At 38.3% G+C, this 72,089-nt stretch overlaps 3 protein-coding genes across 3 annotated transcripts; all 3 read left to right on the top strand.

The window, feature by feature from the left end:
* Nucleotides 1–16,873: 16,873 nt before the first annotated feature.
* On the top strand, nt 16,874–43,541 carry Vwa5a (von Willebrand factor A domain containing 5A). Its single transcript, XM_051196919.1, is given in 18 exon segments — nt 16,874–16,935; nt 17,333–17,403; nt 17,515–17,717; nt 17,991–18,213; nt 18,330–18,505; nt 18,784–18,898; nt 22,299–22,468; nt 22,716–22,804; nt 22,989–23,133; nt 23,527–23,606; nt 32,199–32,313; nt 33,000–33,164; nt 33,411–33,511; nt 33,781–34,028; nt 35,733–35,852; nt 36,303–36,433; nt 42,818–42,944; nt 43,462–43,541. Coding segments are annotated over 18 exon segments (2,421 nt in total).
* LOC127231546 (NEDD8-conjugating enzyme UBE2F-like) lies at nt 39,555–40,637 on the top strand. The gene is made up of 2 exons (XM_051197130.1): nt 39,555–39,830; nt 39,897–40,637. Exons 1-2 carry the CDS (start codon nt 39,683–39,685, stop codon nt 40,238–40,240), a joined length of 492 nt encoding a protein of 163 aa, XP_051053087.1. The 5' UTR covers nt 39,555–39,682; the 3' UTR covers nt 40,241–40,637.
* Nucleotides 43,542–70,719: 27,178 nt separating the features above from the next.
* Nucleotides 70,720–71,637, top strand: LOC127231448 (olfactory receptor 148). The gene has a single exon (XM_051196994.1). The coding sequence runs from the start codon at nt 70,720–70,722 to the stop codon at nt 71,635–71,637; it is 918 nt and encodes a 305-aa protein (XP_051052951.1).
* Nucleotides 71,638–72,089: the final 452 nt, after the last annotated feature.

The following is a 72,089-nucleotide window of genomic DNA, read 5'->3' as shown; positions in this document are numbered from 1 at the left end:
AAGTAAAATATTAAAGAGATATGAAGAGAGAAGGCAGCCATGTCATGTTCCTTATTTTAGAGGAATTTCCTTAAACTTCTCTCCATTCAATTTGGTGTTGGCTGTTGGTTCACTGTATATTGCTTTTATTATGTTTAGGTATGTTCCTGTTATCTCTGATATCTCCAAGATTTTTATCATGAAAGGTTGTTGGATTTTGTCAAAGGTTTTTTCAGCATCTAGTGAGATGATCATGTGGTTTTTCTTTTTCAGATTATTTATATGGTGGATCACATTGATAGATTTTCGTATTTTAAACCATCCCTGCAACCCAGGGATGAAGCCTATTTGGTTATGGTGGATGATTTCTCTGATGTGTTCTTGGATTGGGTTTGCTAGTATTTTATTGAATAGTTTTGCATCAATGTTCATGAGGGATATTGGTCTATAGCTTTCTTTCTTAGTTGTGTCTTTGTGTGGTTTGGGTACTAAGCTAATTGTAGCCTCATAAAATGAGTTTGGTAATGAACCTTCTGTTTTTACTGTGTGGAACAATTTAATGAGTATTGGTATTAGCTCTTCCTTGAATTGCAGGTCGTATTAAGCACTGAACACATCTGACCCTGGGCTTTTTTTGGTTGGGAGGCTTTTGATGACTTCTTTTACTTAATTGGGGGTTATAGGTCTATTAAGTTGCTTATGTGTTCTTGATTTAATTTTGGTAAGTATAGTTATTCGGAAGTTTCTTGAATTTTCAAGGTTTGTGGAGTACAGCTTTTCAAATTATATCCTGAAAATTGTCTGGATTTCCTCAGTGTCTGTTGTTATGTCCCCTTTTTCATTTCTGATATTGTTAATTTGCATGTTTTCTCTCTGCTTTTTTTTTTTTTTTTTTTTTTTTTTTTTTGGTTGGTTTGGATAAAGGTTTGTCTATCTTGTCCATTTTCTCAAAGAAACAACTCTTTGTTGGATTGATTTATTGTATTGTTTTCCTGGCTTCTACATTATTGATTTCAGCCCTCAAATTGTATTTTCTTGTGTCTACTTCTCTGGGGTGAGTTTGCTTCTTTGTGTTCTAAGGCTTTCAGTTGTGCTGTTAATTCTCTTATGTGACCATCTTCCATTTTCCTCATATGGGCACTTGGTGCAATGAACTTCCCTCGTAGCACTGCTTCCAAGGTGTCACATAAGTTTGGGTATGTTGTGTCCTCATTCTAATTGAATTTTAGGAAGTCCTTAATTTCTTTCTTTATTTCTTTTTTGAACCAGGTATGGTGCAATTGCACACTGTTCAGTTTCCATGAGTTTGTAGGGTTTCTGCGATTTGTGTTGTTGTTGAATTCCAAATTTAAGGCATGGCGGTTTGATAAGATACAGGGAACTATTCCTATTCTTTTGTATCTATTGAGGTTTGTTATGTCACCTAGTATGTGGTCGATTTTAGAAAAGGTTCCATGTGGAGCAGAGAGAAAGGTATATTCTTTTGTGTTTGGATGAAATGTTCCATAGATGTCTGTTAAACCCAGTTGACACATACTTCTGTTAGTTCTTTTGTTTCATTTTTAAGTTTCTGACTGATGTTCCTGTCTAGCGGTGAGAGTGGGGTGTTGAAGTCTCCCACTATGAGTGGTCGAGGTCTAATGTGAATTTTGAACTTTAATAGAATTACTTTATGAATGTGGGTGCCTTTGTATTTGGGGCATAGATGTTCAGAATTGCGACTTTGTGTTGATGGAATTCTCCTGTCATGAATACAAAATGACCATCTTCATCTCTTTTGATTGATTTTAGTTTGAAGTCTAACATGTTAGCTATTAGGATAGCCACACCTGCTTGTTTCTTGGGTCCATTTGATTGGACGATCTTTTTCCAACCCTTTACCCTGAGACAATGTCTGTGTTTGAAGCTTAGATGTGTTTTTTTCTAAGCAATAGAACGATGGATTCTGTCTTCGTATCCATTCTGTTAGCCTGTGTCTTTTTATAGGCGAGTTAAGCCCATCAATGTTGAGTGAATGTAAGGATATTGATTGTTAATGCTTGTTTGTTTTAGATTTGTTTTTTTTTTTTTTTTTTTTTTTGTGGTGGTATTGTGAATATATTTGCCCTGCTTTACCTTTGGGTTCTGGTGAAGAGGGATTTTTCTATTGCCTATGTTTTTCTGAGCATAGTTAACTTTCTTGGGTTGGTGTTTTCCTTCTAGAACTTTCTGTAGGGCTGTATTTGTAGATACACATTGTGAAAATCTGTCTTTGTCATTAAATATCTTGTTTTCTCTGTCTAAATTCATTGAGAGTTTGCTGGGTCAGAGGTTTGATTTCTGTAGTTCTGGGTAGTCCAAACTCTCTAGGAGGTCTCTTCTCAGGCAGGGGCCTGGCAATGTGGGTCAAAGACCAGGCAGGCAGGGACTCTGGGTTGTCCAGTGTGGATAGGTAGGTCTAGTGTGCTTAAAACAGATCTATGAAGTTCCCTCCAGCAGAGGCCCAGTGATGGGGGTTATAGATCAGGCAGTTGCAGACTCAGGGTGGTCATTCGTGGATAGGAGGTTCTCAGTAGGAGCCTTGAACTCCTTCAGAAGACTACTTGTAGGGGTCAGAGAATAGGCAGATGGGGACTCAGTGTAATCCACTGTGGATAGGCGGGTCTAGTGTATTTGGAGCAGCTTCAGGAAATTCCCCAGAGCTGGTGGTGTCTTCTTGGGAATTTTTATTTCTTTTGAAAAAGTTGAAAAGTAAATTTTATTTATTTTTATTTTTATTTTACATATTTATCCCAGTTCCCTCTCCCTCCCTCCCTCCCTTAGACCCTCTTTCCCTCTATACTACTCTCCCATGCCCCCAGACAACCCTCCCCTCCCACACTCCCCACCCACTCCACATGTAGGGTGATGCCTTCCAGGATGGGTCATCTACATCTGTTAAGACATTCATATCCATGGGAACTATATCATTGTCATATAATTGAAACCTATGCTACATTCATATTTTGTCATAACTATGTATTCATAAAAACACTTCCTACTCCCTCATTAGCATTCAGCTAATGTTCTACTTTCTCCCATAAGATTTATTATTTTAGAGATCTCATATAGGTGATACAATGAAGTGCTTCTTTGGAAGCATATTTATTTGATTGAGCATATGCTATTCATGTGTACCAGGATCTATACATATTGTGCATCAGGGATATGTCCTGGTCCCAATGTCATAGGTCCCTTAGACTGCCCAGGCCTTCTAAATGAGACTGAAGTTCAGGGGGTCTGAGTCTGTCCAATGCTGGATTCCCAGCTATCAGTTTAGTGGCCCATTAGCTCCTCCTTGTCCAGGTCATTTGTCTCTGTGGACTTCTGTAGCCTGATCTTGTCCTCCCTCTGTGCATCTGGATTCCAGTTCTGCTCAGTGGTTAGTTGTGGGTGCCTGCTTCTGTTTCCATCAGGTACTAGATGAGGGCTCTATGATGGTGTATAAGTTAGTCATCAATCTATTATCAGGGAAGGGCATTACGGTAGCCTTTCTGTTCTTGCTCAAATTGTTAGTTGGGCTCAGTCTGGTAGGTCTCTGGACATTTCTCTAGAGTCAGTTTTCTCTTCAAATGTATAATGGCTCTCTCTCTCTCTCTCTCTCTCTCTCTCTCTCTCTCTCTGTCTCTCTCTCTCTCTGTCTCTCTTTCTCGTCTATTTCTCCCTTGACTCAATCTTCCTAGTCCCAAGTGTTTTCCTCTCCTCCCCTTCTCTTTATCCTAGTTCCCTCTCCACTCATTGCCTCTCCAACTTCCAATATGCTCAGATCTTGCTCCTTTCCTCTTCTGTGAGGGACCTTGTATGAATCTCTTAGATTCCTCCTTGTTTCCTAGTTTCTCTGGCAGTGTGAATTATAGGTTGGTTATCCTTTGTTCTATGTCTAAAATCCATATATGAGTGAGTGCATACCATGTTCCTCTTTTTGTGACTGGGTTACCTCATTCAGGATGGTCTCTTCAAGTTCTATCCATTTGCATGTGAATTTCAAGATTCCATTTTTTTTTCCTGCAGAGTAGTATTTCATTGTATAAATGTGCCACATCTTCTTTATCCATTCTTTAGTTGAGGGGCATCTAGGTTGCTTCCAGGTTCTTGCTGTTACAAATAATGGATGTGTATGGATGTGAATCATTTGGATATATGCCTAAGAGTGGGATTGTTGGGTCCTGTTGTAGACTGATTCCAATTTTCCTGAGGAACTGCCATATTCATCTCAAAAATGGCTATACAAGGTTGTACTCCCACCAGTAGTGGAGGAGTGTTCCTTTTTCTCCACATTCCCTCCAGCATAAGTTGTCCTTGGTGTTTCTAATTTTAGCCATTCTGGCAGAAGTAAGATGGTATCTCAGAGTTGTTATGATTTGCATTTCCCTGATAGCTAAGGATGTTGAGGACTTTCTTAAGTGTCTTTCAGACTTTTTAATTTCCTCTATTGAGAATTCTTTGTTCAGTTCTGTACCTCATTTTTTAAATAGGGTTAACTGGAGTTTTGGTGACTAGTTTCTTGAGTTATTTTCATATTTTAGAGGTCAGCCCTCTGTCAGATGTAGGATTGTTGAAGATATTTTCCCAGTCTGTGGGATGCCATTTCAACTTGTGAACTGTGTCCTTTGCCATAAAGAAACTTCTCAGTGTGAGGAGGTCCCATTTATGAATTGTTGATCTCAGTGTCTGTGCTACTGGAGTTATGCTCAGGAAGAGGTATCTTGTACCAATTTATTCAAGGCTACTCCCACTTTGTCTTCTTCGAGGTTTAGTGTGGCTGGATATATGTTGTGGTCTTTGATCCATTTGGACTTGAGTTTTGTGCATGGCAATAGGCATGGGTCTATCTGTAGTCTTCTACACACCCTCATCCAATTTTGCCAGCACCATTTGTTGAAGATGCTTTCCTCCTTCTATTGTATGCTTTTAGGTGTTTGTCTAATGAGTAATAATGAAGCTTTTATTTGTTGACGCTGCTATGAAACACAATAGATTTATGGTGAGTTCTACATATTTAAAAATTATAAACATTCATGACTCATATATAAACATCATGATCAAGGTAGTTAGTACATGAATCACTTCACAAGTTTTTCTTGTGTCATTTTGCTTTTTAACAGAATGCTTAACTTGAAATCTGGTCTTACGTTTTTAGTGAACAATATGATATATTTCCTTATATGTACTATAATGTTCAGAATATTTCCCTTGCTTCCTAATCCAAAATTACTAAAGATTTGCACTCATTGAATAACTTCGTCTTTTCTTTCTCACCTTCCCCACTTTGGGAACCATTGATGTTTCATTTGCTTACTTGGATTTAACTATTATAAATACCTTCTATAAGTTGAATCACTTAGGATTTATATCTTTGGGACTGCCTATTTTAGTTAAGTTTCACTCAGTTATGTGTTCATGTTGTTTGTAATTAGAAGATTTTCTTTGGAGCAAAAGAAATTTATGCCAGTTAGTAAAAATGCAGTAATTACTCAGAATTACCATAGCAATGATAAACTCAATGTAGAACCCCCTTTTTTCATCACAGCCTTACTATTTTACTAAACTAAAGGACAGTCTTGGGTTATTTTGAAAAGAAAGAAACTTTCCGATGTCCTTTGTAGCACATGCACAAGATACAGTTTTGCTTTTATTTGAAAATGGAAGATAATAAAACTGAAATGTATCTGCACTTGGACACCATCTGGACTATTCTTTTATAGGTTTAAAGTTCCATGGTACTTTTTTTTTCTTCTTGTCTTAAAATAAAGCATTCTGTGAGTAACCTGATGATACAATAAAAGAAGAAAACATGAAATTGTTGAAAAGTAACAATGAATAAGTACATGATGACAGTGAGTAGAGAAGTTATTATTTGTTGTAAATTTGAACTAATAATAAAACATTTAATACTGATAAGTAAAAATCCTGCTATGGTAATTAATGATATAGAATCATCAGTTTTCAGAATGTTACACACTAGGAGTCAACAAACAAGACCAACTAGACAATGGTATATGCAGGTCTTCAGGGACACAGCTGTAGTGATGCTAGTCATGAGTTGTGTCAATTAAAGTTTTAAATAGAAACAAAAGACTGAGTAAAATGTTGTATATTATCCAAGGCTAAGAGAGATTAGCATAGCAGTTTTCATCTTCAAAATATATAGATTCCTCAAAAAGAAATATCTATGAACTAATCATTTATAAAAATGAAGACTTATCACTCATAAAATAATTGTGCAAAAAATGAAGATTTACATAGAAATAATTTATCCCTAGTATCTATATGAGTAATGTCACAAATGAGCAGTCCAGATAGCATGTGTTCCCCCAGAAGAGAGACATAGAGGCAGATATACACTGCAACTGAAATCAAGAAGGAAAGTCATGCCTAGCAATGTAAATTAATTACAAAACTCATGCCTGAGAGGATTGTAGGGACTAGAGACAAAGTTGATGCTGTTAAGCTAAATGTTCATGCAGCCAACCAGCCATAAAAAGATTTATTCTTATACCACAGACATGTATGAATCTCAGCTTTAATTAGGAAAAAAAAAAAAAAAAACGTGCTTTACAATGAATGGCAGTGAAAGCAGAGAAAAATGGCTGCTGAAGGTGCTGAGAATATATGAGATATATGAACATAGATTACTTAACCCCCCAAAGTGCATTTCTATCACCTCTTCTAAGCAATCAGAATATAAGAACCAGAAATATAGAGTAGCAGTATAAAAGGCTGTGTCCTGGACAGACAACAGCCAATGAAATCATGATTTTATAGCAGCTTTAAATGCCTACATTGGTCCTATATACAAGGCCTATATACTCATTAAATTATTGACTACTGATGGATTGCAGTAGAGAGGGTGTCACTCCCTTCAGTTGAATACCCACCAGACTTCAATGTCTTTTTCTAAATGATCACATCGGCCACATTCTGGTTAAGCTCAGTTGGACACAAAGCAAAATAAAAAGAAATGAATTTCTCACTGAACATGGGGAAGCTGAGCCTTCACACCTACTGATTAGTGTTCATGGTTCTGGAAGGTAAACTGCATACTATCAGAAGAGAAAGGTAAACAACAATTCAGCTACAAAATCCTGTGCTCTACAATGGTGATCTGTCTGCATGCTATACTGCTGTGATAGTGGCACAGAATTTATGGGAATAACCAATCACTCTTTGATTGTATCCAGGCACACTCCATGAGATGGAACCCATACCTGATACTGTTCAGGTGACCAAGTGTTTGAGATTAGATAGGTCACAGACCTAGGTTAAAACCAAATACTAAAGAAATGCATCAATAAAATGGCATTCTGATAGTCTAATAGCATTCTTCTATATCCATAGATCAGTGTCTTGCTCAGCTCTCTCTAGAAAAGCTGATCTCCTGCAGTAGTTGGGAAACTAATCCAGAGATCCATAACTGGACAATGTGCAGAGAGTGAAAAAGCATGGAATACTCACTACTAAATGGGATGTATTTATCAATCTCCCAGTCTCAGGGAACAGAGAGCTGTGTGGAAGAGGAGGCAGAAAAATCTGAGAGTAAGAGGAGATGGAGAACACCAAGGGAATAGGAGCTTATAGACACCATAGGACTAACTCAAGTATGTATGCATAGAGACTGTGGCAGTGTGCACTGGAAGGCTTGCATAAGTTCATGTCAGACAGGGTCCCAGGGCTGAGAGAGAAGTGGACAAGTCTTTTGAATCCTAACTAAAATATTATCTCCAATTGACAACTGCTTGCAAAGGAAAATCCGTTTTTTTTTTTTTTCCCCTCAATGAAGTCTCTTTGGGTATAAAAACCACACTTAAGGGTATGCTCCATGCACTACGGTGGGTAACCAATGCAAAGTCAACTAGGAGTAGTTTTGTAGATCTTTTTTTTGCTGTGTACAATTGCTTCCAATTTTTGTTGTCATAGGTTTTGATTTTTGTTGTTGTTGTTGTTGTTGTTGTTGTTGTGGTGGTGGTGGTGGTGGTGTGTGTGTGTGTGTGTGTGTGTGCTTGTGTATGTATCTAGCTGGCTATCTGTGTGATTGTGTCTATTTATATTTTTTATATGTTTCTTGTGCTTTTTTTTTTTTACTACTTTTTAAAATGTTGGTTTGTTTGATTTTTTGTATGTTTATTTTCTAAAAAGAGAGAGAAAGATAAAACTCAATGAATGGGAAGGATCTTGGAGATGAGAAATCTCAGTCAGAATATATTATATGAATTTTCAACTAAAATAGCAGACAAGAATTAAAAAATAAAAATAAAAACTTGTAGAGAGGAGGGAAAAACAAGATGGAAGGCATAATTAGAGAATAATATTTGGCAATGTTTAAGAATATGTCTAAGGATGCTAAATCACAAGGTAATACATCTTTGGAAATAATAATCTCTTTATAATTTAAGATCATGCATCTAATAAAGATGGTTTTTGCCAATGGTAGGCAGAAAACATTGACAACAAGGTCTTGCAAGATTACCATGGAAATGAAAAACCCTACTGCCTTGGGGAGCCATAGCCACCGTAGTTTCATAGCTTCATGTTCCATGTGTTCACATGGCGTAATTCTGGTGTAAAGAGCTTGTTGCACTAGGAGTCATGGGTTAGCATTACATGTACAAATGCATAGAGTGCATAATCATTGATACTGACAATTAATAAATAAACTACTTATTATGAGTTTATTATAAACTACATCCAATCTTGCATCCAGTGTTTTATAATGCACTCCTTCTGTTCATATAAAACAAAGAAATTAGTGTAGGACAACAAGCCATGCTACTCCAGCACTGGCTTTATTTCCCTTGTGTTTCTATGTCTCTTGATTGCATTAAGCATTAAAGTAAAGTGGTTGATGTAATGTATACCAACTGCGGCTATGCAAGAAATTGCTGACAGGTTTCTTGGAAAATGTCCATGGTTAAGAAACCCAGAGTTGGTTCCAAAAAGCCAGTTCATGTACTAGGGATAAAAAGTGGTCCACCTCTAGCAGCCTCAATGACATACTTTGGTGATTTCCCAGAGGAGACCTCACACTCTCTGAGGGGTAGGTGGGGAGGGCATGGGAGGTTGTGAGGGGAATGGGAAGATAGGAGGGAGTGGGAACAGGTATTGGTATGTAATTTTAAATTTAATATAATTAAAATATTAAAAAGAAAGAAACCCATAGCAGATCTCTGTGAGTTTGAGGTCAACTTGGTCTAGAGGGTCAGTTCCAGGACAGCCAGGGCTGTTATATTAAGCAACCTTGTCTTGAAGAAGCAAAGGAAAAAGAAAAAAAAAAAAAAAAAAGGAAAAAGAAAAAGAAAAAAAGAAACCAGAGCACTGTTCTTTTCTTCTATTCAAATAATTTCACTGTCAAATACATTGCCAAAGAATAAATTACATGATTCTTCAAAAAAATCCTTGGTTTTGAATTTACCAAATATTTTATAAGAGTCAATTTTGCTTTTACAATAAAAAACAAAAAATGAACATGTAAATAAAATTCATTGATGTTTTAATAACTGTGAAATCTTTATACTTTTGTGTATTCCTTTTTTTATGTAATTATCCTACAAAGATGTAGCATCCTAGATGTGCTATGTGATTCACTGGCTTTGAAGCAAAACTTCATATCTCCTTCTCAGCCAACTTCAAGTCCTAGGTTTTGTCTCCACCAGACCAGAGAATGAGCTCTGCCTGCCTTGCAAGCATCTGACTTTGCTACCCAGATACTGTACACAACAGAGATCAGTCACAGTGTAGAGGGAGAACACAGGAAATGATTCCTACACAGACACATTACACATTCTGTTACTACCAGTTCAACAAGTGAAAAAGATATTCCCATTGCTTATAAAAGAAAATCAGTGTTCACATTGAGCTTTACTATATATTTGCATATGCATATGTGAGTGTCATATCCACTTTAATATATTATAAATTAAAACAGTATAGGATGTAAATATAAACTTACAATAGTTGTATAGACACAAGAACATACATTTTAGGAGAAAAATATTAATTAGCATAATGACTGTCCTGTCTCCAGGTGTAACCTATAGACCAAAGCCAATGCTATTATATAGTGCTCAGAATTTTCTTTTTTTTAATTTTATTTACTGTTTTACTTTTGTTTTACATATTGATCCCAGTACCCCCTCCCTCCTCCCTCTCTTCCTCCTTCTTTCCCTCTCTCCCACCCTTTCATGCCCCTGACCACACTCCCTTTCCATCCACCCCACTCCACTTGTAAGGTATGCCCTCCAGGAGGGGTCATCTAAATCTATCAAGTCATTTGGAGTAGAGACTAGGTCTTCTCTCCTGTCTTTAGGTTAAGGGAGCATCCCTCCATGGGGATTGTGCCCACAAAGTCCCTTTGTGCAACAGGAATACATCCTAGTTCCACTGTCTAAGGTCCCTTAGACTGCTCAGGCCTTCCAGCTAAGACCCATGTTCATGCAGTCTGAGTCAGTCCCATGCTGGATTCCCAGCTAGCTACTCCAGAGCACTGTTCTTTTCTTCTATTCAAATAATCCCACTGTCAAATACATTGCCAAAGAATAAATTACATGATTCTTCAAAAAATCCTTGGTTATTGAATTTACCAAATATTTTATAAGAGTCAATTTTGCTTTTACAATAAAAAACAAAAAATGAACATGTAAATAAAATTCATTGATATTTTAATAACTGTGAATTCTTTACACTTTTGTGTATTCCTTTTTTTTAATGCAATTATCCTACAAAGAGGTAGCATCCTAGATGTGCTATGTGATTCACTGGCTTTGAAACAAAACTTCATATCTCTCTCTCTCTCTCTCTCTCTCTCTCTCTCTCTCTCTCTCTCTCTTTCTCTCTCTCTCTCTCCTGTCTTCTATTCCTAACTGGGCTCAGTCTTCCTAGTTGCACATGTTTCCTTTCCTCCCCTTCGTTTTCTCATACTTCTCTCTCTTTTCGCTGCCCCCCACTTCCCCTCTGCTCTGGGAGACTTCTCCCTTCCCAGTTTTGTGAGGGACTTTATATGAATCTCTTAGAATACACCTGTTAACCCAGTTCCTCTGGTGGTGTGAATTATAGGCTGGTGATCCTTTGATCTAGGTCTAAAATCCATATATGAGTGAGTACATACTATGTTCCTCTTTTTTGTGACTGGGTTACCTCATTCAGGATGATTTCTTCAAGTGCCATCCACTTACCTGCGAATTTCAAGATACCATTATTTTTTTTTCTGCAGAGTAGTATTCCACTGTGTAGATGTGCCCCATCTTCATTATCCATTCTTCAATTGAGGGGCATCTAGGTTGCTTTCAGGTTCTTGCTATTACAAATAGTGCTGCTATGAATATAGTTGAACTGATGTCTTTGTTGCATGGGTGTGGATCATTTGGGTATATGCCTAAGAGAGGGATTGCCAGGTCCTATGGTAAACTAATTCCCATTTTCCTGAGGAACCGCCATACAGATCTCAAAAATGGCTGTACAAGTTTGCACTCCCACCAGCAGTGGAGGAGTGTTCCCCTTTCTCCACATCCTCTCCAGCATGAGTTGTCATTGGTGTTTCTAATTTTAGCCATTCTGGCAGTAGTAAGATGGTATCTCAAAGTTGTTTTGATTTGCATTTCCCTGATAGCTAAGGATGTTGAGCACTTTCTTAAGTGTCTTTCAGCCTTTTTGATTTCCTCTATTGAGAATTCTTTCCTCAGTTCTGTACCCCATTTTTAATAGGGTTATTTGGTATTTTATTGACTAGTTTCTTGAGATCATGGATAAGAGGATCATACCTAAACATAATAAGAGCAATATACAGCAAACCAACTGCCAACATCAAACTGAATGGAGAGAAACTTAAGCCAATTCCTCTAAAGTCAGGAACAAGACAAGGCTTCCCTGTCTCTCCATATCTCTTCAATATCATACTGGAAATTCTAGCTAATGCTATAAGACAACAAAAGGAGATCAAGGGGATCCAAATTGGAAAGGAAGAAGTCAAACTGTCTCCATTTGCCGATGATATGATAGTTTACATAAGTGACCCAATAAACTCTACCAGGGAACTCCTACAGCCAATAAACACCTTCAGTGAACTAGCAGGATACAAGATAAACTCAAAAAAATCAGTAGCCCTATGTTTTTCAGACGACAAAGAAACAGAGAAAGAAATCAGAGAAACATAACCCTTTACAATAGACATAAAGTATCTTGGTGTAACGCTTACCAAACAAGTAAAAGTCCTATATAATAAGAATTTTGTGGCTCTAAAGAAAGAAATTAAAGAAGATATCAGAAAATAGAAAGATCTCCCATGCTCTTGGATAGTTAGGATAAACATAGTAAAAATGGCAATCTTGCCAAAAGCAATCTACAGAGTCAATGCAATCCCCATTAAAATCCCACTACAATTCTTCACTGACCTTGAAAGGATAATAATCAATTTTATATGGAAAAACAAAAGAGCCAGGATAGCCAAAACAACCCTATACAATAGAAGAACTTCAGGAGGCATCACCATTCCTGACTTTAAGCTCTACTCCAGAGCTATAGTTCTGAAAACAGCCTGGTATTGGCATAAAAGTAGACAGGTAGTCCAAAGGAATCGAATTGAAAATCTTGATATTTACCCACCCACCTATTAACACTTGATTTTTGACAAAGCAGCTAAAATTTTATAATGGGGTGAAGACAGCATCTTCAACAAATGGTGCTGGCACAACTGGATGAGGGTGTGTAGAAGATTGCAGGTAGACCCATGTCTGTTGCCATGCACAAATCTCAAGTCCAAATGGATCAAAGACCTCAACATCAATCCAGCCACATTGAACCTCTTAGAAGAGAAAGTAGGAGGTACGTTGAACAAATTGGTATAGGAGACCGCTTCCTGAACATAACTCCAGGGGCACAGACACTGAGAGCAACAATTAAGAAATCAGACCTCCTCAACTTAGAAGGTTCTGTAAAGTAAACGACACAGTGGACAAGACCAAATGGCAACCCACAGACTGGGAAAAGATTTTCACCAATCCTTTATCCAACAAAGGGCTGATCTCCAAAATATACATAGAACTCAAGAAACAATTCACCTTCTTCTATGCCTATTATTCTTAGGTTTGGCCTTTTCATGGTGTGCCAAATTTCCTGGATGTTTTGTGTTAAGGATTTGTTAGATTTAAGATTTTCTGTGGTCGATGAATCTATTTTCTCCATTTTATCTTCAATGCCTGAAATTGTTCTTTCTTCTCTTATATTCTCTTGGTTATGCTTATTTCTGTAATTCCTCATCATTTGCCCAGTTTTTCTATTTCCAGCATTCCTTCTGTTTGTGTTTTTTAGTGTCTCTATTTCAGTTTTCAAGTCTTGAACTGTTTCCTTCATCTGTTTGATTACTTTTTCTTAGCTTTCCTTACTTCTTTAAGAGATTTGTTCATTTCTTCCAATATTTTGTTTGTGTTTTCTTCCTTTTCTTTAAGGGATTTTCTAACCTCATCTTTGAAGGCCTGTATCATTTTTATGAAGATATTTTTAAGTGGTTCTCTTCTGCTTCATCTGCTTTGGGGTGTTCAGTTCTAGTTAGTGTAGAGTCCTTAGATTCTGGTGGTGTCATGCTTATCTTTCTATTCTTAGGTATTTTCTTGTATTGCTGTCTTCCCCTGGCTTCTTCCAGTGGGTGCAGGTGGGGTTACTCTCTCTCTATGCTACTCTCCCAATGGGCTTAGGTGGGTCAGAATTTCAATGTCTGTAGTTCTGCGTAGTCCTAGCTCTCTAGAAGGTCTCTCTTCAGGCATGGACCCAGAACTGCAGTTCAAAGATCAGGCTTCAGTAGACGCCTGGGAATCGGTGTCAAAGATCCGGCATGCAGGGACACAGGATGGTCGTATGGGGATAGGCGGATCTTTGGCAGAGACCTGGAACTCCAGCAGAGGACCAGCCATGGGGGTCAGAGTTCAGGCAGGCAGGGAGTCAGGGTGGTCCCTTGTAGGTAGGCAGGACTTGTGGTCTTGTGTGCTCCAAGGAACTCCAGGGAGTTCCCCGAAAGTGGAGGGATTGTTGTATCAGCCCTTTGTTCCAGCGCTCAACCAGAGTGGTGGGACAGTGGGCAGGGTTTGCACAGGGTGGGGGGAGAGTAGGCTATTCGTGTGTGTGTGTGTGTGTGTGTGTGTGTGTGTGTGTGTGTGTGTGTGTGCGCGCGCTTTTGTGTATCAGAGCACCAGGAGTGCTTTTTGCTGGGGGACAGGGCACAGCAGGGAGCCCAGAATTTTCTTGTTAGTCAGATTTAATAGAAAGGATGCTCTTATTGATCAAGCTTGTTAAGAAGCTGAACGTCATTTTATATTAACTTTAGATAGTACAGTTGCAGCATTTGACCTTGAAAAAATATTCCCCACCTTTGACTGTGCTGAATTATTTCTTTGTGTAGACCATGCAGGGGGAAACAGAGCCATTGCTCCTTGCATCAAGACAGAAGCAGAAATTCAATACTTCAAAGAGAATTTTCAGTCCAGCCCTTCCTCATAGAGTTGTAACTTTATAGCTGGTCATTAGAAAGGGGTATGTCTTCCTGGAAGCTTGACTGTAGCTGCCTTCACTTTCTTTTACAGCTGTGATATGCAGAGGGGACTTTAGGAAGTAGATGAAAACTGTGCTCTCTGGGGAGAATCCTAGCTGCTGCATCTAAAGGGTAAGAGCCTCGTGCTAGCCAACATCACAAAAATTGTAAGTGCTTTTGGCTGGAATCCCAGGGATCTGGGGTTGATAGATGTGGAAAGTCATCCCTCTATGTAATGCCTGAAGATGGCTCCAGGTTGATAGACAGCACATAAATGATCTTAATTCCAAGTCCATGTTCTTTCTCCCTCCCTTTTCTTCTCACTCTTCCACTGCCTTACAAAATAGGGTTTTGGTTTTGTTTTTTTTTTTTTTTTTTTTTTTTTTTTTTTTTTGTTTTTTGTTTTTTGTTTTTGTTTTTGTTTTTTTGTTTTTTTGTGTTTTCTACTCAGTTTTCAGTAAGTTTGTGCTAAGGAAATGGAGCTTCCATTCTTCACACATCCTGATCCACTGCAGCCCCAACAATACCCTTATCTATAAACATCTAAGGGCTTGAAGTTGTGCCTTTGGTAAACATCTGGCACTGAAGGTCTTTGACAGAGTCTACAGATTAAACACCTATTTTTATTTATTCCATGCTGCAATCAGTTTTCTTGGTTTGAAGCACAGCTCTTCCCTCTCACTGAGGCAGTAGCCATTAGGGTGTGCTCAGATGACTCACCCTACTTCCTGCCTGCCCTTGAGCTGACTGTTATATATCTGCAGGATCACCACACAGGCAGCTCCCTAACATGGGGGGAAAGTGTTGTTATCTAGTGGCATTCAGTTGAAGTCTGTAACTTTGGTCACCTCAGGAGCCAATTCCTTCCTCAAGGGCCTTTGAGAGCTTCCTACCCTGTGAGCAGGAAGGAACACTTGCCACAGAAGTGAGGAGAGGTGAAACACTCATTGAGATAAATTTGTTCTGAGGTTGGAATCAGGACAATGTTTCATTGTGGGAGAGTCTTGTCCTCACTCCTCGCTCAGCCTCCTGCAGTGGCCACTGCCAGCCTGTGATCTCTGCTGCCAGACACAGTTCATCCTTCAGCTGAGCTGCTCCTGGGTGAGTCTCCTGCTCTAAGCTTCCTGCAGCTGCCAGTAGAAATTCTTCTTCTCCTGCTCCAGGTTCCTCTACCTGCCCCCAGGGAAAGACCTTCCCAGTGCTTGCTGTCCTCCTCCTTGCTTAGCTGCTTCCTTGGTGCAGCTGCCCATATCTGAACCATTCTAATGCTCTCAGACTTTTCCAATGACTCAAAACAGCAGGTGTAGAAAATAGCCCATTTTGGTAGGTTTTTCTGACTGAAATGTATAGGAAACATCACTGATATCAGAGGGATAGTTCCCAGAGAGATATCAAAGGGAGGTGTCCCCAGACTTCAGCTTTCAGCCTAGCCTAGGGCTTAGATACGGAACTCAGGATTTTGTACAAGTTGACAAGTTCTGCACTGAGCTATAACCCAGTCGGAGAGTTTTATATGGTCATTAGGACCAGCCTGAAGGACCTAGAAACAGTCCTCCAAAGCCTTCAGCATCCCTGATGCTCAGGGAAAAAAAAAAAGATGTTCTTTTAAGAGGGTTTTCTTGCCTGTAGATCTGAAAGAGAAGGCTGGGCTTCTAGGGGATTCCTCTTTAGGAAACTGAACAAGCATTATGTGTTCTCCCAGTTGAGCCCTTTTAGATCCTCAGGATAAATTTCCAGTGGAACCCACCCTTGAGGGTGTTGGGCACTGTGGTCACATAGCATGACAACAGGGAAAAGTAAGCTACTACATGGTTAGATTTAGAAAGGCCCAGGACAGCTGCCAGGGCTATCAGGGACTATCATTGGAATTAGCCCAATCTCTTGACTCTGTGGATAAAATAATCATGTAAATCATAACCTGGGAAAATCTTTGCCATCATATTACGTGTAAGATTTATATAATATCATAATTAATGATATATGTTAAGGAATATCTGTATTAAAAGAAATATTGCATGCATAATCTTTATCTACTTGAGAACATTTTTTTTGATTTTTGGTTTTTTCTTATTTTACATATCACTCCCAGTTTCTTTTCCTTCCTTCCCTTCCTCCCTCATCATGCCTCCGACATTTTTAAAAATAGTGTAACAGTTTTAATTTATCTTTGAAAGTTTTATAGATGTGTGCAATATATTTTGGTTATCCTCACCCAAAATTCTCACCTTCCAGCTCCCCCTTATCTCTACAGCAGGTCTGTTTTATCAGCATATCCCTTTATTTTGTTATCTTTTTCTTAACCTATTGATTCTAATTAGTGCTGCTTGCTTATATGTGCATAGGTTCAAAGTCATCTATTGAAGCATGGGCAATTTACCAGGGACCAAGTCCCTGAAGAAAAATGATTCCCCCCACCAGTTCAAGTAACTCTGAACTGCAAAGCTCTTCAGGTAGGGATTAGACTGTATGTGTCCCTCCCCAATCAGTGCTGAAATATAGACTGGTCTGATGGTGCATGCCTTCTGCAGGTAATAACACCTGCTTTGAGTTCATAATGACAATGTTCCTGTCATGGACAGAAGACACTGACTTACAGTAGTTCTCCCTAACCTCTGGCTCTTAAGAGACTTTCTGCCACTTATCTCTGATCTCTAAGCATTGTAGGAATGTGATAGGTATTGGTGGACAGACAAGATGATATAGATGGCTTTTTAGAACTAAGCACGTAATAATCATTTATTTACTCTCTGCATTGCCATGTGATCTGCAAGAGAGAAGCGCATTAGCTGGTGCCATGGATGGTGTAACACTAACATGAACACCTTAATTTCCACAGAAACGTGCAGTTACCATGGAACATCACTGTGGTCTAATCACTGGTGACAAGGAGCCAGGTAAGCCTGACTTACTACTCTTAGTGATGAGATGTTTGTACCCAGCACAACCTCTCATCTACAGTGCCGCTTCTAGATTATTGATCTTCTAAATACTGATATCTTTCCCAGTGCCACTGAAGAGCATTTCAGTAACCTTGTTTATTAATGACTTTGTGGCTGGTGTGTCTACTACCTTAAATTATGAGAATAAGGAAGAAATCCCAGTAGAGGCAGTCTTTGTGTTCCCCATGGATGAAGACTCTGGTGTCTACAGCTTTGAAGCATTGGTGGATGGAAAGAAAATTGTAGCAGAATTGCAGGAGAAGAAGAAGGTCTGAATGATGAGTACATTATCTATTCTATTATTACTTTAAATTGAATTCTACTTTTATCTTGATAAACAATTCATGAGTATGAATGCTGACTATTCCTTCTTTCATTCATTTCTACTTAACATTTTTCTAAAATCAATAAGGCAGAGGGAATCAAGTAGAAGCTACTAGAATAATTGTAAAGTTCATGGGATCTATGACACACCCTCTAAACATTCCATATTTTCTTGACTTCATGTGATTTTATTTCCACCCTCCCTGCCCTGGTTCTAGGCCCATAGCAACTATGAGGATGCCCTCTCCCAGGGCCACCAAGCTTACTTACTGGAAGTGGATAACTACTCCAGGGATGTCTTTTCTTGCAATGTTGGGAACCTCCAGCCTGGGGCTAAGGTCGGAGTTACCTTGAGGTATGTGCAGGAATTGCCTCTGGAAACAGATGGTGCCTTGCGGTATGTGCTCCCAGCAATCTTGAATCCAAGATACCAGCTCTCTGGTAAGTAATTTCTACCTTTGAAAACCAGAGGTACAACGGCTGGGTGGATATGCCAAATTATGTTTGTGTTGAAAATTGTTGCCATGGAAAACAGAATTAATGTACTTTTTTTATAGAACTGTCAGCGAACAGTTGTTTGAATATAAAGACTCCCATAGTCCCTTTGGAGGACCTGCCCTACACACTCAGCATGGTTGCCACCATCACTTCCCAACATGGTATTGAGAGGGTTCAATCCAACTGCTCCTTGAGTCCTATTCAGTACCTTACTAGTGACAAGACTTCTGCTCAGGTGAATAGTAAGATAACACTACTGTCAGTCCCCTCTGTATTCATCATTGGCTTAGTTCTCATTAAACCTTCCCACATCCCTCTTACTTTTTCTGTGCACACTTAGAGAGGCACACAATGTACCTTCTCTACTCTTGGTAAAGTAGTCTTTTTCATATAGTCTTTTGTATGCTTCTGATTGTGTCTTGATGGAAGAATCCTGCAACCCTGAATTCTGACCTTATCTCAGAGCAATCAGTGGCAGTTGTGACATGGCTACTCTGCTCCTCTCCTCTTCAGGTTTCCTTGGCTGAAGGACAAAAGTTTGACGGGGATGTGGAACTCCTGATTTACTACAGTGAAGTGCACAGGCCCAGTGTAGCTGTGGAGATGGGGATGCAGAACATGAAGCCAGGTATTTCCTATCTCCCACTATGACCACTTTCTAAGGTGTAACTCTCAATCAGTTCTGATTTTCAACTTTGTATCTATGATCAGTGTATGACCATTGAAATACTGACTTTTCCCTTCCACATGGAAAAATGACAGGGCTTAAAAATAAGAGATCAGGTGACTACGTACTATAGGCTTATTTACATAGATTAGTACATAATTAGAAGGAAAGTATGACCAAATAATTCACAAGAAAACATGTGGTCCATTATCAACATGTGACAATAACTGGTCTTACAAAAAAAAAAAAAAAACGGCAAGTAAAAGTAATCCACTGATGACTTCTCCTTTCATAGGATCAGTGATGTCCGAATCTGATAAAGTCACATCCTTTACATGGTTTAGTGACTTTCACTGTCAGAAGTGTTGAAACAAATCAGTTTGTATCAACTGTTTTGAAAGTATTTGGCCTGCAAATAGTAAAATCTCATTTTGACAATTCTAATATTTATAACATTTCTTCTGAAATAAATCTAAATGTCTATGTAATATACAGATGATATTGACTGATATTATAATAGCATCTAGTATTAGTAAATGATAAAAATATGTAATGCATTCACTATTTGTGTTATCAGTTACAAGATAAGTTATGATGTCATTGTTATAATAATGTACATTAACAAACAGGAGAATTTCAATAGACAATCTCCAAATAATGGGAAAGGAAAAGTAGTTATATTTCCTAATAGCATTATAGAATAATAGTTGGATTAGGAAAACAACTGTATTATAATCTAGGCAATATGCACATAGTAGTATTTCTACATGAATAATAATTTCACTTTAAGTAAATATGTTTTATTAGTTAATTCATCACAACTTGATGTAGTCTTGCTGCTAGTAGTTACTTTTTTGTCTTATGATGAATAATGGCCAAATTTAACACAGAATTAGTTTTAGGTTTCCTATGTCCTGTAGAAATTGATCTTTGAAACAATCACAAGAATCCAGCACACATTCTCTGTTTGTAGTCCACTTGATTTTTTTCTTAGACTAAACATAGATTTCCATCGAGTTGTGTTTCTTATCTACATCTAGTGACTGTCATTTAAAACATTTACTTTATGTATACTTAACTTTTTAAAAGCTGGTACAGTGCACGTGCATGTTTTGCTTTAGTTGGCTTGTCTGGCCCATTCTGAACTTGGTTTTAGGGGTCATCACCCAACCCAAGAAGGGTGCTACAACTATAACTACAACTACAACTTCATTTCCAGGTTGGATACATGGAAGTTCCTTGCAGGCAAATCATATTTGTGGCATCTGAGCTTGGGCTTTGCTGCTGGAACTATACTGTGAGGCTTTTATCATGAATCTAGATTTCTATACCTAATCCCCACCAATATAAAATTATCAATATTTGACAAAGGTGACTTCAGACTGAGTGACATGTAGGGGCAATTTCTTCTCCCCTCACTGTCTAGCCACTCCCCTCTGAGGTCACTAAGGAGAATCCCAGCTTCCCTGGATTTCTGGTAACTCTCTCATCACCCTGTTGCTCTATGCTCTGTATGTTTTGTTGATTTCCTGAAATTCTTTTTGGGTATTATGAAATATTCAAACCCAGACTTGGTCTTCTTCAGTCAGGAATATTATTTTTATCCATGATATAGAACCTTAAGATGCTGCAACATAATATGTAATAACTGAGGTCTCAAGTTTCTCACTTTCTCTGACATTTCCTTGGGTCCATGAAAATATTTCTCATCTATTTTCTGTGATCAGATTTGCAGACTCTCAGGAAAAATAGTTGGTCATATCTCAGCCTAGATAATTCCTTTCATATTTGATTCCTAGTTCCTGCTTCCCATGGCACATATTTTGACAGATGATTTCCTTTTCAATATCCTTCAGAAGAGCAAGGGAATCCCAAGGGGCAGCTTAGCTCACTGAAATCATTTATTGTGATCATGATGCACAAAAATATATGAACTAAATGATGTGTTTACTTTAGATTGTATAATTACACAAAATTTAAAAAGAATAATGTATAAAATTATAATTAACAGCTCAGTGTGAGTTAAGCCCTACCCTGAATTTTGTAAGCATATTGGATCACCTAACCTTACAATAACCGTATAGTAGGAATTAGTATGGCGATAACATGAGAAGAGGAAGCTTTGGCTAAGAAGTAGAGGTGCACATTCATGAACAAGGAAGCTCTGATTTATTAAAGTGAAGTCACTTGAATTTGTTTGAAAGAACTAGTAGACACCTTACATGGAATGCTGAACACTACCTACAAGACTTTTTTCTGAACTGTATGGATGTCCATTACCACCAATCTCATGGGCTTGTGGCTTCTCAGAAGAGTGCTAGTGTCATGATAACCATGCACCTCCCAGCGTGGGAAGAAATATACTTCATACCTTAAAAATATAAGCTGTATATCTAAAGATTGTGATATGGTACATCTTTACAATGCTTTCACCCAGGTTTCTAAGGCAATGTTCCTCAGTAGCCTGTGCTTGGAATTTGTCATTTTAAGCATTAAATATGGGAGCATCATTTTCTCCTGATTGTCCAATTGAAGATGTAATCAGTGACCCATGTGATGACTTTCCCATTCATAAGATTTGAAGAAATTTTCCTCTCTCAGTAATCTTAGCTGTATCTTCTGCTCATGCTGGAAGCTGCTAAGCTGATGTGTTTTATTCAGTTGTTTAGATGCCTAGAATTTATACATACTGACACTGCTATGTTATTGCTTGTTATCTCCTACCCTGTTTTTCTTCCTCTCCCCTCTGCTCTGCTTCTTTCTGTTTTATGCAAACAATTCACCTTTACCCCTGTACATACAGAATCAAAAGGGCAAACACGTTTTTTTTCTTTATATATATAGTTTTTTTTCTTATTTTACATAACGATCCCAGTTCCCTCTCCCTCTTTCCCTCCCATCTGCCCCCCCCCTGCCACACTCCACAGGGAGAGTAATGCCTTCCAGGAGGGATCATCAAAGTCTGTCAAGTCATTTGGAGTAGGGACTATGCCCTCCCTCCTGCCTCTAGGCTAAGAGAGTATCCCTCCATGGGGAATGTGCTTCCAAAGACCTTTTGTGCACCAGAGGTACATCCTGGTTTCAATGTCAGAGGTTCCTTAGATGGCCCAGGCCTTCTAACTGAGACCCATATTCAGGGAGTCTGAGTCGGTTCAATGCTGGTTTCCCAGTTATCAGTCTCAGGATCCATGAGCTCCCCCTTGTTCAGGTCAGTTGTCTCTGTGGGTTTCTGTAGCCTCATAAACAAGGAGTTTTGTATTTGAGCTTCTCAGTCCTCTATTGATGTAATAATTGATTCTTGGGAATGGTAGGACACCTCAGTTTCCTGGTATCTTACAGGGTTTTTCCCCTTTCTGTACAGACAGTTTGATGGGCGCCCCTTCTGCAATGGTGAGTTTCTATCCAGATATCCCAGAAGTGGAAGCCTCAAAGGCTTGTGGAGAATTTGTGTTCCTCATGGACCGCTCTGGGAGTATGGATTCCCCCATGAACAACCAGAAGGATTCTCAGCTACGCATAGAAGCTGCCAAGGTAAAGACAGATTCTTCAGTGCTGAGAAGTGCTAAGTGAGTATAATTGGGAAAGACATAGATATGGCCCATTTATAGTTGTAGATCTGTTCTCCATCTGAACAACAAAAAGCATGATCTCTCTGATCTCAGTCTTGAAATACAAGGTGGCATAAGATGGTGTCTTTCCTTACCCTTAGTAACTAGACTGAGATCTCTATGTTTGCTAACATCCTCTTTCATTCTGTCTCATGATTGTTTCACCTCAGGAAACTCTGTTGTTGTTGCTGAAGAGTTTGCCTATGGGTTGTTATTTCAACATCTATGGATTTGGAACTTCCTATGAAAAATTCTTTTCGTAAGTTTTTGGGAAGATCACAGACTGTGAGAGAATGCACTTTAAAGTAGGGCTTCACTGGTAAAATGGCTATTGCAGAGTTGACATGAACATTGGGGCTTTTGGGAAATTTTTTTTGTGATAGGATTAACAGAGTAGCAATGTGTGCTACTGTCATGTGACTAAATGTGCTTACTTCTCCAAGGGAGAGTGTGAAATACACTCAGGAAACAATGGAGGAGGCAATGGAAAAAGTGAAGGTTCTGGAAGCAGACCTAGGGGGCACTGAAATCTTGAAACCACTCCGGCAGATTTACAAGGCACACTCCATTCCTTGCCATCCTTTGCAAGTGAGCATTCAAACCAAGTTAAGAGGGATAAAGAGTGAAATTCTCTAATAACCCCATGCCTGGTTCTTCCTTTTAGAATTGGGTTAACAATGGGTAACAAGTTATCTATCACACAGTGAAGAGAAAAAAGTTCAGAGTCAGTGTTCTTCCTCTATTCCATGGGTTAGGCAGTCAGCCCTCTTTTGTGGTACTACAGAATTTTCAGAGGAAAGCAACATGGGGAAGGTGAGAAACTTCCCAGGGTCTTTGTGCCACCACGAAGCAAGTGAGAGTGAAGCACTGGGGTCCTCACCCATGTGATAACCTAGGAACAGTTGTAGTCCATGAGGACCACTGCTGTTGTCTTTGAATGAACTCAACAGAGGCTTGATGAATACATTCTTTCCTTTCCAGCTCTTTGTCTTCACAGATGGAGAAGTTAGTGACACATTTACAGTCATTAATGAAGTTCAGTTAAACAGCAAGAAACACAGGTATGAGGAAGTATGGGGTCGAGGAAGTACAATAGAAATCATATTTATTTTTCCTTCCTTCTTTCCTTCCTTCCTTCCTTCCTTCCTTCCCTTCCCGTCCTCTTTCTTTCTTTCTTTCTTTCTTTCTTTCTTTCTTTCTTTCTTTCTTTCTTTCTTTCTTTCTTTCTGAGACAGGATTTACCTGTGATTTTAGGGTCTGTCCTGGAACTAGCTCTTGTAGACCAGGATGGTCTCAGACTCAAAGAGATACACCTGCCTCTGCCTCCTCAGTGCTGTGCTTAAAGGTGTGTGCCACCACCACCTGGCAAGACCATTCTTTAAGTAGATGGTGTTGTTGAATATCTGTGAAATGGCAGTTTCACAAGCTGTGTTAACTTAACTCAGATAAACTTTACAAATAGTTTCCAGTTGCTTCATTTTCTAACCAATTAACCATGTTTTGCAAATTTTGTGCATGGGACCATTAGTGTCTCATGTTTTAAATTTTTTTTCCTTGTATCTCTACTTGATACACCTTTTATTATTTATTATTTATTTTTTGTAGTCCAAGTCTCTTTACCAACGAAATTGTATTTTTACTGATATGTATTTGATTTTATGTTTTGAATATGAATATATTGAAGACTGTTTTCTTTTTTAATTTTTCTTATTTTACACATGGATCCCAATTCACACTTTCTCCCTCCCCCTTTCCCACCCTCCCATGCCCCCCACAACACTTCCATCCCATTTCACCCCCAATCCACAGGTAGGGTGATGCCTTCCAGGAGGGGTCATCTAAATCTGTTAAGTCATTTGGAGTAGGGACTAGGCCCTCCCTCCTGCCTCTAGGCTAAAGGAATATGCCTCTATTGGGAATGTGCTCCCAAAGTATTTTGTGCATGAGGGATACATCCTGGTTCCACTGTCAGAATCCCTTAGTCTGCCTACGCCATCTAAATAAGATCCATGTCCAGGGGGTCTGAGTAGGTACAATGCGGGTTTCTCCCTTGACTCAATCTTCCTAGTCCTACATGATTCTTTCTCCTCCCCTTCATTTTCTCTCTCCACTCATTGCCCCCTCTCCCAATATGCTAAGGAGATCTTGTTCCTTTCCCCTTCTGTGAGGGACCTTGTATGAATCTCTTAGATTCCTCCTTGTATCCTAGTTTCTCTGGCAGTGTGAATTATAGGCTCTATGTCTAAAATCCATATATGAGTGAGTACATACCATGTTCCTCTTTTTGTGACTTGGTTACCTCATTTAGGATGGTTTCTTCAGGTTTCATCTATTTGCCTGCAAATTTCAAGACTCATTGTTTTTTCCTGCAGAGTAGTATTCCATTGTGAAAATGTGCCACACCTTCTTTATCCATTCTTCAATTGAGGGGCATCTAGGTTGCTTCCAGGTTCTCTCTATTACAAATAATGCTGCTATGAACATAGTTGAACAGATGTCTTTGTTACATGATGTGGATCATTTTGCTATATGCCTAAGAGTGGGATTGCCGGGTCCTATGGTCGACTGATTTACATTTTCCTGAGTATCCGCCATACAGATCTCCAAAATGGTTGTACAAGTTTGCACTCCCACCAGCAGTGGAGGAGTGTTCTCCTTTCTCCACATCCTCTCCAGCATGAGTTGTCATTGGTGTTTCTAATTTTAGCCATTCTGGCAGTAGTAAGAAGGTATCTCAAAGTTGTTTTGATTTGCATTTCCCTGATAGCTAAGGATGTTGAGCACTTTCTTAAGTGTGTTACAACCTTTTTGATTTCCTCTATTGAGGATTCTTTCCTCAGTTATGTACCCCATTTTTTAAATAGGATTATTCACTGTATTGGTGACTAGTTTCTAGCGTTCTTCGTATATTTTGGAGATCAGCCCTCTATCAGATGTAGGGTTGGTGAAGATATTTTGCTAGTCCGTGGACTGCCCTTTAGTCCTGTCAAATGTATCCATTGCCTAACAGAAGCTTCTCAGTTTGAGGACTCCCATTTATTAGTTGTTGATCTCAGTGTCTGTGCTACTGGAGTTTTGTTCAGAAAGTTGTCTCCTGTAAGAAATTATTCAAGGGTACCTTTCACTTTCTCTTCTAAGAGGTTCAGTGTGTCTGGATTTATGTTGATGTCTTTGCTCCATTTGGACTTGAGTTTTGTGCATGGTGATAGACATACATTTATCTGCTAGCACTATTTGTTGAAAGTGCTTCCTCCTCCCTTTGTATACTTTTAGCTGTTTTGACAAAAATCGGGTGTTTTTACGTGGGTTAATATCAGGATTTTTGATTCGATTCCATTGGTCTATATATCTAGTTTTGTACCAATACCAAGCTGTTTTCAGCTCTTTAGTAGAGTTTAAAGTCGGGGATGTTGATGCCTCCTGCAGTTCCTTTATTGTACTGGGTTGTTTTGGCTATCCTGCATCTTTATAAAGTTGATTATTATCCTTTCAAGGTTAGTGAAGAATTGTGCTGGGATTTTGGTGGGGATTGCATTGAATCTGTACATTGTTTTTGGTAAGATTGCAATTTTTACTATGTTTATACTATGTGCCCAAGAGCATGAGAGATCTTTCCATTTCATGGCATCTTCTTTAATTTCTTTCTTTAAAGACACAAAGTTCTTGCTATATAGTGGTTTCACTTGTTTGTTAACAAGTCGTCACCCTAAGATTCTGCATGTTGTTTGTGGCTTATTGTAAAGGGTGATGTTTCTCTGATTCCTTTCTTTGTCTCTTTGACATCTGAATAAAGTAGGGCTACTGATTTTTTGAATTTATCTTGTATCCTTCTAGATTGCTGAAGGTGTTTATCAGCTCTAGGGGTTCCCTGATAGAATTTTTTAGGTAACTTATATAAACTATCATACCATCTGCAACTAGCAACAATTTGACTTCTTCCTTTCCAATTTGTATCCCCTTAATCTTCTTTTGTTGCCTTATTGCTTTAGATAACACTTCAAGCACAATATTGAAGATATATGGAGTGAGAGGGCAGCCTTGTCTTATTCCTGATTTTAGGGGAATTGCCTTAAGCTTCTCTCCATTCAATTTGATATTGGCTGTTGGTTGACAGTATATTTCTTTTATTATATTTAGGTATGTTCCAGTTATCACTTACCTCTGCAAGACCTTTATCATGAAAAGATGTTAAATTTTGTTAAAGGCTTTTTCAGCATCTAGTGAGATGATCATGTGGTTTTTCTTTTTCATTTTGTTTAAATGGTGGATCACATTGATAGATTTTCATATGTTGAACCATATCTGCATCCCAGGGATGAAGCCTAGTTGGTTATGGTGGATGATTTCTCTGATGTGTTCTTGCATTTGGTTTGCCAGTATTTTATTGAGTATTTTTGCATGAATGTTCATGAGGGATATTGGTAAGTTGGGTATGATGGTAATTGTGGCCTCATAAAAAAAGTTTGTTAATAAACTCTATTGTGTGGAAGACTTTGAGTATTATTAGTATTAGCTCTTCTTTTAATTTCTGGCAGAATTTTACACTGAAGTCATTTTGGGTCTGGGCTATTTTTGGTTGGGAGGCTTTTGATACTGCCACTTTTTCATTAGGGGATATAGGTCTATTTAAGTGCATATCTGTTCTTGATATAATTTTGGTAAGTGATAGTTATCCAGAAATTTGTCCATTTCATTTTAATTTTCAAATTTTGTCGAGTACAGGTTTTCAAAGTATGGCCTGAAAATTATGTGGATTTCTTTAGTGTCAATGGTTAAGTCCTCCTTTCTGTTTCTGATTTTGTTAATTTGCATGTTCTCTCTCTGCTTTTTCATTAATTTGGATAAAAGTTTGTCTATCTTGTTGATTTTCTTAAAGAACCAACTCTTTGTTGCATTGATTTTTTTGTATTGTTTTCCTGGTTTCTACTTTATTGATTTCAGCTCTCAAATTGATTATTTCCTGGCTTCTACTCTGGGGTGAGTTTGCTTCTTTTTTGTTCATAGGCTTTCAGTCTCTAATGTGACTCTCCTGTGTTTTCTTATTATGGGCACTTAGTGCAATGAACTTCCCTCGTAGCACTGCTCTCAAGGTGTTCCATAAGTTTGGGTATGTTGTGTCCTCATTCTCTTTAATTCTAGGAAGGCTTTAATTTCTTTCTTTATTTCTTCTTTGACCCAGGTATGGTGCAATTGCATGAGTTTCCATGAGTTTGTAGAGTTTCTTCAATTTGTGTTGTTGTTGAATTCCAACATTAAAGCATGGTGGTCTGATAAGATACAGGGGACTATTCCAATTATTTTTTGTATCTGTTGAGGTTTGTTATGTGGCTTAGTATGTGGTTGATTTAGAGAAGGTTCCATGTGGAGCAGAGAAGAAGATATATTCTTTTGTATTTGGATGGAATAGTTTATAGATGTCGGTTAAATTCAATTGAAACATAACTTCACTTAGTTCTTTTGTTTCTTTGGTGGGTTTCTGACTGGTGTCCTGTCTAGTGATGAGAGTGTGGTGTTAAAGTCTCCCTCTATGAGTGTGTGAGGTTTAATGTGAGCTTTGAGTTTTAGTAGCGTTTCTTTTACGAATGTGTGTGACTTTGTATTTGGGGCATAGATGTTCAGAACTGAGACTGTGTTGATGGATTTCTACTATGACGAATATTACATGGCTGTCCTCATCTCTTTTTATTGGTTTTGGTTTGAAGTCTAATTTGTTAGATATTAGGATACCCACACCTGCTTGCTTCTAGAGTCCATTTGATTGGAACCCTTTACCTTGAGATAATGTGTGCTTTGAAGCTTAGATGTGTTTCTTGTATACAGCAGAAAGATGGATTCTGTCTTTGTATCCATTCTGTTAGCCTGTGTCTTTTTATAGGCGAGTTAAGACCACCAGTGTTGAGGGAAAATAAGGATCATTGTTTCTTAATGCTTGTTAGTTTTAGATTTTTTTGACAGTGGTATTGTGGATATAGTTGCCCTACTTTACCCTTCTGTTCTAGTGAAGTGGGATTATCTATTGCCTATGTCTTTGTGAGCATAGTTAACTTCCTTGGGTTGGAGTTTTTCTTCCAGAACTTTTGTTGGGCTGGATTTGTAGATATGTATTTTGAACATCTGTCTTTGACATTAAATATCTTGTTTTCTCTGTCTATAATGATTGAGAGTTTTGCTGGGTATAGAGGCCTGGGCTGGCATCCCTGACCTTCAGTACTTGTAGAACATCAATCCAGGACATTATTGTCTTGAGAGTGTTCATGGAAAATCAGGTGTAATTTTGATAGGTTTTTCTTTCTATGTTACCTGGCTTTTTTCCTTCACTACTCTTAATATTCTTTCTTCATTCTGTATGTTAGTTGTTTTGATTATTTTGTGTCGAGGGGTCTTTTCTCTTTTATCCAGTCTGTTTGCTGCTTGTACTTCATGGGCATGTCCTTCTTCAGAATGGGAAAGTATTCTTCAATTATTTTATTGAATATGTTTTCTGTACCTTTGAGCTGGGCTTCTTCGCCTTCTTCTATGCTCATTATTCTTAGGATTGGCCTTTTCACAGTGTCCCACATTTCATGGACGTTTTGTGTTAAGGATTTGTTGGATTTAAGATTTTCTTTGGTCAATGAATCTATTTCCTCTAGTTTATCTTCTGTGCCTGAGATTCTGTCTTTGATCTCTTATGTTCTGTTGGTTAGTTCCTGATTGATTGCCCAGTTTTTCTATTTCCAGCATTCCCTCAGTTTGTGTTTTCTTTATTGTCTCTGTTTCAGTTTTCAGATCTTGAACTGTTTGAGTTGTTTCCTTTAACTGTTTGATAGTTTTTTCTTGGCTTTCCTTACTCTCTTTAAGAGATTTGTTCATGTCATTCATTTTTGCTTGTTCTTTTCCTCTATTTCTTCCAATTTTTGTTTGTTTTTTCTTCCCTTTCTTTAAGTGACTTTCTCATATCATCTTTGAGGGCCTGTATCATTTTTATGAAGATTTTTTTAAGGTGTTCTTTTCTGCTTCATTGCTTTGGTGTGTTCAGGTCTAGTTGGTACAAATTTCCTAGATTATGGTGATGTTTTCATTGCAGTCTTCCCATTGCATTTTTCAGTTGACATAGGTGGGTTTGGAATTGTCTGTAGCTCTTGGTGGTCCAAGTTCTTTAGGAGGTCTCTCCTCTATCAGGGGTCTCTCAAGCAGAGGCCCTGGCACTGGAGGTCAAATATCAGGTAGGCGGGAGTCAGGGTGGTTCTGTAGGGATAGACGTGTCCCCAGTAGAGGCCTGGCTCTCTGACAGAGGATGACTTTTTCTTACTCTGTGGTTTATATCTTCCCTTTCAAAATTGTTACCTTTGCTTTACTTTTTATGATAGGTTTCCCTATTCAGTCCTTACTGGTCTGCAACTACTTTACTAGATCAGGCTGGCCTCTATGGATGTAGGTTTGCCTTCTTCTGCCTCTAGAGTAGTGGAATTGTAGTCATGTGTTTTGAGTAACTGTCACTTCAACTTCTATTCTCTGAAGTTTCATTTTGTTAGTGCCTTGTTAAAGTATTTACTATTCCAGCTATGTAGGTAGTTTACATTTTCTTTTCAAGGGATTTTGCTCTCTGTATATACTGGTTCTTTGACAAATTCTCATATTATAAAATACATTCTGCTTACTATCTCCTCTCATCCTTTTCTAGCTCCCTCCCATCTCTTTCAGTCTTCCTTTCTCTATTCCTTTTACAAGTTTCTCACTTTTTGCTTTATATTGAGACATAGTTTGTGCAATCAGGGCCATCTCAATGATTACTGGACTGGGGCTACCCATTGGATCCTGGTATGCTTCCAATGGGTATACAACTGAACGCCACAATTCCCATTTTCTCTGAATCTATCAATAGGTTTTTATTCCTCTAATAGTCATGGAACTATTGTATCTGAGAGTATATTATGCCTGAAAGATGCTATTATACTTTGTGTGGCTCATAGCTGGTTAAGGTCATAAATGTCTTTTCTCTCTAAGTAGACTTTACAGCATCTCTTGATTTCTCTATGTCATATAACCAAGATTTGTGGTGGCTTCAGCTTTAGGGTCTTAACATCTTTTGTTGGTAGGCAACTATGAGCAATAATAAGGCACTATGTTGTTTCCTGAGCCTCCTTGACCAACACATCATAATTAGTTATCCCTTTCCTGTCACTGATTTTGGTTTAGTAACTCATAGTGTTGGTAAATTGAGTCACTTTGGATCATGGTAATGGAGCCACTTCAGGATGTAATTAGGCTACAAGGCAGCAGGGAGGAACAGTCTCTGATGGTCTAAACCCACAAACAACTGTGCAGAGAATGAAACAAGTTCATCATACCAAACTCAGATCTAATCTACATGTTTCTTAAAAGAATAACTCGTTCTTGCAATTTTAGTCTGTTTTGTGCACTGTTTGCATTACTCAATGAAACAAGACTTCCAGGTTTGCCAGAAATGTCTTGTGATTAAAGTCATTCAAATGGTGCAATGCTCCTCCAGAAAAACAACTCTATAAGTAACAGGAGACAATCGTTGTTTTTCTAAAATGACTTCTTCAAGGTTTAAGTACTTTCAGAAAACAACGTTTCATTCCATTATTTTCCTTCAACTATACAGTATGTGTGTCTTAAAGGTTGAAACATTAAGTAGCTAAATACATCAGAAAGTAATGCAAGAATATTGAAATACACATTGATAAAGCATAAAGAAGGAGAGGAGAGAAGAAAAGGCCAGGAAATGATTTCTCATGTGTTTTTAGGGGTACCTACCACTAACAAAGCTCAAAACTCTACAATTTTCCTTATTACTCTGAAACTTCTTGGGTGGGCAGCCATCCACACATGACACATGCTTCAAATGGTACATGAACAGCATATGGAGGCTTATTTCTTTTCTCTCCATTTCTAGGTCTTGGCTCCTAGATTCATATTCTCCCAGAAGTCATTGAAGCCTGTCTTCTTGGTGGTTGTGATTTTACACAAATTGTTAATGTTTATAAGTCTCTAGATCTCTCTGACTTGAATAACATGGTCTAGTATTCCTGCAAATAGAACCCATGGTGTTTTGTCTTGATCCTTGTCTTTGAGTTCTTTAGTATCAGAATCTCATAAGAAGGCACAAATTTCACCTTTAGGTCTTCTGCATGACAAATCTGGAAACCCCATTTATAATAATAATAATAATAATAATACAATACAAACTTTGGTCCTCATGCCTTCATATGGAAAACACAAATTCTATGACCTGATGATGTAGGATTTGAGGCTGATGGATACTAATGTATAAAGCAAAGATGACAGTTTTATATTTTAATAGTTTACAAGGATTTCAGAAATAAAATGCTGCTAGATAGCTATTGCTCCTCTGCACTATAGTTGGGGAAAGAATTTAAACAATTTTCAAATTCCCTAGGTTCAAATCTTCATCAGCAAATGAAACAGAGCTTTTCTTCATAGAAGACCCATGGCATTAAATTGTATTACTTACTTAAGCATTTATTATCTCCAACATAGACAAAGTGTGATTCCTAAGTGATAGCATTGTCAAAAAAAAAAAAAAGAAAAAAAAGCAAACTCATTTGTTATTTTTTGAGCAGCCCACGTGAACTAAGAATTCTACTATGGAGAACCCATCTCTAATATTCATCATTTCATTGTTGCAGATGTTTCGCATTTGGAATTGGAGAAGGAGCCTCCACCAGTTTAATCAAAGGCATTGCCCGGGTTTCAGGGGGTACTGCAGAGTTTATCACAGGCAAGGACAGGATCCAGACCAAGGTGAGAGCTGGCCAAGGGACCAGAGTTGCAAGTACAGAGTGACTATGAGGCACAACAGGAATCCTTCTGCAAAGTACACACTTTCATGAGCCTCAGACTATACACTTAGTGAGTCTACTTCCTACCTTGTTAAAAATAGTTCCAATCTAATCTAGAAAAAAGATAGTTAAGGAGATAGTGACTTTTGTTTTGAAGACCTGAGAGAAAGAATTTTAATACTTTGGTTGCTCTGTCTGAGACTGTAGTCTGCATTGTCAATAGATCTGGTAGAAATCTATTCTCCATGTAAAAAGAAAATGTGTGTGTGTGTGTGTGTGTGTGTGTGTGTGTGTGTGTGTGTGTGTGTGTTAGACTCAAAGGTATGGTAAGTTCACCTTCTTTTAGTATGCAAAAATGCAAGACATTTTAGATTATATTTTTAAATGACTATCCATGTTGTTACTATTTCTTTTCTAACTCACTTCTGCAGAGGCCTTTTTTATTTATTATTTCCCTTATTCAAATCTACACTTTTGTGTCCCTCAAGTGTAACTTTACACACAAGGTGAGAAAGAATTTAATTTCCCACTTAGCAATAGTAGTTATACCTGACATGCATTACATCCTTTGTCCTGGTAAAAGCTGAATGAATGTCTGTCATTATTATATTTCTTATGTATAATTCTGGCTCTTCTCTCTTCCAACAGGCTCTTGGGTCTCTGAAGTTTGCTCTAAACTGTTCGGTGGATGACTTCTCTCTGAGCTGGGATTTGCCTCCTGGTCTGTCAGCTAGCATGCTTTCTCCAGAGCAGACTGTCATCTTTAGGAGTCAGAGATTAATCATCTATGCCCAACTCACTGGAACTATGCCTGTAAGTACCTATTATTGTTCATTTCTTTACTTGGTGAGACACTGTACCAGCAGTGTTATAACTGCTTTCTTTGAGATTTCAGCAAGATATGTCACTTTCCAGGCAGCCAGCCTCCTATCCTTTCCTTCATGTCAGCCTCGCTGATTCTTAGCATGATGATTCACTATGTTGAGGATCTTCCCCAGTGCTCACTGTTCTCATGGTTGTGAGTCTGTTTTGTCACTCCTATTCTCCTCTTATTTGTAGCAAGTGGAGACCTCTGGAGAAGTGTGCCTTAAATATACACTCCAAGGCATGAGTCTTGAAAACAGGGTGACATTTTCCCTGCAACCCAAGACCGATACCAGGTAAGAACTCAGCTTTGCTACTCCATTTCCACTCTTCCCCACTTTTCCCTTCCATTCTTCTCCTTTATGTCTTTTTTCTCTGTCATAGGCTGGCTCTGTCATTCCTGTTACTCATCTCAACTATTTCCTCTAAGTTTTTCTCTTTCTAATCCCCTCATCTGAAGTCTTTTTCTCTGAATTCTCTTCTATCTGTAATCACTAAAAATTAAGTCTTGGGTACCTGCTTTGCAGTTACTTTTATTTAAATTTTTGCAGTATTTTTCTTTCAGCTTCACCATTCATCGGTTGGCTGCAAAGACCTTGATTCAGACCAAGGACTTGGGCTCCCATGAGACTTCAAAAAGAGCAAAAGATGATGTGTTGGACATCAGCATTCAGTCTGGAGTCCTCAGCTCCTTCACAGCTTACATTGCAGTAAACAAGGAGCTCAACCAGCCAGTGCAGGGGCCATTGACTCGTAGGGAGATTCCAAGGCCAGTTACCTCTACATCACCATGTGCATATAAAGTTAAAACTTGTAAGTGTTATCCCAATTCAAACTTATGTATAATGAGTCTCAGTTATCCAAGCACACCATGTAAACAATGAGAACTTTCAGAATTTTGTAAATTTAAATTTGTAATTTTTCTCTTTTTTCTACACCTGGGATTTGTGGCTTGCCTTAAATTTTCTAGAGAAGTAGATTGTGTCCACCTGGGACAGAGATTTATTATACAAGTAACAGTAAAACACCAGGACATATTACAATGCAGAAGTATCCATAAACACTGAATAATGAAATCATTTAATTTGAATCTGACTTCTATTCTTGATGGTTATTCAATGGCCACAAATAGCCACATGGAAGCAAATGATTAGATGACATCTGATAATGTTAGTGGCAGAAAAGTCTATTTAAGAAAATGGTGGATCTCTGAAAAAGTCATAGAGGATTATTGGGAAATCAAAATAAAAATCACATCATTTTTGTGGGATGGTTGAGGGTTCAGTTGCACTTGGTGCATTTTTTCAGTAGTCACACATACTAATTATAATCTTGTGTTTGTGAATCATTTGTGTCATGCATGGGTCAGGAACTTCACCTTAAGAATGAAGTGGCTGGAGTGCTGAATTGATTTCTAGTGTGATATTTTGTCATCTTGATGATTAGAAATTATGGCTATGGAGTTGAAGGTAGTGATAAGGGTGATAATTAGTTTGATTGGAATTTAGGTTGAATGAAAAAGAAATGATTAGAGAAAGGTGTCATACAGAATAAAGTAGGAGATTTGTAGACTTAGAAGGTACAAGTCACGTCAAAGGCCATTTATTTAAAAAAACATGAAACCCTAAGTTAAAACACTAGAAATATGGGCATTATATTTTAAACATAAGACATTTGTGCAAAATCAAACAATGTTTTATGATACTAATGACTTGAGAGCATGGGAGAGATGTGTTAGAGTCATAGTCATTGGATCTGAGGAAGACAAGACCTTTGCATTAAGATGTTGTAAGGTCTACTTACATGGATGGTGAAAATTCTCAAACTTGTCAAAGAACTTGGAGTTCATTGGGAGCCTGTGTTGAGGTTTTTGGGTACTTTGGGTACTGGTAGGAGGTGACTTAAGTAGTTGATGGTTGAGAGTAGTGAAGACATATGGAAGACAACTCAGGTGAGAGAAAAGGGAATATTCTTGGGCTTAGACAATTGCCAACCTAACTTTCTGAACATGGATGCTTAGGGTGTAGTTGAGCTTCTTTTGAAAGGGACAGATGTAAAATAGCTTTGTGAGACAGAAAAAGTTCTTTTCAGTTAAGGAGTATCTGGAAGAATCTTCAGTATTGAAGATGAGAGGCAGCTGTGATTGCCCAGCAGATGTCAGGGATTCTAGAAGACTGAACAGGAAGTAGAAAAAGGGTTCAGAGGGTGAGTGTCTGTATTGGAGAAGGCCACACTGAAGAATGGCACATTGTGGTTAGAGAGGGATGCTGATATGGATGGGAGAGTTGATGCCTTCCATTCTCACAACTTTTAATATTTGTTTGTTGTAGTTTGTGAAGGATGCTGCAGTCTCCACTGTACATTTATGTTTTGCAGGTTGCAAGCCAGGCTTACCCTCAAAAGAGTTACCATGTCTATATGCACTGAATGGTGAGCATCCCTGGAGGTCATATTCCACAGTCTAGGACAGTTTCCTTCTGGTAAAAGTTCTCTCAACAATGTTTTTTTTAATCACAGATACTGAATTTTATGAATTCCAATCTTCAAGACCTAGTAGGGGAAATATAGCATCCACCAGAAAGATGAAAATGTCACATTCTTCCACCAAGAAACCCAACTTGCAAAATGACCACAAAGGTGAAATGGACCTCAGAATGTGTGCCTGATGCATGGTAGCCATAAACTAACCTTCTCTGCTCTTCATCTTAGACCTTTCTCTACCTTTGAGGTGACTTACTTGAGGCAACAGACAGGAGGTGAGATTTGACATCGCTGTGTATTTGCCGGAATAAGTCTAGCTTCACTAATCTATGATATGGCACTTGATACCTTCTAATTGAGTAGCCTGTAGTTCCTTGAGTTCCCTTGGCAATATCTGTCTACATAGTCCACCTATCATTAGGGCTTGCCTCCAACAGACTCTGTTCCTGTTGTGTTCAGAACCCAGAGCAACTAGCCACCCATCACAGATTAGAAATGGTCAGTGGATGTCCTGCAGAACCTCCTATTCCAGGAAACTGCCTCGGGTGGGCTATGATCCCAGGTTCTCCATAATTCCCTGTGCCATCTCTCATGTTTCCCACAAAGGTTTTGGAGAGAATTACTTTGTGCAGCTTGTTTCTCTCCAAAAGGCAAATGGCTCCTGGGAGCTGCATGAGAATCTGGCCAAGATCCTGGGCATTAATTTGGAAGACATCATGGCTGCAAACCCTGCCAAGGTGAGATGCAAAGTAGATAAAAAAGAGTGTACATCCTGATGATAGGAATATAATTAGAGTCTAAATGAACCAAGACAGAGCTAAGAAATAAGAATATAGGTGATGCAAAGGTGAAATTAGGTTGTAATATATAGACGATGAAATTATTTCTACTTCAAAGGGACCCTAAAGAACATGGAATTAATGGTCTAGCTGCAGGAATGCGTGGTCAGTCATGGATGTCAAAGGGAAAGTAAATGCTCTTCTGTGTTAGACATATTCCCAAAGACTTAGTTATCAAAATAAACATTTTTATCTTCACATTGTACCAGATTATTAATCACTTAATATTAATATACTTATCTCCCCTCATTTCAGTTAATTAAGGCAAGTTCTATTTATATATCTATATTGAGATGAAGAAATAGAACATTAAGAAACTGAACTCTCTCTTTGCAAAATTAGATTCAGTACAAGGATCCTCTGTCTTTGGAGACTGCAAAGTCAGTCCCATTATTCTTATATATGTCTTCTCAAATAGGCTGGCTAGAGTATACCTTCTTCAGAATTTTAAGATAACCTTCTAGATCTTCTAATACTATTTGAAATAAAAATATCTTCAACAAAAGACAGATACCAAACAATGAAGAAAAATACAGTTCTGAGTTATTAAAATGTGAAACAAAATTAAGTGAACTTCACATATCTATAGTTATATCGTCTATAGTTATATTGCTTGTACCCTCTTCTAGTCATTCCTGGCTATTGAGCCTATGAAATGTGGTTAGTGCAATGAAATATAATTTTCAATAAGTAGCTTTATCTATGCTGTAAAATACAAACTGACTTAAATATTTAGAATAAAATTATTCCCATTGCTTGTCAAATGATGAATCTGTTTTAATATTAAAAAAAGACCTGCTACTAGTTAGAGAAGTAGATCACCAAGAGAACCCAACTCTAGCATACAGCAGGCCATGAACTCAATTTAGTGCAAATATACAGTAAAGAGAATACATGTCACTTGTTATCTGAAGTTCAATTGAAAATTTGAAACTTTTAAAATGATTTGTATTTTTATTATTACTATTTTAATTTTGACCACAGTTTCTCCTCCCTACTCCCAACCCAATCCCTTTCCCCATCTTCCCTCTGACCTCTTCATACATTCCTCCTCAGTTTCTAGTCAAAGAATGGCAGGCCTCCCATGGATATCAACCAAATATGGCATATCAAGTAGCAATAAGACCTATGTACTTCCCCTCATATTAAGTTTGATCAAGTCAACTCAGTATGGGAAATGGGGTTCTAAAATCTGGCAAAGAGTCTGAGACATTCCCTTCTCCCACTGTTAGTAGTGTCACAAAAAACAGAGCTACACAATTGTCATATATATGTAGAAGGCATAGATCAGTCCCATACAGGCTCTTTGGTTGTTGGTTCAGTCTCTGTGAGCTCTTATGATGCCAGGTTAGTTGTTTCTATGAGTTTGAACCCCTTGGCTCCTAAAATCCCCCATTCCCCTCTTCAGCAGGATTCCTTAAGCTCTGCCTAATGCTTGGCTGTAGTTTCCATCTCTGCACCTGTTTCCATCAGTTGCTGGATGAAGTATCTCTGATGACAATTAGGCTAGGTACATAGCAAAATATCTTTACTTTGACATTTTGCCAGTCATGTTTGGTTCTATCCTAGGTCTCTGGGTTATGCTGAATCTGGGTCCGGGCACTCCAGGCAGTGTCATGGATGGGCTCACTTGTGTAGTATAGTTCTCAGACTAGACCAGTCATTAGTTGGCCACTCCCACAATTTCTATGCCACCTTTTCCCTAGCATATCTTGTAGGTAGGACAAATTGTAGATTGAAGGTTACATGACTGGGTTTATGTCCCAATCCCTCCACTGGAAGTCTTGACAGTTCAGGCTACATATTCTCTATTGCTAGTAGCCTTAGTTATAATTACCCTTTAGATTCCTGGATGTTTCCCTTGTATCAACTTTTGACATGATCCCAATTGTCTCCTTCCAGTAATCTCTTCTAGTACTCTCTCCTTCCATCCCCAACCTGATCCTTACTGTTCCCATCCCCACCTGCCCCAATCCAGCCATAAAGTTTATTCTATTTCCTCTTCCTGTGGAGATCCAACTGTCTTCTCTTGAACACTCCTTGTTACTTAGCTTCTCGGTCTGTGGTTTATAGCATAGTTATCTTTTACTTTATAGCTAATAGCCATTTAAGAGTTAGTACATATCATGTCTGTCTTTCTGTGTCTGGGTTACCTAACTCAGAATGTTTTTTGTTTGTTTGTTTTGTTTTGTTTTGTTTTGTTTCTAGTTTAATCCATTTGCTTGCAAATTTCTTGATGTCATTGTAAATGCATCCATTCTTTGGTTGAGGGACATTTAGCTTGTTTCCAGTTTGTTTTTTTTTTTTTTTTTTTTTTTTTTTGCTATTATGAATAAAGCTGCTATGAACATAGACCTTGTGCTATGTAGCATCCTTTGGGTATAGCTGGGTCTTGATGTGGATTGATTTCCTATTTTCTGAAAAACCGTCATATTGACTTCCAAAGTGGCTGTACAAGTTTTCAACCCAACCAACAATGGTGGGGTATTCCCCCTGCTCTACATCCTCTTTAGCATGAGTGTGTTTTTTATTTCAGCCAATATGACAGGTGTAAGATGGAATATCAGAGTTGTTTTAATTTGCATTTCCCTGGTGGCTAAGAGTGTTGAGCATTTCTTTTAAGAGTTTATGGGCCCCCAGACTGATAGATGGGAATCCAGCATTGGACAGACTCAGACCCCCTAAACATGGGTCTCAATTAGAAGGCCTGGGCAGTCTAAGGGACCTCTGACAGTGGAACCAGGATGTATCCCTGGTGCACAAAAGGCCTTTGGGAGTCCCCCTGGAGGGATACTCCCTTAACCTAGAGGCAGGAGGGAGGGCCTATTTTCTACTCCAAATGACTTGACAGATTTAGATGATTCCTCCAGGAAGGCATCACCCTACATGTGGAGGGAGGGATGGAATGGGATGGGAGGGTAGTCGGGGGGCATGGGAGGGTGGAAGGGGGGAGGGACAGAGAGGGAACTGGGATCAATATATAAAATAAAAAAATTAAAAAAAGTTTCTCAGGACTTCCGGTCCCGCCGCCGGGAGCCGGTGCGGCCGTGAGGGCAATCGCGTCTTGCTGCCGCCGCTGGTCGGGCATGGTGTTGGGTGCCGGCCCGCCTCGCCTGACTCGCGGTGCTCAGAAGAAAGGTGGCAGTAATGCTAACACTGGCTAGCAAGCTGAAGCGGGATGATGGTCTCAAAGGATCCCGGACATCAGCCTCCACATCTGACTCCACTCGGAGGGTTTCTGTGAGAGACAAGTTGCTTGTTAAAGAGGTTGCAGAACTTGAAGCTAATTTACCCTGTACGTGTAAAGTACATTTTCCTGATCCAAACAAGCTTCATTGCTTTCAGCTGACTGTAAGCCCAGATGAGGGTTACTACCAGGGTGGAAAATTTCAGTTTGAAACTGAAGTTCCTGATGCCTACAACATGGTGCCTCCCAAGGTGAAATGCTTGACTAAAATCTGGCACCCCAACATCACAGAAACAGGGGAAATATGTCTAAGTTTACTAAGAGAACATTCGATTGATGGCACTGGCTGGGCTCCCACTAGGACATTGAAGGATGTTGTTTGGGGGTTAAACTCATTATTTACTGATCTTTTGAATTTTGATGATCCACTGAATATTGAAGCTGCTGAACATCATTTACGAGACAAGGAGGATTTCCGGGACAAAGTGGATGAATACATCAAACGCTATGCCAGATGATAAGAGGAGAGATTGCAGGTCTGAGGACTGTCATAGTTGTCTCTGATGTGAAACAGCTCGAGGTAGCCCTCCTCCCCATCCTCATACTCCCTGTCAGCCCCTTGGGATTGTCCCAGTCTTGCGACCATGTTGTCCTGAAGAAGACCATCCTCCTGACTACACAATACAGCAAGAAAATATGTCTGGACCTCGAGAGCATTGTCTGCTTCCCTTAAAATGTTTACTGAAACTCCACTGTCTAGGCTGTGGGATTCCTCCGAAGTTTTAATGAACTCACCATTGAGGATAGCGCTTGCTTCCCTTCCCCCCAACAAAATCGGTGTCCTGCACAAGTGATGTAATGACATGTTCGGTGTGACTGGCAGATTGGCAATAAGAAACCCGCTATAAACTGTGATTGGATGCACATTCTCTTAGCTTCTTCCACGAATGTTGGCCCTGCCTAGATGTGAAGCTTCCCAGAATGCATAGTCATTCACTGTAGATCTTACTGAAATGCGTATTTTATTTAATGTAAGTATATTTTGGAACAGAAAAAAAAAAAAAAAAGTTTCTCAGCTATTTGAAATTCTTCTGCTGAGAATTTTTTTGTTTAGATCTGTATCCACTTTAATTGGATTATTTGGTTTATTGATTTCTAGTTTCTTGAGTTCTTTATATATTTTGGAAATCAACCCACTGACAGATGTGGTGCTTAGTAAAGAGCTTTTTCCATTCTGCAAGCTGGTGTTTTGTCCATTTGAAGGTGTCCCATGTCTTATAGAAACTTTTCAGTTTAATGAGGTCCCATTTATTAATTGTCAGTCTTAGTGCCTGAGTGGTTGGTGTTCTGTTCAGGAAGTTGTTTCCTGTGTCAATGTGTTTAAGGCCATGTTGGAGGTCCATTGTCCTGCTACAGCAGGATGCCTGTTGAAATCTATGGCCCATATTCCCACTGAAAGCCATGGTCTGCTCTGCCACCTGAAGCTATGCTGATGTCCAAGGTCAGGCTTGCCTCGAGGACCATATTTGTGTCTGGGGCCCATGTTACTGCAAAGCCATGTTAATGTCTGCAGTTTGTACTGAAGTTTCTGGATACTTCAGTAGAGACTAAGCTGTGGCATCTGCTAAAGTCAGAGGCCATGTGAATGTTGTTGGTCCTTGCTGTCACTAGAATCCATGTGGGAATCTGAGATCCATGTTCCAGCTGACTATAAAGGGCAAGGGAGCTTCTTTTGCAGTGGTATTGATGACTACAGAGATCCAGTTGAGAACAAAAAACATAAAAGGCTTCTGTGACAAAAATCTCATTCCTTGCCTCACCCAAACAAGAAGAAATAGCCTTTAGAGGAGGCCATTGAGGAGGACTCTTGAAGACTGTGATAAAAAGGCTGATGTAGAGCTCTCCAGAATTGATGGTTTCTGGCAGTGGTAGGAACAGGAAATGACTCTGTTTTCTTTGAGGGGTGGCCACTGGGAGTAGAAGCATACTCAAGTGAGTATACAGGCAACACAAATTGCACTTGATTACTTTCTTTTGTTTGGGGGAGAGGGTTGTCCACAGGTTGGGAGAGCAGATGTAGTAGAAATTCGAAGTGAGTGCAGTTGGAATGCATTATGTGAAATTTCCAAATAAAAATGTTACATTTTAAAATCAACGTGATTTTTCAATCTGGTCCTGAGCAACATTCTTTTGAGGACTTACTCCCTTGTCTTAAGTGTCCCTCTTATGATCCAGATTAAAGGAACTGGGAAAAGTGACCTGGGATGAGACTGTGCAGAAAAAAACATGACAAGTCATTACAATTCTAAAATGCCATGAAGAACAAGGTACCTTCCTACACACACACACACACACACACACACACACACACACACACACACACACACACACTCACACTCAGAGAGAGGGAGGGAGACAGAGAGAGAGAGAGAGAGAGAGAGAGAGAGAGAGGAGAGAGAGAGAGAACGAGAGAGCATAAGGCCATGTTCCTAAAGGGGAATTTTCCATTTTCCCTCCAAGACACAATCAGTGGAAACCAATGGAAACTCAGAGGTGGCAATCTTCTGTGCTGTGACTTAGGTCTTAGAAATATGAGTAGTGCTTAATAGCTGGCCTGACTCTAGCATCCATCCTTACTAGATGACTAACTTTGGACACATCTTTTCAATTTTGTATTATTTCTGTTTATGTTTTGAAATATGTTTTTGATTCTTCCTATGGCAGTTTTTTGTTTTTGCTTGTTTGTTTGTTTTTATTTTTGGAATGTGAGGATATAAAGAGAAATTAATAAACACAGTACCTTAAAAGAAGTCAAAATATACAATTTGTTCTCTGAGTACAGTCTAATTACCCACGTGTTTGGTGTTATATAGAATGTGACGACGGTTATATTGGATTTACAACTTTAGTCCTTTTCTAAGTGGTAATGGAGTGTTGTTTTGAAGCTCTGTCAGTCTGTAAGGATGTGCCCGGTAATTCCACATAGCAACAGATTAGGGAATGACAAGGAAGGAGATATTAATAGCTCTCTGCTTCGTCTTGAGTGGCTTCCTGCCCTGCCTGGTGCATCATAGAAGTTTCTATCTGTTTTGCAGGATGAGGACCCCTCAGCCTGGGCCACAGTACTGGCTGTGCTCTGGCTGCATGCCAATGGGAAAGACTTGAAGTGTGAGTGGGAGCTTCTGGAAAGGAAGGCAATGGCCTGGCTTCATGACCATGCAGGTAGGAACACAGGCTCCTCCCTTCCTCCATTCCTCCCTTTGTCCCTTTCCTCCCCCACCCCACTTTCAGGTGTGTTTCAGAGCTTTGCCTGTAAGTATACCAGAGGTTGAATACTAGAAAGTCCTCATAGTTGCCCCCACCATGGTATTTCATAGTATTGTTTGTTCCCTGAGCTAATCCTTCCTCTTCAGGATTAGGATGAAATACGAACTTGGTGGTTGGGACAATATGAGCAAAAGGAAGGAACATAGATTTTGATGCTTATCTGAGTAAGACTAACCCTAGACATGTAGCTAGTACTCCTGTATTTTTATTGTATTCTTATTGCTGGGTTCTTGTGAACACAAACGAGTAGAAGAGAATCAGAACATGAAAGGGGGAAAAAAGCTAGGGTACAGCAGGAAGCTAAATCAGAGCTGAAGGGGGTGAGAGTAATAATTGAGGAATGAGAAGCAAAAACACCTCTCTCTCTCCTCCTGTGGCCCAAAGATCTGACTCTTGTTTCTTGTCTTCACAGGCTCCTCTATCTCCATGCTTGTTCAAGCTGCCAATAAACTCCTGAAATTATCTGTGACACCTACTGTCTTTGGTCCCTGATGATGCTACCCATGAAGCAAGAATGTTCCCTGGCTACCATCAAGTCCCTTACTTTCTCCTTGGCTGAGATAGCTTTCTTGTTCTATCTGTACCTTTTTCTTTCCTGTCATAACAATAAAGGACATTCTACCACCTTGCTTATCTATTCTAGGTCCCTTTGGGTCTGATCTTCAGTCCCCATAATTTCATCTGTAAGAAGTGAACATAGTTCCCCAACATGTTTTCTTCATTGTAACTTTCATTTTATTCATATGCAGAATGACACTTGTAGTTTTATAGAGAAATTACAATGAAATAAGTGGCATAGAATCTCAAACAAGCACTGTAGCATTGATCCTGAGCCATGCCTGTAATAAACTGTACTACCATTACCCATTCAGTTTTGTTCTTCCATGATTATTTTAGGGCCATAGCAGTAAGATTTATGTTCCCAAGAGCAAGAATTGCACGGGAGTTTAAAATCAGCATCAATATAGCAAAGACAGAGACAAAAGCCATGTATTGATCTTTTCAGAACTGCTATAGACATATTGGATTTAATCCACTTATATTTGTGACTATATCACATGTATTTCTTTCCATTTCCTAAGTACCCTGGTTTAACTAATATTAGGAGCTCAGTGTTTCTACTTAATCTCTAAACATCTTGTGAGATGGCTGCCAGTCCTCAGACCTAGCCTGTGCTGTGAGCTTCCTAGGCAGGCTCAACACAAGTGTTAGAGAAGAACAGCTAGGACTAAAAATAAAGAACAGCTAGGATTTAAACTTATCATGTCAATCAGTATTCTATAATTTTTTCTTTTCTGTCACTGTGACAAAATACCTGGGAAAATTAACTCATGGGGGAAAAAAAAGATTTTGAATGGGGGATGAATCAGTGGATAAACTACCTGTGGGGAAGCCTGAGGACCTGAATTTGGATTCTCAGAGTCTATATAATAAGAAGTTGATGGGAGATGCCATTATGTATATATGTTTCTCATACTGGTTAATAATAAAGCACTGTTGGCCAATAGGAAAAGAAGATAGGAGGGACTAGGAGACAAGGAGGAAATAGGAAGTAGGAAGGAGGAGTCAAGATGGAGAGTCTGAAGAAAGCAGTATGCTGCCAGCTCCCCGTTAAGAGAAATACATAGATCAGCAGAAATGGGTTAATAATTATGGCAGAGCTAGCCGATAAGAAACAAGTAACTGGGCCAACAGTATTGTATCAAATACAGAGTCTCTGTGTATTATTTGGGGCTGGCGCGGCGGCAGGACAAGACCAAGCGGCAGGTAGAAAAACCGTACTCGTTACAAGAAGTATATGGTAGAGCTGCCTCTAATCCCAGCATCTACTGGCACAGAAAGAGGATTCCAGGAGGTCACTGGCCAGCTCATCTTGACAATGGGTGAGCTACAAGCTCAGTGAGAAACTCTCTCCTAAGTATGGTGGAAATGATAGAGAGACTCCAGTTCTTTACTGAGAAATTATTTGTGATAGCTGTAGTGTAGATTCCAAATGGGTGAGTTTAGTAAGTCTGCAATAGGAGAAAATGAATTTACAATTAGCAGACAAAAGGTAGACAGCAAAATGTCAAATCTGCAACTTGTAACATCCTTTAGAAGTGACTAGGCAAGCCTAGTTGAGGCAGCCTACTGGAGTTTCTGATCTAGAGTCCTAGGCTGAGCCCAGTATCCCCTTGGATGAAGCTGCTAAGTAAAAGACTAAATTCAAAGTAGCAGACAGAGAAACATCACCAACTTGGGTATTTACAACATCTGACTAAAATGACTAGAGAGGCCATGCTGAAAGTCATGCTGGAGGTTGATGGGAGATGTCATTATGTACATATGTTTCTCATACTGGTTAATGAATGAAGCACTGTTGGCCAATAGGAAATGAAGATAGGAGGGACTAGGAGACAAGGAGGAAAGAGGAAGTAGGAAGGAAGGGTCAAGATGGAGAGTCTGGAGAAAGCAGAATCGCCAGACCGGACGGCACGTGGCTAATAAGAACTTACACTTAAAATCTAACAAAAGCTTAAAAAAGGGTTTTACAAACAAAAGAGCACAGACAAGCAAGGTTTCTTGGTAACAGCATTTTTCTGGGTTGCACTCTTTTGTGTGAGACAAGCGAAAATTTCTGCAGCTCCTTTAAGGGAGGATTCCTGACTCAGCACAAGAGGCAAAAACCGTAAGGCTTTTAAATAACTCTGCTAAAAATTTATTGGTGTGTATTAGAGATGGCAATGGCAGTGACCACATCTCCAAGCCGGCAGCATGCCTGCTGGATGGCAGCGTTGACCAGGGCAGTGACCACAGCTTTCATTGCTGGCGGTAAAGGTACCCACCGCCATCTTTGATAACCAGGGCAGAAACAACAAAGACTTTCTTTTATTTTAGCAATGTTGTTGTTTACCAGATAAAAGACTTGTGGCCAGAAAAAGATAAAGATTTACAGTAAAGACAGATTCATATTAAGAAAAACCTCTAAAGGTTTACAGTGTGTTTTAAAATATACGTAGACATGGAAAAAAAATAAAATGGTTTTAAAGAAACAAGAGGAAAGGGGTGTGGTGGCGTGGTGGCACACACCTTTAATCCCAGCACTCGGGAGACAGAGGCAAGCAGATCTCTGTGATTTCAAAGTAAACCTGGTATGGAGAGTGAATTCCAGGACAGATAAGAGTTACACAGAGAAACCCTGTCTCAAAAAATAAAAAAGAAACAGAGTATTATAAAGCCACATAAAGATGGAAAGCTCAGAGAAAATATGGATACTGTACGGTGTTATATTGTTTTTATATTGTTTGACTGTTGAGGAAACAACTGTTAAAACAAATGCTGCTGAATTAATTCAATTTATATATTTTAAAAATGTTTTGACTCCAAAATTTAAGTTCAAGGACAAGTTACTGGGGAAAAGGATTTCTAGTTTTGTTTCCACAGAAAATAAAAAGCTGTGGATTCCTTCCAGACTAATGTGGTTTAATCAAGCCAGACCCCCTGAAACAGAGTCGCTGGTGATTCTACATTCAAAACAGCTGAACAAAGCAGCCTTGCAGACTACAGCTAGGATTTCTGCATCTTCTTAGGATGCCCATGACAGCGCCCCCTATCGGCAGTAAGTAGTTTGGAAAGAACGAAGCTCAAATTCCCAAATATTGTTTATAAATATTTGTTTTCATTTAAATGGACTTGGTTATAAATGGTTAATGATCACAACCAATATCTTTTTAAAGGTAAAAGGGAATTATGGTATAGATATGCATAGTTTGTTTTGGAATGGATTTTCATTTATTGATACCATTTAAGGTCAATTTTGTGATGTGTATATTTCTCCTTTTGTTTAGGTATTGTGTTTATGTAGTTCATTCAGAAATGTATAATGTAGTACAGATTATAGATAATTACCTATGATAGTCAAAGCTTAGAGTTAAGTTAACTAGGCTTTCAAGATACACAGAGATGTATTTGAGATAAATAGGAATTCTTCAACCTTTCAAAGACCTACAGAGTGTGGCATTTAAAATGTTTTAGGGTTTTTCTTGACAGTGAGACATAAATGCTCCTGGCAACACCACCTGTGTCAAAAAGAAGGATGGATATTGAAGAAACACGTATGGAGTTTGCTTCCAGTATGGCAAATCTAGCCATTTGGACAAGATACTGCTCTTGTCTGGACTGTTTGACTTTGTGCTATGTAACACTGAGCATGCAGGACCCACAGAAAAGTGACTGCTGATTCAAGATGGATATTACTACAGAGTTCCTACTTCATGGAAGAGTCTGCCAGACAGTCAGCAGGACACAGAGAAAAGTGACTGACAAACTGCCAATACAAGAAGACAGTTTAAAGTTTCCTACTTTGCTGAAGAGTCTGCCAGACACACTATGGCCTATGGGCTGAAGATGGAAGATTACAGAAGAACTTCAGGTGACTGACAATGCAAGATGTCTCTGTCATTTCTAGAGTTTATATACTATCCTTCTGTGGTCTTTGAAGGAGTTGAAGACTCCTGTGATTCTTATTTGAAAACTGTTGTGTTATATATTTTGCTATGTTAAGGTTAAAACCCTTCTTTTTATTTAGACAGAAAAGAGGAGATGATGGGAGATGTCATTATGTATATATGTTTCTCATACTGGTTAATGAATAAAGCACTGTTGGCCAATAGGAAATGAATATAGGAGGGACTAGGAGACAAAGAGGAAAGAGGAAGTAGGAAGGAAGGGTCAAGATGGAGAGTCTGGAGAAAGCAGAACCGCCAGCCGCCTCTCCCTGGTAAGATCACGTGGAAATACATAGAAATGGATAATAAGAAACTAGTAACTGGCCAACAGAATTATATCAAATACAGAGTCTCTGTGTGTTATTTGGGGCTGGCGCGGCAGCGGGACAAGACTAGGAGGCGGGTGAAAAAAACATACTCGATACAGGAGGTTCTGATCCAGAGGTCCCCAGGAGACTATGAAAGATCTTCCAGTGTCTCCTTCCCCCTGTGAGCATATTTTAATATCATGGGATAAAGAATAGTAACTCTGGCAGAAAGTGATTTATAGTGTAGCGGTTCTTAGATGCCCATTGTTTTTAGGGCCCTTAGCTATTTGCTATTCTTCTTCTTTCTTGGTCTCAGCTTCTGTGGACTAGACTGTTCTTTTACAAGGTGTCTTGAAGGATGGAAGACAAACAGTTTCAACTGTGAGGCAAGGGCAATCCATCTTGTTCTTAGAGTATGCATTCAGCAAGCACAAACAGCACATGGCAATTTACCACAAAATTTATAATACTCAATGTCCACTTTTGACTTGAAAACATGTACCCCTGTGCGCGCTCGCGCGCACACACACACACACACACACACACACACACACACACACTTACACACAAAGAAAAAGACTGAGTTGGGTTGAATTGAATCATAGCCTTCAGGCTTTTAGAGGCATAAATCAGAATATTCAGGTACCAGCTGAGATTTCTAGGTTCTTCTGCTGTTAATGAAGGGTGCTTCCTCTGTCTGGAATATGCCACAAAACTTTCTATCTAGTTCGTCTACTGGGGAAAGAAGTTTCAAATTGTATTTAGAGGGACTTGCCTGAGATCCTTATAACACAAAGAACTTAATTTGAAACTGCCACATGATCTATAAGATAAAGCTTGAGTAAAGATATGAGTTCTAAACAAAACAAAACAAAAAACCATTATGACAACAATGACTCCCTGAAAAACAAAGGGTGAGAACCAGTAAATTAACTATCATGTTTGTTCCAGTAGATAACATGTTATATAGCTTAAGTGCACAACATAAACTTATTGTATGCTGATGCAGTCTACTCTAGTTAAATCTAGTGGGTTACACAGCAAAATAATGACATAAAAGGTGGAAAAGAGGGACTGCTAGGGAAGAAGACTTTCAGCAAGAGAGAAAGGGGTTAGCACAGGAGGAAGAGAAAATAACCAAAATCTTTATGTGCTGTATTAAATTGTCATAGAATTAAAAAAAGAACATAGCAATACACAAATGAATGATTCTGAGGTAAAATTAAATGATGGAGTAGTATGAGGTTGTAACCATTAAGTAGCAAAAAGTGTCCTCTCAAAAGAAACAGAGAGCATAAAATATAACCTCTGACAGCTTAAATAATGAAGTTTATCTCTGTGTTACATTTGGCTTGGCTGTGATTGTCTTGTGTGCTTGTTAGTAGCCCACACTTAAGAGTTTTGTAGGGCCCAAAGCAGGGCCTCTGCTAAAGAAAGAGGCCTCAACTGGAGAGTGCCAGTTCCCAGTGAGACCCAACTATCTGCAGAAATTTCCCAGTATCAGCCCAGCCTTTGTCCTCTTTTGCTAGCCATTGGGTAGAGGTGAGTCTGGGCCCAATTGGGGTGGCCTCTTCCCTACAATCTCCCCCCCACTTGAACTCCATGGGTTGGCCCCTGATACCGCAGCTCCTGTGTTCTGTCCCCATTGAGAACACCCTTGGAGCTCTGATACAACCCCATCCATCCCCACCACGAACCTGCCCCCCCCACACCCTGTGCCCTACCCTGCCCACTATCCTGCTGCTCTGGAATCCCAGGCCCATTCCAGAAACCCACCTATCTTGGTGGGACCACTCTGAGTTTCTGCAGGCATATTCTACTGGATCCTCATCCCTGACCCCATCTCTGAGTCCCTATCTGCAGAGAGACCTCTTATAGAGCTTGGACCACCTAGACTTACAGATATTGAACCTCTGACCCACATAAGTCCACCAGAGAAGTACCATAGAGAGAGTGGGGAGACCCCATCAACACCTACTGGAAGAAGCTATGGGAAGACAGCAATAGAAGAAAACACCTAACAACAGAAAGAAAAGCATGACACCACCAGAATCTAGGGAATTTATACCAACTATAACAGAACACAACAACAAAGCAGAGGAAGCAAGAGAAAACGACTTAAAAATTACCGTCATAAAAATGATACAGGCCCTCAAAGAAGAAGTGAGAAAATCCCTTAAAGAAATAGAGGAAAACATAAATAAAAAAGTGGAAGAAATGAACAAGTTCCCTAAGGAAAGTAAAGAAAGTACAGAAAGCCAAGAAAAAAACAATTAAGCAGGTGAAGGAAATGGATCAAGACTTGAAAAATGAGACAGAGAAAATAAAGGCAACACAAACCGAAGGAATGCTGGAAATAGAAAAACTGGGCAAAACATCGGGAACTACAGAGGCAAGCATAACCAACAGAATTCAAGAGATGGAAGAGAGAATCTCAAGCACTGAAGATAAACTAGAATAAATAGATTCATCGAACAAAGAAAATCATAAATCCAACAAATCCTTAACACAAAACATCCAGGAAATGTGGGACACCATGAAAAGGCCAAAACTAAGAATAATAGGCATAGAGGAGGGTTAGGAAGCCCAGCAAAAATATGCCGAAACATATTCAACAAACTCGTTGAGGAAAACTTTCCAAATCTGAAGAAGGACATGCCCATGAAAGTACAAGAAGCATATGGAACCCCAAAAAGGCTGGACCAAAGAAAAAAGACCCCTCGACATATAATAATCAAAACACCTAGCATACAGAATAAAGGAAGAATATTAAGAGCAGTGAAGGAAAAAGGACAGGTAACATATAAAGGCAGACCTATCAAAATTACACCTGACTCCTCCATGGAAACCCTCAAGGCCAGAAAGTCCTGGATAGATGTTCTAAAAGTATTAAGAGAACATGCATGCCAGCCCAGGCTACTATTCCTAGCAAAACTATCATTATAGATGGAGAAAACAAGATATTTAATGACAAACCTGATTTTCCCAATATGTATCTACAAATCCAGCCATACAGAAAGTATTGGAGGGAAACTCCAACACAAGGAAGGCAACTCCAACCCACAAAAATGTAGGCAACAGATATAACCATACCAGACACCAAGTATAAAGCAGAACAAATATATTCACAATACCACTGCCAACAACAAACCTAAAACAAACAAGCATCAAAAATCAATGGTCCTTACTCACCCTCAACATTAATGGTCTTAACTCACCTATAAAAAGACACAGGCTAACAGAATGGATACGAAGACAGAATCCATCCTTCTGCTGCATACAAGAAACACATCTAAGCTTCAAAGATAGACATTACCTCAGGGTAAAGGGTTGGGAAAAGATTTTCCAGTCAAATGGAACCAAGAATCAAGCAGGTGTGGCTATCCTAATATCTAACAAGTTAGACTTCAAACCAAAATTGATAAAAAGAGATGATGACAGTCATTTCATATTCATCGCAGGAGAAATCCATCAACACAAAGTTTCAGTTCTGAATATTTATGCCCCTAATACAAAGTCACCCACATTCGTAAAAGAAACACTACTAAAACTCAAAGCTCATATAAAACCTCACACACTTATAGTGGGAGACTTCAGTACACCACTCTCAACACTAGACAGGACCACAAATCAGAAACTCAACAAAGAAACAAAAGAACTAACAGAAGTTATGTCTCAACTGGGGTTAACAGACATCTATAGAACATTCCATCCAAACACAAAAGAAAACCTTCTTCTCTGCTCCACATGGAACCTTCTCTAAAATCGACGACATGCTAGGTGGCATAATAAACCTCAACAGATACAAGAGAATAGGAATACTCCTGTACCTTATCAGACCACCATGCTTTAAAATTGGAATTCAACAACACACAAATAGCAGAAAACCTGCAAACTCATGGAATCTGAACAATGTACAATTGTACCACACCTGGGTTAAAGAAGGAATAAAGAAAGAAATTAAGGACTTTGTAATATTCAATGAGAATGAGGACACAACTTACCCAAACTTATGGGACACCTTGAAAGCACTTCTACGAGGGAAGTTCATTGCACTAAGTGCCCATATGAAGAAGCAGAGGATAGTCACATAAGAGAATTAACAGTGCAACTGAAAGCCTTAGAACAGAGAGACACGAACTCAATACGTAGGAATAGAGGTCAGGAAATAATCAACTTGAGGGCTGAAATCAACAAAATAGAAACCAGGAAAATAATACAAAAAATCAATGCAACAAAGAGGTGGATTTTGAGAAAATCAACAAGATGGAGAAATCTTTATCTAAACTAACAAAAAAGCAGAGAGAACATGCAAATTAACAAAATCAGAAATGAGAAGGGGATCATAAAAACTGACACAGAGGAAATCCAGACAATTTTCAGGTCATACTTTGAAAATCTGTATTCCAAAAAAATTGAAAATTAAAAGGAAATAGACAAATTTCTGGATAACTATTACTTACCAAAATTAAATCAAGAACAGACAAACAATTTAAATAGAACTATAACCTGCAATGAAATAGAATCAGTCATCGAAAGCCTTCCAACCAAAAAAAGTCCAGGGCCAGATGGATTCAGTGCAGAATTCTACCAGATATTCAAGGAAGAACTAATACCACTACTCCTCAAACGGTTTCACAAAATAAAAAAAGAAGGTTCATTGCCAAACTCTTTTTATGAGGCCACAATAACCTTGGTACTCAAGTCTCACAAAGACACAACTAAGAAAGAAAACTACAGACCAATATCCCTGATGAACATTGATGCAAAAATACTCAATAAAATACTTGCAAACAGAATTCAAGAATACATCAGAGAAATCATCCACCATGACCAAGTAGGCTTCATCCCTGGATTGTAGGGAATGTTTAACATACGAAAATCCATAAACATAATAAGAGCAATATACAGCAATCCTACTGCCAACATCAAACTGAATGGAGAGAATCTTAAGCCAATTCCTCTAAAATCAGGAACAAGACAAGGCTGCCCTCTCTCTCCATATCTCTTCAATATCGTACTGGAAGTTGTAGCTAAAGATAGAAGACAACGAAAGGAGATCAAGGGGATCCAAATTGGAAAGGAAGAACTCAAACTCTCTCTATTTGCCGATGATATGATAGTTTACATAAGCAACCCAATAAACTCTACCAGGGAACTCCTACAGCTGATAAACACCTTCAGTGAACTAGCAGGATACAAGATAAACTCAAAAAAATCAGTAGCCCTACTTTTTTCAGACGACAAAGAGACAGAGAAAGAAATCAGAGAAACATCATCCTTTACAATAGACACAAGTAACATAAAGTATCTTGGTGTAATGCTTACCAAACAAGTAAAAGTCCTATATAATAAGAACTTTGTGGCGCTAAAGAAAGAAATTAAAGAAGATACCAGAAAATGGAAAGATCTCCCATGCTCTTGGATAGGTAGGATAAACATAGTAAAAATGGCAATCTTGCCAAAAGCAATCTATAGAGTCAATGCAATCCCCATTAAAATCCCACCACAATTCTGCACTGACCTTGAAAGGACAATAATCAACTTTATATGGAAAAACAAAAGGCCCAGGATAGCCAAAACATCCCTATACAATAAAAGAACTTCAGGAGGCATCACCATTCCTGACTTTAAGCTCTACTACATAGTTCTGAAAATAGCCTGGTATTGGCACAAGAATAGACAGGTAGTCCAAAGGAATCGAATTGAAAATCTTGATATTAACCCACACACCTATGAACACCTGATTTTTGACAAAACAGCTATAGTTATACAATGGGACAAGGATATCATCTTCAACAATTGATGCTGGCACAGTTGCATGAGGGTGTGTAGAAGACTGCAGATAGACACATGTCTGTCACCCTGCACAAAACTCAAGTCCAAATGGATGAAAGACCTCAACATCAATCCAGCCACATTGAACCTCTTAGAAGAGAAAGTAGGAGGTACCCTTGAACAAATTGGAGTAGGAGACTGCTTCCTGAACAGAACTCCAGGGACACAGACACTGAGAGAAAAAATAAATGGGACCTCTTCAAACTTAGAAGCTTCTGTAAGGCAAAGGACACAGTGGACAAGACCAAATGGCAGTCCAGAGACTGGGAAAAGATTTTCCCCAATCCTTTATCCAACAAAGGGCTGATCTCCAAAATGTACAAAGAACTCAAGAAACTAGTCAACAAAACACCAAATAACCCTATTAAAAAACGGGGTACAGAATTGAAGAAAGAATTCTCAATAGAGGAAATCAAAATGGCTGAAAGACACTTAAGAAAATGCTCCACATCCTTAGCTATCAGGGAAATGCAAATCAAACCATCTTTCTCCTGCTAGAATGGCTAAAATTAGAAACACCAATAATGACTAATACTGGAGAGGATGTAGAGAAAGGGGAACACTCCTCTGCTGGTAGGAGTGCATACTCTAACAGGCATTTTGAAGATCTGTATTGTGGTTCCTCAGGAAAATGGGAATTAGTTTACCACAGGACCTGGCAATCCCCCTCTTAGGCATATACCGAAATGATCCATACCATGCAACAAAGACATCTGTTCCCTATGATCATAGCAGCACTATTTGTAATAGCAAGAACCTGAAAGCAACTTAGATGCCCCTTGATTGAAGAATGGATAGTGAAGATGTGGCACATCTACACAACGGAATACTACTCTGCAGAAAAAAATAATGGTATCTTGAAATTCGCAGGCAAGTGGATGGCACTTGAAGAAAACATCCTGAATGAATTAACCCAGTCACAAAAAGAGGAACATAGTATGTACTCACTCATATATGGATTTTAGACCTAGATCAAAGGATCACCAGCCTATAATTCACACCACCAGAGGAACTAGGATACAAGGTGTATTCTAAGAGATTCATATAAAGTCCCTCACAGAACTGGGAAGGGACAAGTCCCCCAGAGCACAGGGGAAGTGGGGGGGGGCAGTGAATGGAGAGGGAAGTAGGAGAAAGCAAGTGGAGGAAAGGAAAACACATGCAACTAGGAAGATTGAGCCCTGATAGGAATAGAAGACAGGAGGGAGACAGAGAGAGAGAGAGAGAGAGAGAGAGAGAGAGAGAGAGAGAGAGAGAGAGAGAGAGAGAACATAAAAAAGGGAGCCAATATTGATTTGAAGATAAAATTGGACACAAAGAAAGGTCTAGAGAACTACAAGACTGCTGCCAACTAATAATTTTAGCATCCGTGGAAAGGCTACCATAAATGCCCTTCCAGGATAGTGAGATCAACAACTAACTTATCCATGGAGCCCTCATCTAATTCCTGTTGGAAACAGGAGCAAACACCCATATATAAACACTGAATCGAACTAGAACCCAGATGCAGATGGAGAGACAAGACCAGGCTGCAGAAACAGATAGAGACAGCTGACCTGGAGAAGCTAATGGGCCCCGACTGATAGCTGGGAAGCCAGCATGGGACTGACTCAGGCCCCCCTGAATATCGGTCTCAGCCAGGACTGAGCAGTCTAAGGGACCTCAGACAGTGGAGCCAGGATGTATCCCTGGTGCACAAAAGGACCTTGCGAACACATCTCCCATGGAAGGGACAGGAGAGAAATCCTAGTACCTCCTTCACATGACCTGTCAGATCTACATGACCCCAACTGGATGGCATTCCCCTACATATGGAAGTGGGGTAGGGGGATGGGAGGGGAGGGTGTTTATGGTCATGTGAGAGGGCAGAGAGGGTAAAATTGAGGGATGGAGGGAGTGGGAACTGGGATTGACATGTAAAATAATAAATTAAATAAAAAAAGAGTTTTGTAGGAAGGTTTGTAAGCTCTGAACCACTATGTCATTCTTCCTCCCTTTCTCAAATCTAGTATTGTTTTTGCTTGTTGAGGTTATTATTGATCAGTATTACTTCAGAGCATTGTATTCTTTGGATGTTCATTCCTGCTGGTGCTTGAGGCCAGGCTAATACTCATAATTGAACTATATCTCCTTTACTTTTAAGGTCAATTTTTGCTGCCTAGTGTTACTCACTCTACTTCTACAAGTTAGGCCATTAACTAAGATGAGGCAGGAATTTGTCAACAATGTTGCTTCCCTTGGAAGCATTGAAGATATTTCCCTTTTTATTCACCCCTTACTCCTTTTATGAATTTACACTGAGTAAAGTTCAAACTCTGGGGTCTATATGTCCTCTGTGATCAAGAAGACTTGTGACTTCTCAAAGTTTCAGAAGATTTTTGAAGATGTCTCATCTTCCCCTGGAATCTATTTGGCATAGGAGCAACTTCCAGAGCATTGGCTGTCACAGTAGACTCTCATTGTCTTTGACCATCATATGTGATTGCTGAATATCCAGAAAGTCAGATACAGCAGAATTGAATAACGAGGAGTGATTTAAATTTTACTGTTATGTAATTCTTAGCTGAAACTTAGCTAGGGCAAATTGTTAATTGATCCTGGAGTCTGTCAAGACTAAGTTTTCTAACTAGAAATTCTGTGGAGACTATAAGAATTATTTTGAGAAAAAAAATCTTTGCTCTTTAAGCAGATTTTTATAAACATTATAATTTCAAGTTTTAACTTCCACAGACATTTTTGTGATGTACTTTAACTTTTTTGGTTGTGTCTTAGTCTCCATTTCCATTTTGGAACAAACTTTTGCCCTAGAAGAAAATCTCAATGTAAGATCCTTTCTAAATTTAAATTGATAATTAAGGTAGTCATTAATCTGATTAAAGTGGAATGTCTGTTCACACACTATTTCCACTATTGCTAGGAGTCTTAGCTAGGGCCATCTTTGTGAATTTCTGGAAATTTTTCTAGCATCAGACTTCTCACTAACCCCAAATTGCTCCCTCTATTAACATATCTCTTTTATTGTTCTCTCCCTCCATCCCTCCCCTAAATTGTTCTTTTTTGTCCCTCATGTTCACATCCCCATCCTCTCCCATCTACCCTCCTCCCAGTTTACCTAGGAGATCTTAACTATTTTACGTTACTGGGGCCATTCATGTGTGTACCTCTTAAGGTTCCCCTTTTTACCTAGCTTCTCTGGGGTTATGGTTTGTAGCCTAGTTATCATTTGTTTTACATCTAATATCCACTTATGGGTGAGTACATACCATGTTTGTCTTTCTAGGTCTGGGTTACCTCACTCAAGATGGTTTTTCCTAGTTCCATTCTTTTCCTTTCAAATTTCAAGATTTCAAGGTCATTGTTTTTGCCACTGAGTAAGTACTCCATTGTGTAAGTGTATCACATTTTCTTTTTTCATTCTTCATCTGTGGGGCATCTAGGTTGCCTCCAGGTCCTGGTGATTACAATTAATGCTACTATGAACATAGTTGAACTAGTGTCCTTTTGTTGTGATTGTGCATACTGTGGTATTTCTGGGTCTTGAGGTAAATTGATTCCCAATTTTCTGAGAAATCCCTGTACTGGTTTCCAAAGTCACTGTCCAAGTTTATACTACCACAAACAATGATATCCTTGCCAGCATAAGTTGTCATCAATGTTTTTGTTATTAGCCATTCTGCTGAGTGTGAGATAGAATGATTTGGATTTGCATTTCTCTGAAGACTAATGATGTTTGACAATTCCTTAAATGTTTTTTGGCCATTTGAGTTACTTCTGTTGAGAATTCTTTGTTTATATCTATACCCCATTTTTAAATTGGATTATTTTGGTGTCAAGATTTAATTTATTCTTTAACTTTTGACATGTATAGGAATTTTTTTTAAATGGTGACTCAGTGATGTAACCAAGTCTCAACAATAGATAAGGCAGTCAAATAGAGGACAGCATTTCAGATGAACTAATATTATAATAGTTGAAGTATTTTCTACTGTTCAAATAATATTGGAAGAAGATGTTTCCCATTTTGAGACATCTGTTTACCATGAAATCATCACCATAATTTCATGTTTGGATGATAACTAGAGTTGCTAAATTAATTGTTCCCTCAGAGCTATCCCTAAACTCCAAGCAGGGCCTAAGAGAGTCCTCAAAACAATTTGAGCTAGCAATTCAGGGAAAGAGTGTTCTGATATTGATTACATAGGCTTCATGAGACATGATTCCATAAGTGGGCATGGAAACTCCTTGACTGGATTGAGCTTACTGTTCTTTTTATAAAAAGGAAATGCAAGTTCTAGCTATTGTACTTTGGTTTACAGAATAAGTATTTGGACTTTTACCAAGGTCTGACTGTTAGCCTTTGCTTCTCACTCTAACAGGTAACACACAGAATTTCCTAATCCTTAGGGAATGCATTTTCCTGAAATCAAAAGGAAAATCCAGTAAACCTGTGGAATCACAGAACATCATGGTATCAGAGCATGAACAAAGACCAGAACTGTTGAAGGTCTTTGCTTAGCCATGGGAGGATGTAGAAGGGTCACTAGAACTGGGGCTGTTCAGATAAGATAGAATTTGTGAAAAGTGTCTTCAGTCCTTTCCTCAGAATATGACTGTGTCTCTCTTTACATTCTAAAGTTTTTTTAGTGGAATGTGTTGACATATGTTAGCCTAGCCCCCTTCTTTAGTGATGTTCTTTTAGTAGCTTTAGTCTCAGCCTGTCTAGAATCTTTTTGAGGAATACGACTGTATAGATCAAAAGTTCCTGTGTTGGAGCTGATACCAAGACAGAAAATATGTGAAGGGAAGAAAATGTATGGTGTATGATTTCTAAGATGAAGTAAAATTTCAATTAAAATCTAAAATTAAGATTAAGATGAGAAATGAGGAGTTGGCTTAGCCAGTAAAGGTGCTTGCTTGGTCACCCTACTAGAGAGTACCATTTACATTTTATCCACTTTTCAGCTAACATCAACTTGGACTTAGGAGTTGACTTTGGTTTACCTTCCAGGACTTTTGTTTTCAGCTAAAATAAACTACAAATGAAAAACCTGATAACTCATCTCTAGTAAGGTACTATTTTTGTGACTGAATTTATTAACAACTTGATTATTATATGCAGTGAGAATAGAACAACTGTTTGTTCATCCTAACAATGGCAAAGAAAAGAGAAGAACATGGAAAATTAGGTGACAGAAGACAAAGGAGTACAGCAACAGTTATCTCCTGCAAGCTCCTGTCAGGATCAAATCATAGTTGCAAAAGCCACCACACTAATCTACCAATGCTAGCTCTGCTTGAAGACCCTGAAGCTACCTCAGCAAGAGCTCCTGGACACTAGGCCAGCTTTTGTCTGGTCACTAATCTTAAGCTCCTTAAAACTCTCTCAAATTAATAGGAGCCTGAAGCGGTTTCTGGAAATCTCATATTACTTATTTAGTCTATATCAAACTATCCTCAGTACTCTCAGGATCTGATCTTACATTCCTCCAGTGTCTAGCCTGAAGGTGTCCACACAAACACAACAATTTATGACACAAGGGAAGGAATTTTGTCCTGCCTCAAATTGATATTCCATGCTTTGTTCAAGCACATGGGAGGCCTGTCCCTTTCTGAATGGAGATGGTGGTGGCATGTGGCAGGGGAATTGGTAGAGAGGAAGGAGGGGAAACTGCTGTCAGTATGGAAAAAACTGATAAATAAAAAGATCAAATAAAAGATAAGGCATTACTTCTTTCCAATAAAATAAAATAAATGCAGGCAGATGTCAATTGATGAGTAACTTCATGCTTAACTAGACAAAGAAAGGATGAAGAAGACCTAGTATCTGATAACTGTAGGGGCCTATTGGGATAAATAAGGCTCTAAGGAAATCACTACAGTAAGCCTGCTTTAGTGCTGTGGCCAACAATGAAGGAAGGCATAAAGCATACAGTAGATTTTTCTGAGCCCAAGAGTGAATCTCACACAGACTAAGTTGAAGAATTATGGTTCTGTGTTTATGTGTTCGTTTATTGTAGGTAAAAACAAAGATGTCTGAGAATTGTGTTTCAGGGAGATGCAACATACACATACATCTTTGAAGGTATAGATGTTAAGAGACAACATTTCGGGCCAGTGCCATTTAAGTGTTCATCGTTTAGGAAGGGATGTCTTTGCATGAAGATAAAATCTGTTACACGTTCTCTTTGCAGGTTTCATCTCTATTGCAGTTCACTGTTCCTGGACTGGAGGAATGACTTGCATAAAGTGACCCCTGTCTATCCTCTTAAGCAAATGAACCTCTCAGACCATCTCAGCTGGTCCGAGGGAAGCTGAAAGCTTTAGTTTCTTCAGAGAGACTCTGAACTCTCACTTTATCAAAACAGGACTCTGGAAGTCCAGGCTGAGCTAGAGTGTATGGAGGCCAAGTTCAGTATGAAAATGAGATCAGTATTTTATGGATCCTATGATTTGTGAGACAGGAAAAACATTGTATTTTTTTTAAAGTTGTTAGTATAACAAGGCAGCACATTCAGGAGATTGTTTCTTCTGGGTCCTAAGACCAAAAAAAAAAAAAAAAAAAACCAAAAACTTACATATATGAACAAGATAACACTGCATCATTGAATGTTAGAGCAGAACTTCAGAGGTCATTTTTGATTGGAATAGGCTGCAAGGATGCCTCAGCACTCTCCAGTCATACTTCCATGCCCCTTCATAAATTTGCTTGAAAATAATGCTTGTTTGGAATTTGATCTGTGCTTTGTTTCAGTTACAGAAAGCAAAACTGTAGTATGGACATACTTGGAACCAATAGCATGGTCATTAAAGATAATTCCCCATAAAGACAATACCTCATCATGGAGAGGAATTAACTTACACTAGCCTTAATAGTTACCTCCCACACATTTCAGCCTAATCAGAATAGTGAAAAACACATTGCTTATGTCTGCAAAATACTTCTCAGGCTTTCTTCACTTATAGCAAGAAGACAACACTATAGAAATTATATTACATGTTCTAAAATTTTACATTTTCTCAATGCCAATTGGTAAAATCAATCCTGGTCAAAAAGGGGCTAAAATATCATCTTTCTGATTTTATTCTTCACATTTGGCCATTCTTGGTTAATCATACAAGTACAAATGCACTTATATTACTTTATGCTGTTCTGTATCTAATTATTTATTTCCAAGATAATATATATTTTCAATACAATTTGAATATTTTAGTGGTGTTCATTCATTCATTCACTCATTCATTCAAGAAACCTATAGTGGATGGTTATTGAGTTTTTGGGTTATGTCATTTACTACAGAGAAACATGATCTATCAACATATGAAGATTTTCACTTCCTAGAAAAAAGAACTCTTAATAGCAAACTTGGATGTCTGCCACCGACGTTCTTTGGGCTTTGCTAGATATTGTGACATACGTAGTCCTCCACCAATGTCTATCACCTACAGAACAGGAAACTAATAGAACTCTGTGCATGCAGACTACATGGAGAAGTCCTGCTGGTGCCTGCCTTCATACCTACTGACTAGTGTTTATGGTATGGGAAGGAACTCTGCTTGTTCTCGGAGGAGAAAGGTAAATTTTCAACCTAACAACAAACCTTTTGATATCCAATAGTGACCAGCCTGCATGATATATTCCTGTAATGGTGGCACAAAAGTTATGGGAGTAACTAACCACTATCTGATCAGATTTAAGAACTACTTTATAAGACGAAAACCACTCCTGACACTGTCTGGTGGCTAAATATTTGAGGCTAGATCGGACATGGACCTAGGCAAAAATCAAATTGTTAAACAAATGTAGCAACAAAATTACTACTAACATTCTTTTAAATATGTTATTTTCTTGTTCAACCATTATCAGAGAAACTTCCGCCTGCAGGAGATGGTAATTAATACAGGCACTCAAACTGTGCAATGTGCAGAAAGAGAGAAACCTTGGAACATCCAATCCTAACTGATATGTCTCCATCAAATCCCTCCCCAGAGGGTTCAGGTAGAAGAAGAAGAAAAAAGATTGCAAGAGCCAGTGGGTATAGATGACACCAAGGACAGACACAACAGGACTGATGGACATATGAACTTACAGAAACCATGGCAGCATGGGCCTTCACAGGTCTAAGCCACAAAGAATCCATGAGATTCCTAATGCAGAGGGAGAAGTGTGCATGAGCCTCCATCTCTGACCCAGAAACATTCTCCAAACTCACAAACAAATTTAGTTTATTTCCAATGGAGTCTGAGTATTCAAACCATATTTAAAGGTAGGTCCCATGCCCAACAGTAGATGGCCAATACAAAATGTATAAAATTGTATTTTTGGAGATTTTTTATTTTTGACTCACAATGCTTTGATTGGGATTTTTCACTTTTACTGTTTTTTTGCATGCATGTTATATTTTTCTGTTTTGTGTTTTTAATGGCTTTGTGTATCTGAATATATATGTCTCTCTCTATATATATATATGTATATATATATAAATATATATGTGTGTGTGTGTGTGTGTGTTGTGTGTGTGTGTGCATGTGTTTATTATGTCTTTTTTTGTTTAGTTTTCTTCCCTTTCTTTTATTCTGGTTTATGTTTTATTTGCTATTTCTTCCTAAAGAGAGATATAAAGAAAACATAGAGTTGAGTGGGTGGAGAGGATCTGAAGAGGAGATGAGGAAAGGGCAAACTGATTTAAAAATATTGTATAAAAATATTTTCAATAAAGAATCTTAAGTCCAGTATATCACTTTTCACATTTGAATAATCCAGCATTTGTTCTTTATGATTTGGCATGTGTCACGTATTGAACAAATTTTCCCCCAAGAATATTAAAAGATTCAATGAATTCCATTAATATTTGAAATTTGGTGTGAAGATATTTGGAATAAACATATGGCTCTCATTACTGATTTCCCAATTCTGATTTCAAATAAGATGGCCAAGGCAGCTTTGCTTAATTAGAGGCCACTCTGTTTCAGTGGGTTATAAGGTTGCAAGTGTAAGCAATGAATCTGGACTGGAACCCCAAAACAGAGGGTTTGAACAAATTTCATCTGCTACCTGGTCCCCTAAATATATTACCTCCTAGGAAAAGAAAACTGCACGACAGCTGAGCATTAAGTGGCTCTAGTTCAGTATCTGTGTTCCTCGGAGGTAGCTCATTCAGGTGTAGAAACATTATTACCCTTATACACGTGGGGATCCTAACCATTCTTTTAATTTGCCATGCCCTCATCTTAGTCCATTTTCACATGGCATGCATGTAGATGGCAAAGAGAAATAAAGCATGAGGATCTACAATGATCTGAAAACAAATGCATATGTTTGGACTAAGGCACCCCTTCTCTGTACATTAGGAAAAGATAAGATAGCAGGAAAAAATTGAGACACCAACACTCTTATCCATCTTTAGTCACTACCCACAATGTCCTTATCATGTGAGCCATCTTCTAATTTCTCTTTCCATTTCCTGTTATGTTTTTTTTTGAAATACTTGGCACATACTAGACTATCTGATTCATCTTAGTTTAACTAAAAATTTTTTTATCCAACTGTCTTTATCATCGTTATCATCATTATTTATATGTAATTCAATGTAAATTATATGCAAATACAGCACAGAAGAAATAACAGCAAGCAAAACGTCTGTATGTATTCATTTTAGGTGCAGAACTCACCTCGGCTCCTTCTGCTGTTTCCCTGCTCCAGCCTTCCAAGTTGAACCCCTTGACTCTTTCTCATACTTCATGTGCTCGTTTGCTCTTCTGAATCTTCTTTTAAAGAACTTTCTTTCCTATCTTATGGCTTCCTTACATGCATTGTCTCTCCAAAATATATGCATTTAACATTTAGAAACAGGGATTTGCATATGCGAGAGAACATGCAGTGTTTGTCTGGGCATGGGTTGTTTCAGTATAATATTTTCAACATGCATATTTTTCTGTGAATTTCATTTTATGTTATAGCTTTTGGGTGGGTCTACACATCACATTTCTTATGTAGTTATCTGTTGATATGCCTAATCTATTGTTTTTAAATTTTTTATCTTTCCCTTATCTCTCATTTCTTGTTTATTTATTTATTTATTTTGGTTTTTTCTAGTTTGGTTTTTTGATTTCTCTGTATTGTTTTGGAGCCTATAATGGAACTCCCTCTGTAGACCAGGCTGGCCTCAAACTCACAGTGATCCTCCTGCCTCTGCCTCTGCCTCCCAAGTGCTGGTATTAAAAGCATGCACCACCAATGCCTGGCTAAGTGTTCTTTTATTAGTGATAGAAACATAGGCTTTAAATTAGTCAAAAATAATCCTAAGAAGTAACAGTAGTCATGTGAGGAAATCATTCTCACACCTACAGTTTAGAGGAACTGGACAGCTAAAGGTTAAATATGGTGAAGACAATAGAATTTATCCTCTGGTCTGGCAGAATAAAAGACAAAGGAAGGAACTCTGTCAGAGTAGATGCCACAGATTCTTGGAACTAGCAGAATCAGGGGTCACACATATGACTCTGGTTATCTGAGGGTCAGTTTCATACAAACCCCTGGACCTGAAGCATGAATGCATTTTATGCAGTGTATTTATTTTTAATATGTTTAAACCAAATGGATAAGTTCGTTCTTTTGAATGTTCAAATATTTAATGTCTTTGCACATCAAATATTTATTGTCTACTGAATCCCAAATTTATATTATTGGGCTTTAGTATGCAAAGGGATACTGTGCACACTAGCCTTATGATTTACATGACAGAAAAAAGTGTAACCCTTAGAAATTACCTTTCAGGGGAGGGCATATTCAATGACCAAACAGGTACAGAGACAAGAATATATCAGGCTAAGAAAGTGTTTAAATAAAACAAGACACTGCCACAAAGACCCATTCTAAAAGGTGTTATCAATTTCTTCAGTGTGTGGAAATAGTTCCAGATGGTATACATATATCTCACCGCAGGTGGATGCAATCTCAGGAGATTCATAACACAGGATGAATGAAGCTACTTCTAGAATAACATTGTTTTATAGAAAGTTTCTTTTTAAGAAATAAAGAACTATACAATAAAACACTGACAGAAAGTATAGTATGGTAAATTAGTATGCCAACAGCATTATTGCTATACTGATACAGGACATGTGGTACAGTGGACTCACATCAGCATTACTGCTAGCTAGGGCATCATTGGGCAATAGAAGATATGCATAGTCTCGTGATGATCCTCTGGGACCATGTGGTGCTCTTTGATTGAACCATTTGCATGGTGCTGGTGCATAATTTATGTAGAATGATGGATAACAAATGTGTGTTATTTCATATTAATTATTTCTATGTAAATGTTCCCCTTGTGATTTAGTATGCCTAAATATCCTCCAATATTGAGGTTCACCTGCCTAAATATTTTGTTTTATCTTTTGAGATTATAACTATATCATTTCCCCTTTCCTAAATCCTACCATAACTTCTCATTGCTTTCTTTCAAATTCATGGCCTCTTTTTTCATTATTACATGCAAATTATGTAATAGTATGTGCATATGTATATTCACATATATCCATAAATACATAAATAACCCCCCCCAGTCTGTATAAAGCTACTTGTATGTATGCTTTCAGAACCAAGTGTTATCTTTAAAAGAAACCTATGTGGAGCCAAGTCTGCAGATAGCTATCTTAACGTTTACTATCCTCTCCTGGAACTGCTATAATCTTAATAATGAGTTAAAATTTACAAGAAGCCGGGTATTGGTGTCACATGCCTTTAATCCCAGCACTTGGGAGGCAGAGGATCTTTGTGAGTGAGTTCCTGGAAGGCTCCAGAACAATACAGAGAAACCCTGTCTCAAAAAGCCAAAAACTAAACCCCCCCAAAAAAATAAACAACAAGAGAGACCATGAGAGGTAAGAGAACGATGTAAATTTTAAAAATAATAGATTAGGCATAGCAACTTGCAGAGATTCCCAGGGAATAGGTGGTTCAATGAGACATTTACACAGAAGAGAAAGTGGAATGGTCAGGAGGGCTTGTACGCACTCTTTGTCAATACAGTAAGGATTATCTTCCTTAGTGAACTGTTGTGTACCAAGTGTTTAATCACTCCCTGATCTCAGAAGACTTCTTCTCTTGAGTCTTACAATAGTAATGAGGTTCTAAAGGGGCTATGACATCATTTAAAATCCCACAAAGGCAAAAGGTCCTTCCACTTCTACTAACAATACACCATGCTGTCACACTTCTATGCATGGTACTGAAAGACAAAGAGGTCATGTGTGGATTTTAGATTAAAAATTAGTCAAGCCCAATGCTGGCATCAGGGAGGGAGAAGCATTTGGTGAGGGGGAAATTGGCTTTGGAAAAATGTAAATTTCCTTTCCTAATTGAGCTGTTAGGATCTATGAGCAAGTAAGTGATTAAATCTGGTTCCCTTCCTTCTTAAGTTTTGTTTTTCATACCTTTGAAGTCCTATGAAATAAGAATTTATAAGAAAGTCCTGACTCCAGGCTTCCTCTTCCATCAATGTAATGGCCAGGTCCTTGTGCCACTTGGTTTCTTATGACATGTAGGAATGAGGACTTTTACTGGGTCACTATTCATTGCTTGTTAATTAATCACCTCCTGTGTTTCATAGTACCACAAAATATTGCAGTTATAGAATTCAGTTAAATATTTTCCTTCAAATAGAGAATTATCTTTACCAAATATACATAAGATAAATGCAAAGGCTTGTCTTCTTAATTATCTGAAAGGTAAATGCAATCATTCATAAATGTTTGCTTTTTTTCTTATAATGTAAATACAGTATTTTCAAAGATTGTGTCCTCTCATTATATATCTTCAGTCCTTGTTCTTTCTCCCCAGGTGATCTATTCAGGGTTAACACATTCACTATTAATTCAGTTGCAGTCACCTTCCCAAATGTTTTAGTAAGGGTCTCCCACCATGTCCATGAGTCTGTGCACTCACTACGTAGTATAATTCTGTGCATAAAAACATCTCAAAGGCACCATCATGTTAAATCTTTGCAGCAACACTTTTCTGAAGCTTATTTAGTGGATGTCTACTATAAATCATGTATGATAGACAACAGCACCTCATATGCTCTTAACAGCACCCAAGAAGTCACACAGCACATCTTAGTGGCATACATAAAAAACCCAGTATCATGCAGCACAAATGGGAAGCAGATGAGGAAGAAGCAATGGCAACTTGATGGTCTGACATGAATTTCCCTTTTTACTTTCACAGTGATGCTTTTAATAGTCACAACATCGCATTTTACTCTTAAAAAAAAGTGCCTTAAATGATAAATTTGACTGTGGACTTCAGCTTCAGGTTTCTGATGTACAGTTTTATTCATGCTTAAGATGAGAACATAAGTTTAGAACTTATAAATCATGTACCCACAATTATAGCATCAAATATAAGAATTGGACCAATTCAGATCTTCAGCAACCATATAAGTCTGGGTATGATGGTGCATACCTGCACCCTCAACATCAGTCGGTGGAGCATGGTGATGGGTGGAATCTGAGGGCTTGATGGCCAGCTAACTAAAACACCGAGCTCCAGTCAGTGAGAGACCCTGTCTCAAAAAAATCAAGGTAGGGAATGTAAAAAAGTCAATGTAACTGAAGTTCATCCTTGCCTCCATATGAGCTCACACAGACTATGCATCTATACACATACAAATACATCTCCCACACATGCACAATGCACACACATGTAAGAATTTATTTTACTTTTTACTGTTTTTGTGATTCCTATGAGCTTGCCTAAAAAAGATTTAGGGTTTATGTGTCTGCTTGTTTTTAATAATGACTCTTGGATTTACAGGGGAAAATGTTAAAAATGGTGGAAAACATCATCTCAGTTTGCAAATAGTGCTATTTTCATAAGGTATTTCTCAGGGGTTTTCTTTGAATTATAATCTCAGTATAAATCTTGTATACACTGCTTTAGAATTGGCTGCAATGTGGCTCATTGTTCCTCTGGCACTTCACTATATCAGCCATTGGTGTCATTTATATTGCACTGTGTTGGAATGTTCTGAGAGGGTACTCACATGTGCACTGTAGGAATACCATAGACACTTAAGCCCGTGTCACCAGTCTTCTTATCATTTGCTATATTTATCAACAAAATTAAGTAATCACTATAGGGAACAAAGGGTAGACTCTAAACAGACATTCATACTTCGTGATATTCATGTCAATATTATACCAGTGTGTTCCCTCCACATCCCTTGCTTTGAGTAAAGATACAAATAACATTCCCTGTCCCTTCTACTGTACAAATGACTAGAACTGGTTAAATTAAATCTGCACCCCTCAAAAGTCTCATTTCTTTTAATTAATTCCACTTTTCCTTCTGGCAACAACAGAATTCTGTCATAGCATAGGTAAATCATATGTTTGTTTTTAACAGGGATATTTTGGAGAGACATATTATCTCAGGTGACCAATTATATCCATAATAGAATAGATGTTATACCTAAAGCATATTTAGTGAGAGTAATACTAAAGATTTTCAATAATATTTTTTCATTTTATCATTATTTTAAGTGACACACTGAACCTTCTTGTCTCCTACAATTTTGTGATTCATATCATTCATTCATTACATTTTTTTATATATTTTTGCTAATATTATTTTCCTGAGTTGCATCCATACACCTATACAGCACTTATTCTGTTTTCCCTCCCTGCTTATACAGACTAAATTAATTTGTTCTGAAAACTCTAATGATGTTTCCATATGGAGATGAACTATGAAACAACCAATGCTCATAGCCTCTTCTCTACAAAAAAAATATACAAAAACTGAATTCAAGCCCATATAATATTCCATGAGAAATAATAACTTTTTAAGGAATAAACTGGAAGAATACCAGGTCTCTTCTGATAAGAACCCCGAAGTATTTAAGATTCAGTTACATTAATGCAATAAACATTCATTATAGGCTTCATAAACAACAAAAACAAATTAGATTTATATTTTAATAACTTATATGTGATTATCACAAGAAGTAAGATGAATAATCTAAATATATCTTAAGCCCTCTGTGGCTGTATGAAAAGATCTTGTTCTATTTCAGATACTTTTACACTACATATACTTTTTTCATGTTATGTAAATTTTCAATAACAGTGATGTTCTCATGTGGCTCTCCTCAGGAAATTCCATTTTCTTCCCTTCACTCTTCACCTAACTTTTCAAATTTTCCCCTTCATCAATGGACAATGCTTGCTTGACAGCAATTGTCAAAATGTTTATCATTCAGCCTTCCCCTTGCCTTGCTCAAGAATCAGATATCTACAAGGTGAAGAGTATCGTAGTGGTCTCCAGTAGGTCTGCAATCTGGGAACAGAAGATGAATGTTGTGGTTCTGTAGTTCATTCTTTCAAAGTCCCAGATATGGCTCCAGGCTGAGAGAAATGATGTCTTAGCCTTCAAAACTATGGTTTCAAAACAAATAGATAACACCTCAAATACCTTATAAAGATGCAGTAATCTGTAATCACTATTATAGACATGGTTTCTTCTAGGAACACGTGGTTCAACTATGTACATGAAGTAATATCCAATTTGTCATTTAGGAATGCATCCCCTGAGCAAATACCTAAGTTCCTGATCTTCAGTAAAGATGATGTTAGATTAGATTTAGATTAAAAATTAAAGTCTTTATTTTAGGGACCCCTAGCTTTTTATACTCTGGACTCGTCTTGCCCGATCATCATGTATGGATATTGAGAGTATCATCTTATCACTTCCAAGGTTTTTGAAGGCAAAACTTTCACACAGAAATTATTAATTGTTAGGAAAAATTAGATAAAATGAATACAAAAGTTAGACATCATAGCAATGATCACCACATAATTTCTGTAGAATTTATATGTCAAGATGATAGATAAAGTAAAAATGCAATGTGAAACACTGCTCATGGCTGAGTCCCAAGAACCTTGAAGTGAAAGTGTTTTAACAGATACTTACCCAAAGGTTGTTTTGCATTCTCAGCATATTCAGTTGCTTATTTTTGTTCAAATGAAACAAAGCAAATCATGGTATTGTGACTGGTAATGACTTGGGGATGTATGTAACAAAAGAATACATTTTACATGTCTGCTGTAGAGCATAGTTCCTATATTTAGCAATATCAAACTCTGTACTAATATCTACTGGGAACATTGACACATGTTAAACATGTTTATCTTAATATTTTAGTATATAAAACAGTTTCAAACATTAAATGTTCAAGAGTATAGGTTTTATTTTGTTTTAATACAGTAACCAGTCAAAATTCAATATGTAATGTTTATTAACATTGTTTAATATTTTACATTCATTTCTTTATGTAGCACATAAGTAATTAACATCTAAAACCCACAAAAGGCAACATTGTTGCTAAATTCCAAGGAACTTAAAAATCTAAGAAAATAATGAAAAGTTTTTCCATGTTCATTTTTATGCAATTGAATATTGTCATATGAGTAAATGTCCCTACCAAGATACATAAAATGCATGTACGTATCTACCTATATTTATACAGAAATACATGTATGTGTGTGTGTGAAATTAGAATAGTGTAAATAATACACAAATTGTACTCTATGATGACTCATAATTCAAATTAGATATGAGGGTCTTCAAGGTTAACTTTGCTGTTTAATATAATTGAGGATTAAAATGCTAAAAAAAAAAAAAGGAAAAAGGAGGAACAATTTTCCAGGTTGGATTTACATTTTGTATTAATTTTGAACAATGGATTATGGGAATTAGCTTAAAAATGTCACTCTTGTCCATTTGGAACTCTGTCTTCTTACCTCATCCATTACTTCAGCAAGTTAAAGTTTTACTTTGTTCCCATTCATGTTTGAGAGGAAATATGTCTCAAGATATGATGTCTGTGTTTTTATAGGAGAGAAATTACATTGAAATAATTCTTATTAATATTTCTAAGGGAAAATTAAAAAAAATGACAGTGAATACATTGCTAATATCAACCTCTACATTCATACTTTCATGTTTGGGAAAATCCAAAACAGGCTTCCTGGACCATGGAAAATCACACATTTCTGGGTGAATTTATTCTATTGGGAATACCTCAAACACAAGGACTGGAGACTCTGCTCTTTGTTGTTTTCTTATTCATCTACTTCTTTACATTGCTTGGAAATTTGCTCATCTTTACAGCAATAGTTTCTTCATCTACTCTTCACACCCCGATGTATTTCTTCTTGGGACTTCTATCCATTTTTGACATGCTATTCCCATCAGTAACCTGTCCCAAAATGCTCTTTTACCTTTCTGGTCAGAGCCCTGCCATATCTTACAAAGGCTGTGCTGCCCAGCTATTCTTCTATCACCTTCTGGGATCTACTGAAGGATGCCTCTATTCTGTGATGGCATATGATCGCTATGTTGCCATCTGCCACCCACTGAGATACATGCTCATCATGAAACCTGGAGTATGCCTGAGGTTAGTCACAGTATCCTGGTTGATAGGTTGTCTTCAGTCTAGCATCCTGACATTCTTTACTTTTCAGTTAACTTACTGTGGACCCAATCATGTTCACCATTTCTTTTGTGACATTCCTGCAGTTTTACCCCTGGCTTGCACTGATAGTAAACTGGCTCAGAAGGTGGGTTCCATTAATGTTGGCTTTCTGGCTCTGATGCTTCTCTTCAGTGTTTGTGTCTCTTATGCACACATTGGGATTGCCATTCTGAGAATCCGTTCGGCAGAAGGCAGGCAGAAAGCATTCTCCACCTGCAGTGCCCACCTCACTGCCATCCTGTGTGCCTACGGACCCGTAATCATCATCTACCTACAGCGTACACCAAACCCCCTGCTTGGTGCTGTGGTGCAAATATTAAATAATATTGTCTCACCCATGCTGAACTCTTTAATCTACTCACTGAGGAACAAGGAAGTGAAGAGATCCTTGAGACGGGTGTTTCACAGTTTAGCTTAATTGTTCAGGAATGAATTATGGAGTTCATATTTAATTTTTAAAGTTATTATCTGTTATGACCAATCTCCTGTTGCACTCTCTCAAATAAACAAGGCCACAACAGAAAACACTTATCTATAGAATTTTGTACTTTTTTTATGAATCATTGTCAATGATTCATAAATAGTTCTACAACCATTATTTGCCATGCTTTTATGGGGTAAATGAACTGTATCCTCCTAAAATAGCTGGAGACAATTTTCTTGTCACAGTAAAGGGCTTTCATTTTTTGTGATTAAAAATAGAAAAGAACATTGATCCTTATTTACTCCTCTCTGTGTCAAGTCTGGCCTCACTTCAATTTCTGTTGTGCTTGTAATGCACTTCTGTTTCCTGCCTACTGGCATTTCCTTGTCACATTTTATAGACTCTTAAATTATATTTTTTACAGCACTAGTTGTTCTTCAGACAAT

Source organism: Phodopus roborovskii, unplaced genomic scaffold (genome assembly GCF_943737965.1).
Source record: "Phodopus roborovskii unplaced genomic scaffold, PHOROB, whole genome shotgun sequence".
NCBI classification, from domain to species: domain Eukaryota; kingdom Metazoa; phylum Chordata; class Mammalia; order Rodentia; family Cricetidae; genus Phodopus; species Phodopus roborovskii.
The sequence above is the reverse complement of the archived record's forward strand: the minus strand, read 5'-3'. Positions and strand labels throughout refer to the sequence as shown.

Bases quoted from the DNA above. Each gene is read 5' to 3' on its own strand.
- LOC127231448 (XM_051196994.1), top strand. From the start codon at position 70,720: ATGGAAAATCACACATTTCTGGGTGAATTTATTCTATTGGGAATACCT.
- LOC127231546 (XM_051197130.1), top strand. From the start codon at position 39,683: ATGCTAACACTGGCTAGCAAGCTGAAGCGGGATGATGGTCTCAAAGGA. The intron at 39,831-39,896 runs GTACGTGTAAAG...CTGTAAGCCCAG, and splicing joins ACTTGAAGCTAATTTACCCT to ATGAGGGTTACTACCAGGGT.